The sequence below is a fragment of the Rhinichthys klamathensis genome, unplaced genomic scaffold (assembly GCF_029890125.1).
Source record: "Rhinichthys klamathensis goyatoka isolate OS25496 unplaced genomic scaffold, OSU_Roscu_1.1 h1tg001024l_1, whole genome shotgun sequence".
Taxonomy (NCBI): domain Eukaryota; kingdom Metazoa; phylum Chordata; class Actinopteri; order Cypriniformes; family Leuciscidae; genus Rhinichthys; species Rhinichthys klamathensis.
Window position 1 is genome coordinate 1 of NW_026607311.1, and position 72,089 is coordinate 72,089.

Here is a 72,089-nt window from a genome sequence, read left to right on the forward strand (position 1 = left end):
GTTTGCCTAATTATTTTTTGTCATTCGTTTAACATTTATGACCTAAAAAAACTGTCAAATAAAGTTAAGTTTAGCTACTTACATCTTATCTCGCACTTGACCGTACACTGAAGCGTCGAGTTGCACTGTTAAAATTCGCGCTCAGCTTCTGTGAACATAAAGCCCGCCTACTTTGATTTGATTGGTCATCTCAAATATTCTGACATTGACGAGCAGTGACAGACCAATGAGGCTCAGATGAACACACACATGAACACACACACACACACACACACACACCCTGTCCTGTGTTTCTGACGTGCTCTCTGTCTCTGCTCGGCGCCGCTGCGGAATGAAGAGGAAGAACGCGCTGAATTTGATTATAACAAGAAGTTTGATGATTGGTTTTTCATTAGGCTATTTTTGGTGCCCCCTCAGCACTTGGTGCCCTACGCACAGCGCGTGATGCGCGTGGTGGGAGCGGCGGCGCTGGTTCTCCCCTAATTGTTCTAGGGTATTTAAGTAGAGCTGAAGCTCCCCTGCGGTTTCCCTGGGATTTTATTTTAGTTTTCTAATGGCAAGAGTTTTGGCAATCATGCCTCTCTCGTGTTTTGCATCCCTTCTGATGAAGTTATGGACTGCATTTTCCCCCTGGAAATAGTGGTAATATCAAATTGGTCATAGTTGATATACTCCTTTTGGTAGGCTACTCCCTAAGGGCTTTTGTCAAGGTGTTGACAGCAGGGGCCATTTTTGTTATAGAACATGGACCTTGTTATAGAACATGGATGCTTGGGGATCTTCTATTATTAAGAGATTTATGCATAGGGAATCGTGCCTCTATAAAGTCTAAATGAGTCATTTTGGATGCGGCCTTGGGGTTGACGTGCTTAAGTGACTCCACTTAAGTAATCCGTAGAGTCAATTTATGCTATGCCTATTATGTTTGTGTATTTTCACTGCTTAGAGAGGCAGGCACCCCTTCAGCATGGCATAGTATTGGTCCCCCATAGCATAAACTCCACGACGCAGCATCAAAGTTCTACTTCGAAATGGAATGTCTAGGTTGTGTGTATGCACCCTGAGAAGGAGAACGAGACACTGCGTCTGATGACGTGTTTTCAGGCGGCCTTTTATACTCACAGGTGCTCCGCTTGTGACGCCATGGACTTTTGTCCTATGACACTTCAGACACCGGTGACGCTGATGGCATTCCCTATAGCGTCGACTCCATGACGAAGCATCTCAGGGAACCGGGTCCGGCACAGTACACGTCACAACAATATTCCTCATTTAACAATTCCCATCCAAGGCATATGCAAAAAAAACAAGTCAAGTCACCTTTATTTATATAGTGCTTTTTACAATAGAGATTGTTTCAAAGCAGCTTTACTGTGATAACAGGAACATAATGCAACAAAGTTTGTTTCGGCTGTACAGCAGATCTAGAAGAAAATAGTGTCATAGTCCAGCTGAAGTAAGTTCAGTGATGGTTCAAAAAAGTTAATTTAGTTAATTTATCAATACAGCCGCTCTGAAGAAAACAGTGATGTCATCGTCTAACTCAGTTCAGTTCTCATATAATGGTGTCAATGCCAGCAGATTAATAATATTGTTAAATATATTAAGTGTTCCCTACTTAGCAAGCCAAAAACCAAAGGCGACAGTGACAAGGAACCAAAACTTCATCCGGTGACAGAATGCATGCAAAACCTTGGGAGAAACGAGGCTCAGTCAGGGGGCCAGTTCTCCTCTGGTCAACGAACGAACAGTGTATGATTATGATTCAGCAGCATTTCAGGTCAGAAGTCAGATTGGATCAGAACATTTAGAATATTTATCCAGTTCCATCTGGTTGAAGATCGGAGTCATCACGTCGTTATGGAGACGGGTTTGTTGAGGATCAGTGCCACTGGCTGTGCCACTCATTGCGTTGTGGTTGTGTCTTTGCGCAGGTCCACCATCTGATCTGGATACGGCCCAAATCCGGCGGACTTCAGTAAACCTCGGAATAAACTGAGAGACTAATTTTAGCGTAGTTCTTCCATTCTTCTTATGATGTAATGAGTATCGGGTGTTATAGGAAGTGTTCCCAGTTCCGGCTGGCCTAATTTATGCAGCCTAACAATCCTTTAACTGATTTGAATGATATAAATTGCTAATGTTCTATGTGTATGCCAGGTTGAAGAGATGTGTTTTTAGTCTAGATTTAAAATGACACACAGTGTGTCTCCTTCTCAAACAATGCTATAGGCTACTCCAAAGTTTAGGTGCTAAATTGAAAAATGATCTACCGCCTGCAGTTGATTCTGATATTGTAGGTATTATAAACTTGCCAGAATTATGAGATCGCAATAGACGTGTGAAAAATAATGTTTTTTTTAACATTCAAGCATGAAAACGTATTCCAGTAGACCCTAAAAACAAAATCAAAACTTTGTAAAAGGGCATAATATGGCTTCTTTAAAGGGGTCATGAATTAAGAAATACAATTTTCCTTGATCTTTTGACATATAAAAGGTCATTGTACTATAAAAATACTATACTATAAAAAAGTTTTAGTACTCAAAACTTCCTCATTAGTCCCAAAACAGCTTTTATTGAAACCAAACTCAGAAAATGACTTGTTTCAGATTTTGTCACATTATTACTTATAATACTCCAGCAACAAAACGATAGAGATGTCTCTGAGGATTACAAAACGTTTTGAAGTGTCAAGTTGTGGAAAAACACAGTCTTTGCATTGCCATCCTTGTGATCCTAACATTAAGAAAGTGTGGATGAACTTTATTTTTAGCGAAGTTCCAGTCAGATTGCGTCAGTAAGACACTGTTCGTTTGTTCGCTTCATTTTATTGCGGATTTGTTTTTAAACAATATTCAATGCAGGCTTTTTCTCCCAGAGAAAAAAATAAAAGATGATGCAGTGCCTACTACATTGGTTTCGACAATAATGTTGCAACTAGGGGTGTGCAATATCACTATTTTTAAAGTCTTAAAGTGACAGTAGCCTATAGTAAACATGCTGCCGCTTGTCCTTAAAAAGATAGTTCACCTAAAAATAAAAATTCTGTCATTATTTACTCACTCTAATGTTGTATTAATTTCTTTCTTGTGCTGAACACAAAAGAAGATATTTTGAGGAATGTGGGTAACCAAACAGCTGCTGGTCCCTATTGACTTCCATAGTAGGAAAAATATCGTGATATCGTGCCATATCGCCCGTTTGAGCAACAGTGTTTTTACCATGTCACTATTGCTTTGTCTGATACAGATTGTTTTAAATGTACTGAGCATTCATACTGTAGCACCGGAGTCAAACCGAATACTTGTAATAGTTGTGATTGTTCTTTCCTTTGCTTTGGCATTTATGGGGTAAATGCGTTGGATCATTGGAAACGGAAGGGTTTTGATCTAAGTCATTTGCAGTTATCCTAATAAAAGCTTTAGTAAGCGACATCTGTTTTGTCATCAGTACGTAAGACATTACAGTATGAACACATTTGATTTTTTAAACAGGACACTTGACGATGTATACGTTTTTCACTTTATCGAAAAGGATGAACTATATAAGAATGCCAGTATGACAAACAATGGTACATTCATTCATAATTCCGTTTACACAAAACACCGTATGTCATCATTTGTCAATTATCCTAACTCTGGTAACTCTTAAGTACTTAAACTTTATTTGCCACAGCCAAGACTAATAAAGCATATAATACGCACAAATGTTTCACATTGTTGGCAAATGTTTTAACTATGTAACAAGATATTTTTCAACATTGGAAGTTTTTAAAACAATTCCACACATGTAATGATAACAGTGGGCGTGGTATTAAATGTGACACACCTATCAAAACGTGTGATTGACACGAGTGATTGACACGAGTGCTTGAAAGAGAGGGTAAAAAACAGGATAGCTTATTACTTCTAAATTAGGATGTTTTTTTATGGAAAATTCTTGATAACATTATAAATGGACCTCAGAGAACATAATAAAAAAAATGCAGTTCATGACCCCATTAAACAAAAATTAAAATTCAGTGTTATCCACATTGAAATTAATATGAAATTTTGTGAAACTTGAATATTTGTTGATTGTTCTGATCCAAGCCACACCTGCCCTGGCTGTTGTAGGACATTTCTTCTTTTCTCTTTCAATGACCCTCTCACACCCGACTCACTGAAATATTGAACTACATTGATGGCTATCGGCTCTGCTTGTTTCAGCAAGAAAGGCTGGGTTTCACAGGCCTGCTTTGTCAGAGGGCCCGGAGCTGTGATAGGCAGTACAGAAGGATTGTTCTCTGAGGCAGCTCACTGATTGTGTGTCCTGACCTTCCTGTCTTCAGTACCCAGGCTCAGTTATCTGGTTTCAGTGGGTATATGGAAACTCCTTCACCTGTGGCTATGATGTTACATACAGTAAAGAATTGAGAGATTGAAAGAGGATTTTACTCTGTTTATCTGAACACTGGGGCATTAAGATGTTTGTTTTGAGTGTGTGAAAGATTTGCACTTCAGTTATTTAAGGTGCAAACCTGAAATTTGTGTAAGAGACATACACATATGAACTGAACTTTGAGCAGCAAGTGTCCACCCTCTGATCGGCAGATCAGGAGCTTTAAGACCCCCTTCCTAAAATAATGATAATGGATTCATAAATGTAATTAATACATTACATTAGAATAATAAGATTCTACAGGTTGTTGTTAACAATTACATAAAATCAGTTTTAACAAAAGCCATCTTTGCACAGCCAAGGTGGCACAAAAGTTATATTTAGGTGTATTTACACAGACTGTTAAATGCAGCTCTGAAGTGACAAATGCATTTAGACTGCAATTACAATAGCAAAAACAATGCTATGTGATTTTAAATATAACATTTCAAATACAGAAATATGAAATTATACTTTAAATAGCAAACTAAACCCACCCGGTGGTGGCAAATCACTGTCTTAATGATTGAATGATTGAATCATTAATTCAACAGATTACTTCAAAATGCTGATTCATTTAAGAACAAACCATGCGGCTGTCTTTTTTAAATGGCTCATTGAATCATTCGCTCAATCAATTTGTTCAAAAATGCTGATTCATTCAACAACGAAACACCACTGTAAGACACGTCTGTGAGACAGGTATTTTGTAGATATTTCCATTAGTTTAATAATAGTTGTGAAATATTGAAAATATTGTGTCTAAAATGTAAGTTGCTTATTAACTTCTTGTTTATTGAATTGTTGTTTATCATATATCATTGTCACATTTGCAATCATACTAATATTTGTCAAAAAATTGTGGGGGGCATTTATATTTATTTTGGTGGCATTTTTGTCCCCGTTATTTCCAACCCTGGGCAGTTATATATAGACCTATTTATACATATATCAAGCCCCAGTTTGAAAACCTCTGTGTTAGAGGGCTGAATGACTCTCTTTTTTTTTTTACTTTAATCGCTTGTGCTTTTGTCTTTGGTCTGGAGTAAGTGTCCAAAATAAGGTTGCTGTGGTGTGCCGATATATAATTTGTGCATGTTGTCCACATAAGAATCATCCTGGGAAGCTTTGGAAAACCTCATTTGAATCCTGTGTGATTTACTGCCCACCTGACAGGTGATCTTGAATATTCTGTTGTATCTACATAACTGGGTGACAGTGTACATGGTGATACAGGTGCAAAGATTGCTGGCCCTCACTCATATCAACATAGAGAGTAATACTATAATCGCATGCCACTCTGAGTGTACACTGTAGGCTGTAATTATGGGGCGAAGACTCAACTGCTCTTTGAAAAAGGGATGATGATCATCATGCTTCGTTCTTTCTGCGGTGTGCGTTGCAGTGTCACCCGTGCCCTCTGGATAGCAGTGCGTGTGAGCGTAAATGGCTGTGCGTGATTAGTGAAAAATATAAAGAACGGAGGGAGGGAAGATAATGAATTAATAAGATGTGGGAACGGAGAGCAGAGACGCTGATGCCACCGTCAGTTGTATTGTACTCTCAAGTCCTTTCATCAGCACATCCCCTCACAGACCTGCAAACAGCGCACAACCATAACCTTACTCCTCGGCTACGTTAGCATTAGCGGAGCAGTGAGCATATTAGTCATCTAATTGGTTAATTAAGAGACAACAATGTCTGATTGGATTATGCATTGAGTGTTCAACTTTATTTCCTGTCCCTGACATTCACCAGTGTCTCTCGGTTATGCTGCAGACATCATGAAATTTAACTCATTTGAACTAGATTACCTAAACCAGAACAATGATGCTTGTATTACAAACCAATCTGCTTCTTTTTTGTTACAAGAATATTTATGTTTTTGTTTGAGTATATGCTTATAGAATGGATCTTTTTTTAGACTATTGTACCCTAAAGCACAAATACTGCTTTCTGAGAAGAGAAAAATAAGCTTTTTCTTTCTGCTTTACTACAATTCATTCTGGATTTCTCTTCCTCCTTATTTTTTCTCTTATTCACTGGTGTCTCTGTCACATAACTGTCATAGAAGAATCGCTCTCTGGAGAACGCCTCTGCACTTACTCCCAATTTCTCTTAACATGGGGGCAGGAAACGTATCAGTCAATATGGGAAATCAAAGTAACTTTTGTTACTTATTTTTTGTAAGATATTTTGTTGTCAATTTAAAGTAATGCATTACTTTACTAATAACTTGGAAAAAGTAATCTGATTACGTAACTCACATTACTTGTAATGCATTACCACCAACACTGTTTGTGAGTAATAGATGTTTTGAAGAATATTTAAACTCTTTTTGTCTTTACAATGAAAGATAATGAGGTCCAAACTTATACTCTAATGACTTTCATTGCATGGACATTTAAAAAAAGAATCTTGTTTTGTGTTCCACTGAGGAAGAGGCTTGGAATGAAAGGTTTTTTTTTTGGTGTGTCAATTTGAGTAAACTATCCTTTTCAGCTGAGATAGCGAGAAGTACACTTTTACACTAGTGAAAATAGAAAAGAAAACAACCTGTCAGCGTTTGTTGCCACTGGTCTGTGCTTGTTTTGGGCAGTTGAACATGTTCAATATTTCATAGTATATTTAATAGTATTCTATACAGCGAGTATCACAGCATGACTGAAAAGCTGCTGATCGGAGAGGTATGTGTGGGGATGAGGATGGGGGTTGGATTTTGCAGACCATGTGGAGACACAGGGCAGTAAATAAAGTGAAACCTCATGGTTGCTTTGCTTTATGGTGTTTTTCCAGCATGTCACCTTCCACATACTGTTTATGGGATGTGTGTGTGTGTGTGTGTGTGTGTGTGTTTATTGCACAGGAGGAGGACGGAAGCTTCACATGACCATAAAAACCATACGGACAGGAGAGCTGACCAGGTGTGAGGGTTACCACGACAACTACAAAGAGAGAGAGCGAACTCTCCAGTGTTTACAGGCTGTTTGACGTCAGAGAGATTCTTAATCTGTGGAAATAAGAGGATGCAGTTTAGTTCAAAATATCACTGTTTCACCTGCATCACATGCACGTTTAGAGGATCATTCTATTTCCACAGTGTGCAGGTTTTTGGTCCGTGATCACATGTGTGACTCTTCCACTGCAGATTTCTGTGTGAATCACGATATAGAGTAACTTTCTCCTGAATAATTTTCAAAATTACCAAAACAGTATTGATGTGTGTGTTTGGTATCAGTCAGGAGATTTTAGTCATATGGACCGAGATGTTGACTGATCATTGGTGTCAGTAACATTGTCTGTTTGTGTCATATCCTATTGATGACTTTTTAGTGCCTGTATTTTATATTATTACTTTCTAAATTAAATTACCTTTAAAACTATTTATGACTTAGCTGACTGTCACATATTATCCTGATTTCTAACTTATATGCATCTTTGATAATTCACAGTCATAAATTTTTCTTTTGACCGCCACCAATATAATTTGTAAGCCACTGGACTGCAAAGAAAATGACAATCCCAGGAAAGGGAAACCTGTAAATTACATACTTGCTGAGAGAACCCTATCACCATTGTATCCTTGAGTTATCCTCGACTTGGTACGTGAGGTTCACATGTAAAATCAACCATTACAACCATTCATAATAATCATTGATATCTCCACCTTCATTTGTTTGAAAAACAACTGGAGTTACATAACACAAAATCATTTTGTAATCATATGTAATCTGTAGAAGGTAGGATGTGAATTGAAAAATGACACCTTTCACTGGAAATAGAAATTCCATTATTGAAGAGCAGGTTTCTATAAAACTAGGGCAGAAAGAGAAAGACGGAGAAAAAGCAGGAAAGAGAGCTGTAACAGTACCTGAGGTAAAGTTACTGGTGAGAGAGCTCTGCCAATGAGGAAAGAATTTCTCAGTGTTAGGTTTCATCCTTATAAACTCTTGTGTGAACCCAGCACTCTTGATCTGAAATAATTTCTCACCACTTGAATTGACTCTTAGCACTCCATAGACAAGAGTAAATAATCGGAAAGAGAAGAGCAAGCAGACAATTTAGTGAAATAATTCACTGGAATCAATCTATGTAATTAGACACTGAATCATCTTCATCATCTTCCACTCATGTACACGTCTTATCCCTAGTGAATTGATGTATTGCAGTTACATAACTGGAAAGTTATTCAATCAGACAGAGATAATTTGTCATTCACAATGCAAAAAAAAAAGGTTGTGTGAAGAATGCACAGAAGAATATCGGTGCCTGGTCAATACTAACTGCCTTAATGGTTCTAATTTTATAAACAAACCCTCTGTACTTTACAATCCAGTACCAGAGATAACCTGACAGGGGACGTCACACGGTCTATGGGTCATATAGCTCTCTTTTTACATGTATTTTATAAGATTTGGTTTTAATGTCAGTTGCTAAATTTCATCTCTAGTTATTAAAATGATATAGTTCACATGAGGCTTGTCCGGACAATATATTTGAAGATTAAAGAATTTAACAAATAAAAAGCACCTATTCAGTTAGGTCTATTAGATCTATTTGCATGTGTCGACTTTCATTGTTAAATTCATATTTAGGCTTTCTGTAATCAGCTCAGTTTTAATCTCCACCTGACAAGGGTCTTGCATGAATTCAACACGACTAAATGAGTTTCTTTTTTATTTGTAAGGATTTTTAGGGTAGCCTATTGTTAGGTCATGAAAACATTTTACTATTAGTTTTGAAAGTGAAAATTCAGGTTTTGGTAATGGACAGCTAAGGCTGTATGCTGTAATCATGTATTCAGTCTGTCATGTGCGTCAATGGCTGAAGCGCTCGACAATCAATGCGCTGTCGCTTTAAACGAAGTGAAAGGTGGGTGTTACCGTTGGGCGCAAAGAGCGAGAGTAGGGCGGGGACAACATTAAATATGTAGCAGTCTAGTTACCCCTCAGAGACTCAACGCAGATGAATGATACAGAGTTGGAAGAGCCACACACGGCCTCTTCGCTTTAATCACGTCCAATTTATCCGACACTTCCAGAGAAGTGTAAATGGGCAGACTAGACGCTCAGTGGATGAAGGCGTCTTGACAGTGCAGACGAGCGCACGTCGCTTAAGCAACACAGCCTATTATAGCAATTTTTTAATTGGATTTCAACAATTTTGCAACCAATCTCACCTTTAAGATTTTTTTCCAAGGCTTTTTATTTTATTTTTATTCACAGCCGATATGGACACCATATTGGACAACTTCGCGTCGGACAAACTTTTTCCCAATTCCAACCTGTTGGACCTAGAGGATCTGAATGAGAGCGATTTCTTATCCAATGTGGTAAGTCAAACTCCGCATCTTTCATCATTAGCAGCAGCAGCAGACAGAGAGAGAGAAATGCAGAATCTGTTTTAACTTGTGAATGTTTATCATTTTTAATAATAGCATATTTTCCTACCCTCGTAATTTGATATTTGCGCATAATACTTAAGATAGCTAAAAAATATCCTCATGCTTGTATTACATGATTCCTTACATCAGCAGTATATATATATATATATATATATATATATATATATATATATATATATATATATATATATATATATATATATAGGCTACATATTACGTGTGTTTATTTCTGTGTTTATTTGTCACACATGTCTGGGATGTTGTGCTGTAAATTAAACATAAACAACAGCAGGAGTTCTCAAGCTGTGAAGTTTGCCCAGCTGCAGACAGATAGGGTCACTTTCCAACTTCAACCGGTCCTTTGGGTAGTGGGGGAGGTCTCGTTAATGTTTTATTTAGGCTATTCAAACCACGCCCACACACCGTATTATGCTGTTTAATCAAATCACGCCCACGGATCGCTTCATCCTGTTTCTCGTGTCCGGCCACAGCCGGTGAATTTAGAATACTTTGCAGTATATTTGCTTTTACTTTGGAGATCAGAAGCACAACTGACGGGTTTACCTGGTACAGTAAAGTAATAATGTGAGAAAAAAGTGTCTATATATGCTCAAACCATGCCAATGAAAAACAAAAGACCAATACTATATACTTCATCTATATTGGCAGTTAAGTTAATGCTATGTGTGAGGTAAAGGATGTAAGCTATATGAGGTAACAAACTACACAACGAAAAACTTGTCTCCACGTAAAGACATCAGAAGTTATAGTCAGAAGGAACTTTTCACCCAAAAATGTACTCCTCGTTATCATTTCTTTCCAAATGAGACTTTTGTTTTTTCCATGGAACATTAATGGTGAATTATTTTGAGAATATCCTAGCCACTTATTTTTAAATAGTCCTATTGAAAGTGAATTACGACTTGGGCTGTGGAGTTCCAAAATGAAAATTGTCGATCAATGTAGGCCTATTGGAAATATAATGTATTATAAAAGTGGTCTCTCTGGCTCATACATTATATTCCATGTCTCCTTGAGCCAAAGACTGATCCGGTCCCCATTCAATCCATTGAAAAAAAGAGCGACCAGTGCATTATTCCTAATGTGTTCCATGGAAGAAAGAAAGTCATATGGGTTTAAAGGGGTGAGAGTGGATAAATGAAGACTGTATTTTCATTTTTGCATAACATGTCCCTTTAATTAGGTCATCTGAAAAGCCGTGTTTGGGTTGTTAATACATTTCATTTGAAGCTAGCAGTTCCATGAGCATATGATCCATTAGGAGCCCAGGACACTTCTGCAGTTTCCAAAGTGATTCAGACACTCCTGTGGGTAATACAGGACTGAGACACATTCATGCTTAGGTCCTTTTAATCCCTTCCCAGAGAGAGGGAAAGAGTCATCACAAATGTCACTATTATGAGGCTCAGATGAGATGGAACAGTTTTGACCTTTATATTAAAAGGGAAGCTGCATCATCTTAGGACCTCTTTGGGATACAGACAGGAGATGTATACTGTCTGCAGCCTCTTATGACCTACCTGAGCCTAAATGCTGTTTTCTGTAATACAAAGTGGTTGGCATAAATGATAAATGATATAATGTATCATAACTCCTTAATGTGGATGCAGTGGTCAGATAGATAGACAGAGGTAGCTGACATGGCAGTGTCCTGCGGTTTGACAAATTTAATCTAAATCCATTTTAAAAGAATAATTCTTAAAAAATGAAAATTCTGTCACCAGTTGCTCACCCTCATGCCGTTCCAAATCTGTATGACCGTCTCTTTTCCGCGGAACAAAAAAAAGGATATTTTGAAGAATGTTGTAACCAAACAGTTTTGGTGACCATGGACTTCCATTGTATGGACAAAATTGACTTATAGATCAACAGAAGGACAGACAGATAGATAGATAGATAGATAGATAGATAGATAGATAGATAGATAGATAGATAGATAGATAGATAGATAGATAGATAGATAGATAGATAGATAGATAGATAGACTGTAAAAAAACAAAACGTTAAATTTACAGGAAAACCCTGGCAGCTGTGGTTACCAGAGTTTTCCTGTTAAAAATACGGTAGCAACAATTTAGGTTTTACAGACTTTTAACCGTATATAATTTTACAGCAATAAACCGTATTTCATTATCTGATATAATGTTAATTTACTGACCTTTTGAAGTATTAATATCTATTTTTTTCCATTGTAATACACTGACAGCCAACAATCACAGCAGTGATGAGAGTCAAATGGTCAACTAAAGCTCATCATAAGCAGCTCTTCCACAAGAAAGTTAATACTAATATACAGAAGCTGCACAGTGTCATTCACACAAACATTAAACACCATCATGGTAACATGTTGAAATTTAAAAAATGCAATAAGCATTAATTTAACAACATTAAATGTAACATAAAACCCTAATGTACATAACTGATTAGAAAAAAACTAAGAAAATTATTAAGAAACAGTTATTTAAAAACAAAATACATCAAATGTGAAGTGTCACGCAGGGAATTGTGGGAATGTCAATTTACATTTTTTCACTGTAAATTATACAATGACTACAATTCACTTCCAAAAACTGTCAATTTAACGGTATTTTACAAAATTACATTAAATGTACCATTATATATATCACAGTTATTTACCGTATATAGTAAGGAAACTTTCTGTTAACCAATTAACAGTTTTTCACTGTAGCATTTTTACAATGTTTTACCGTTAAAATCACGATCATTTTTTACAGTGTAGATAGATAGATAGATAGATAGATCGATAGACATAATCTCTAATGAAAACCTGTCTTTTCTTATAAGGATTTGTGTGTTAGGGTTTTTAATGAAGATTTTACTTTAGTGCCTGTCTGTCTGTTTTTTTTTTCTACTGGTCTGTTGGTTGTTGAGGGTATTTAACGGGTAGTATTCAATCCAGATGTCCCTCATTGAGTAACAGCTGTGCTCCAGTTTGCTCTGTAAGGACCTGATTGAGGGGAGAGTGATGATAGAGAAAAGAAAGAGAGGCTTGTGAGTGAAGAAGGCTCATTCACAGCTCCTGATAGCTGTCTGTGTATGTGTGCATGAGCGTATGCATGCCACTGTGCCCCTGTGTGGGTGTGTGAATAGACGTCTGTGAAAGACCTCTCCAGACCCTCCATGGTCCCCCACTCTACTCCTTGGTGTGTGTGAGAGAGAGAGAGAGAGAGAGAGAGAGAGAGAGAGAGAGAGAGAGAGAGAGAGAGAGAGAGAGAGAGAGAGAGAGAGAGAGAGAGAGAGAGAGAGAGAGAGAGAGAGAGAGAGAGAGAGAGAGAGAGAGAGAGACATTGGCCTTGAAGGCTTACTGAATGACTGCCTTGTGCCCTCCGAGAGGAAGCTGCTCTCCCTGCTCCTGGGTTACACAAACTGGTTTCTGACTCCTGCGTGTTTTTGTTCATTCATTCTGCCATTATATTTATAAATGTTAGTGAGTTGTTCTTACACTGTTGAATGTGAGATATTTATAACCTGGAATTCCTCCACAGTATGAATTTGTATGTGTGTGGGGGAGGGGGAGGACCAAATATCCCCACTATAAGATTTGTAAAACCTGAAATTACTTACACAGTGGGGACCATCCAAGGGTACCCACAAGGAAAACTGCTTGAAGTGATAGTTTACCAAAAAAAAAAAAAAAAAATTTGACCTGCCTTTGTTGCCGCAAACTAGAATGACTATCTTTCTAACAGTGCAATAAATGTGTCTGAAGCTTTCAAACTTCAAAAAGGGAGAAATAATTATCAGAAAAGTGGTTCATACAAGTCATACACTATAAAATATCCTGAAGTCATGTGTGTCAACAGACAGACATTTAAGTCATTATTCATTGACAATTGTCCCCTCCAGTGACGATTTATGTAGACCAGTTGTGAACTGAATGAACCAATTAATTGAAAAGATCTGACACAAAAGAATGATTTGTTCATTCCTACTTCTCTTGTGAACACTAAGGAGATCTAGTGCATATGTCAACTTTTGAATTAAATTTTTTTTCTATCTCACACAAACCTATCGCATGACTTCAGAAGACTTGGTATATAGTACACTAATTTTATTGAGCCACATTTAAGATATTTTATGGTCCTTTTGCATCCTTTTTGAAGCTTGGAGTTGGAGGCTTAAAGCAGCACTAAGTAGGAATTCCGTTTTTGTCAAACAGCGACCCCTAGAGTCGCTGTGGAGTACTTGTACTGTCGTGAATAGCACTCACGCAGAGATGGCTCACACTCACGGCCGGATCCCCTCCCCCTGTACACCGGTACCTGTTCAGTAGGATGGACGCTGTAACGAGTGGAAATAAGGTATGGCCCCTTTAAGAGCTGCGCGCACCCTGTTTAACTGTCGGCAGTCTGTATTGTATGTGCGCCTCGAACACCACATGTATACGGTGCCGGGTTATTTCTGTTTGATGCTCATTTTATCAGAATTTTATCATATCTGTTTTTTACCGTAAAGCAATTCGTTACCTCGCGAGACCTAATATCACACGATACTTCCTAACACTGAGGTCGGCGGCCCGCCGGCCCAAAGTTGCAAGGGTGGTTTTGCGGCTCACAGGCACCAGGGGGGTGCGAGACGACCACCATTCAACACGAAATCAGTAATATAAACATTACAATGACTCCAAAGCTGTTCGGTTAAGGTAAAAAAGTTACTTAGTTCACCTTTAATTTTGTATTCAATGAAACAATAGAAGTCATTTGAGTTTAGAACAACAGAAAGATTAGCAGAGTGAATTATGACAGAATTTGAACTATTCCTCTACCAAGCATGCAAAATAATGCTTTAATGAAAATGTAAAAATGAAAATATATTTGTGTTGTCTTGAATAGCGGAAAGAAAATATTACTAGCACATAATAAAAAATAGACGTCAATGGAAGACGTCAATGGAAACAATGATAGTAAAATGTGTGTGTGTGTGCACGCCTGGCCATTTAAATCACGACTTTAGCGAAATTGCATGGTTTGTGCTGAAAGGTGGAAATCAGCATGTCTCACTCTACTGTGTGTTAAAGCTATAAGATCACAGAGAGGATCTGTGAACCACAACAGCACAGAAAAACCGCAGGCTTTAATTATTTCAATTACTTTATATTATATATCTGCTGTACTTCTATAGTGTAACGGGAGCTGATGTGACACTGTCTCTGTCTGTGGATTTATATTGTTGTGTTTATATTGCTTTTTTTTGCCCATATTTGTAAACTGAGAATGGCTCTGATGACAGAGATTGATTCACAGTGTTAATCTCATGAACAGGAGGCTCTGATCTGTCTTTTTCACACTAATCAGTGAAGACATTTATTAATCTGGAAATACGAGTCTGACAAAAAACGATTAACGCACATCTGCTGGTTGAATGAAAGGTGTTTGATCTCACTAGTCAAAACAATCTGCAATAAGACACGGATATTTTAACAACAGAACTACATACAGAAATAAACTTATAGTTAATGAAATTCATCTCTCTCGTTTACTCTTAGTGTTGGTTAATCTTTGGTACGGGCGTATGTCATTCCACATGAATATGAGCGAATGCATACGAAAATTTCAGAGAGGAAATTTGTTGCATTATATGAGACAGTCATCTACCAGTCTGACGTCTTTTACCTGTTCATTCACTTCCCACACTTGATGAAAAAACAGAAACCTGAATAGCCAGGGTGGTCTGATGATTTCCCTCTTTTTTCTGTGTTCCGAAGAGAAGAAGATGAGTCAGATTCAAGTCCATTCTTTTGAATGTCTAAACGCTATTGAAGAAGACTGGAGATGAAATCTACAGGTTTGGCTGGTCTCACCTGTCCTAAAGGTTGTTTCTGCTTGGCTAGTATGTCTTGAACACTCTGAGCCTGAAAGGATTGGCAGCATGGACACCATTATGTAATATCTGATGGATTTGATTTGATGTATTTCATGTGTATCCTTTGAAGACAGGGAACTCAGTTGGCATCCAATACCAGCTATGTTGTTTTAACTGCGATGTGATTGAATAATGAATTATAGATGGACACCTACTAGCAAGAGTCTGGGGGGGAAGGATGTGGGTTTGGAGTAGGGGCAGGTGAGGAGCATCTGGATAGGATGAGTGGAGGAAAGGCAATGCATTCCTTCAGAATTTCCTCTCAGATGTACTGGATGCTTCTGATGGAACACGTCCAAATAAGAAAAAAGAAAGAATGTAAGAGGTTGCATAATCTTCAGAATGACTATACCAAAGATAAAGATGATACAGTTACTCTCAACACAACTCTCAACGACTGCAAGCTACAATTAAGATGACTGTAAAGAACGAAGGAATTATGACACTCTCTGGGTGTGATACAGCCACAGAAGTTCAACTCTATGATCTTGGAGTTTGATTCATCATAGCAACCACATGATTTATCCCACATCTCTCAGACTGCCCCCGAAATTAAGTTTTTCCAATCTGTGTGAATCTAGAGAACTAATCCATCACCTGATCTAAATTCATTCACTCTATATCTGTAATTCTCACATATAGTTTTGACACACATCCCTTATCTGTAATGCACAGGAAAATGTATTTAGACGATCAGTCCCAACTGACGCAATTCCGTCATTATGTATTGCTAAGTAAAGGTTAAGTCATACCTTTTTGTCATACCTTTGGCTTGGGTTTTAAATCTACTCACACGATGGACACAAATAGAGAGGATAGAGGTCATTGAGGTGTGTTCTTACGTGAGCACACATTCACACACGCACAAAATTCTAAATCAGCAGTTAGTGTATTGAGCCTTAAAGGTGTGTTAACCTTGGTCCTGTCAAACCAGATCGTTTTGTTTTTTGTTTTTTTTTGTTTTTAATTACTAGATGCTTTGAATAGTTGTGTAGCATTTATAAAGTATCTTATAGACAAGCAGTTTTTCACAGATAAGAGTGGGCGCTGACTGTTCTCACTCCTGGTACTGCCCTGTTATTGCAAAAGTCTAAAATGAAGAGTTCAGATGCAAAAGCCTCTAAGTGCCATTTGAAATTTTCTTCTAGAATGATCATTTTTATCAAGCTTGTATATTTAAGTTCATTGCAATTTGAGTGAAATTACTGAACTTAAATATACAAGCTTGATAAAAATGATCATTCTAGAAGAAAATTTCAAATGGCACTTAGAGGCTTTTGCATCTGAACTCTTCAAGTACATCATCTAGATATATTTAATTTCAATATAATTTTTGTTGCAGTATTTCACCTAAATTATGCAACGTTAAGTTTACTTCTAAATTAATAAGGTAAGGTTTCTCTTAAATGTTTCATCGTATCTCTCAAAATAAACCGTACTAAGTAAAATTTAAATATAATGTACCATGGGGTATTTGGCCTGAAAAAGTCTGAAGACCCACATTCTAGACATATTTTAGTGCTTATTGACATAACTGCCTGTGGTTGGAGAACAGTCAGATGTCATTTTAAAATGTCATTTTAAAATGATTCACATGTTGAACTGCTTTGAAGTGCTAAACTACCCCAGATTAATTCTTCTTCATTCCACAGCTGATGTTTTATTTCACTGACATGCCAGGACTCCTCCTGCTCTCCAGGCACTCTCTCTATCTTTAACTATCTCTGTCTTTCTCATGAGGGTCTGCAGAGAACAGAACTGTGGATGTTGTAGAGGTGTCCACCAACTGCTCTGTTCAGTGAACCCTTCAAATCTATTAGATTTAACCTCCAAAGAGTCTGTCTCAGATTAATTAGAAGCAAATTGCGAGCTGCTATGATGGACAGAACATTTCAATATCTCTTACCTTCCTTGAGAAAATGACCAGCAGTGGTAGGAAGCAAGTCAAATTAATGTCTTATTTATATCTAGCACACTCATCTATAGCTTTGGTCAAATATCAGAGTGTTATTGCGACTCAGATGTTGGCCTGAATTACTGCCAAAAGCTTGATCAAACAGGAAAATCTGAGCTGGAACACATTACGTTACAGAGGTGCAGAGCCCTTGGGGTAAGACGAGAAAGAATTTCCAGAACTGCACTTTCAAATTCAAATTCAAATTTATTTATAAAGCACTGAATAAAACAACACAGTTGACCATAGTGCTGTACAAGCAGTAAAACAATGAACAGAGAGAAAACAAATAGTAGGTTGTATACACTTAATAAAAACATTCAACAGCATATATTTATAAGAAAAAATAAAATAAAATAAAAATTACACTAGCACCCTTCACACTTATCTTGATCGAACGCTATCATAAAAAAATATATTTTCAGATGGCTTTTAAACTGACTGAGTGTAGGAAGGTTCCTATTATACAAAGATAAACTGTTCCATAATTTAGGTGCTGCGACCGCAAATGCGTGATCCCCTCTAGTCTTCATCTTTGACCGCGGAACAGCAAGACGTTTCTGAAATTGTGATCGTAGCGATCTCATTGACTTTTGTTCCTGGATTAGATCAGCAATATAAGATGGGGCTAACCCATGTAGAGATTTAAATACAAATAGCAGAATTTTAAAATTAATCCTAAAAGTGACAGGCAACCAATGTAATGATTTTAACACCGGAGTACGGTAATATGATCGAATTTGCGAGTGCCTGTCAACAATCTTGCAGCCGCATTCTGGACCATCTGTAGTCTATCTAGAACTTTATTTTGGGCACCATAATATAACGAGTTGCAATAGTCTAATCTTGAGGTGATAAATGCATGAATTATTTTTTCCAGATCTTTGTGAGATAAAAAAGGCTTCATTTTTTAAATCATCCTCAATTTAAAAAAAAACTCGTTCTAACGATTTCATTTATCTGCTTGTCAAATTTAAGTGCACAATCACAAATCATCCCCAGATTTTTTTACATGATGTTTCCTAAACAGGATCAGAGGACCCAGCTCGGTTTCAACTCTGTTATCAAGGTCAGAGGGACCAAAATGAATCAATTCTGTTTTCGATTCATTAAGGCTCAGGAAATTTGTAGACATCCAAGCCTTGACTTCATTTAAACATGCCAATAATCTTTCCATAGCAGTGGAGTCATTTGACTTAAGTGGTATATACAGCTGTGTATCGTCTGCATAGCAGTGGAATGACACTCTGTATTTACGCAAGATTGAGCCCAAAGGAAGCATATAAAAAGAAAAAAGAAGTGGTGCTAAAACAGACCCTTGTGGAAGACCACATGATAAAGGTGTCGAAACTGATGTGAAATCGCCCATACGAACAGAGAATCGTCTATTTAAGAGATAGGACTTAAACCAATTTAAGGCATTTCCAGAAATGCCCACACATGTTTCAAGCCGGGAGATAAGAATATTATGGTCAACCGTATCGAACGCCGCTGTAAGATCCAACAGCAGGAGAACAGTCACATTCCCTTGGTTCCCTTGGCACTCTTGGTTTGTGCCCAGTGTGTCTTTTGACTACTAATCTTTTCGTAAGAACAAGTATATCTTGTTCTTCACATTTGGAAAGACATATTCTTAGCCACATTCTAAGCCATATGTGTAGTGTACCCACTCTTAGCTCCGTCTCACCCCTCAGGCTCCGAACAAACATGTCAGGTGGGTGTCAGTGTTTGCAGGAACATGTCGTCAGCTTACCTTGAGGTCCCTAACTCAGAATTCCACCATTGTCTCCCCAGGCTCCCTCTCTACTGAGGATCAAAGACACAGCTGATAATGTTAATTACATAATGACTTTTAATTCCAGGGATAACAAAGATGCTAATGAGAGTATTGTATTTTAATATAACTGCAAGGTAATGTATTTAATTCCTATCACAATTCCCACAAAACGCGTTTCTGCTTCAGAGTAAAAAAAAATCTAATTGTGTTTTAACTTTTCCTCATTTCGTCTTTATATTTCTCAACTGCACGTTTATTTCTCTGCAACTTTCTATTTCACATTGTGACTCTCAATAGTGTGTCTATATTTCACAATGCGACTCACATTTCTTGTAGTTGTCTTAATATCTCACACTTTTACAATTGTGACTTTGTTTCTCATTATTGTTACTCACATCTCACAATGTGACTTTCTCACAAATTTGACTATTTCTTGTAGTTGTGACTTTATATCTTCCAAATGTGACTTTCTAATTATTGTGACTACATTTTACAATGCGATTCACAAATGTGACTATTTCTTGTAGCCATGACTTTATATCTTACAATTGTGACACTTTCTTATTATTGTGATTTTATATTTTTCAATTTCTAGTAATTGATAATTTATACCTGCAATGTTATTTTTCGTAAATGTGACTATATCTCTATATTTCACAATTGGGACTTTTTGCTTCTCATTATTGTGATTTCATCACTCACAGTGTGACTTTGTCAGTAATTGTGACTTTGTTTCACAATGTTACAATGTCTCACAAATTTGACTTATAGTTTTGTGTAATTATACTCTCAATAGTCTTCTTAATAATATATTAAAACAGAATATATTTTGAAAGAAACAAAGCCTCTCCTTTTCCTCACTGTGGTCCGACAGAGACAGACTAAACTAACACAGCTCTTTGGTCTGTATACAGGATATTCCTCTGCCCAGGGCTGTTTTGCCTCAGGCTCATTTGAGAGAGCCAATTTAGACTGGCAAAATTACAGAGTGCGGGGAGCCCTTTGAAGGGGGGATGGGGAACACATCTGGAGACCCCCTCCCCTCCCGAAGTGCAACAGTAGCAGAAAATAGAGGTTGGTTATGGGGATTCCTTGCTCCTTAGGATAGCCCGTTAGTTCACTTGTGTCCTCATTTCCTTTCCGACCCTCTGCTCTGAAAGTTACAGTTGGCCTCACTGTTGCAGTTTCTTTTTCACTGCAGTCATGAAAATCCAGTTCTAATTTGTCAACATTTTTGCCATCCGCCGTTGCACCTCTAGAAGAGCTCGTCTGGTCTGTTGCCCTCAGAGGCTCCTGTCTGGAGGTGGGGCTGAAGCCCAAATGCCTCCTGTGGTCATGGTTCTCTTGCTCTGTGGCTGACAGCGAAACGTAAGAAAAATCTGGAACTGGAATTAAGAAACCAGAGGAAAGCGAGAGGGGGAAGGGACTAAAGAGAAAGTTTTTGTATTTGGAAAGTTAGAATGGGAGGAAGAAGAAAGTGAGAGAATGACTAAGAAAGAAAGGAAAGAGAGAGAGAGAGAGAGGGGGGAGTGAAGGAGCAGGAGGAGAGCAAGGACTACAATAAAACCTCACGCGCAGACTTCACTCTACTGAACTGTCTTTATCAGTACTACTGCATTCAGAAAGAGTTGTACACACAAGAACCGGCTTCCTTTGAAAACCTTTTGGTGAGAAACCCGTGTGACCTGATCTCTAGAGGTGGGTCGGACGGTGGTGTCTGTGTCTGGTGGCAAGCTTACAGAAGTCTCAGACTGCAGCTGTGAACTTGACGCTATGCCTGTAATCTAAATCAGCCCTCACCTGTGAACACCTGCAGAGGCCTGGCTCCCTCGATCACCCTCGATCTCCCCCCTCTCTCACGCGTCTGCCTCATCATGCATGCTGAGCGGATCATAATGAGCGTTAGTTCATGACTATCCACCCTGACCCATCTCTGATCTCTCACAGCTGCCAGCTGGAATCTGAATTTGAGAATATGAACTGGCTTGAACTGGCTGATTTGGAGACAATATGACTGTAAAAATGCATCTTAACCCCACATTCACACATCAATGTCCTTAAATTTGGGTCAAACATGTCAGATCCAGTGCAGATGAGTTAAAATAGTTCATGCATTCCTCTTGGAAGAGAAAGCTCTAAATATTTAGAAATGTAAATAAATAAAACTGATCAGATCATGCTGTGGCTGAAGCTCTGATATCGATGCTTCACATGAGGGAACCATATTTTTAATTGCATCACACAGTGTAAACACTAAACATCTGCAAACTCCATCTTCAGTTCAAGAACTTCTCCCCCTCTCCCCCTTGCTCTTTTTTTTGCCACTCTGAGAATGAAGTTGTGACTCATTGTTCTCAGAAATAACTCTTCTGCTCAGCGAGAGGCACATATTCCCAAAAACATTGTGGGTTTGGCTGTATTCCAAATTCCACTGCTGCTGAATGATTTTTATCAGCGTATTTATTTTTCCAAAGACTAATGTGTTATTTTCATGCGCACCGAGCTGCTCCACGCGCACCCTGCACTCCAGCTCCAAAATGACAAGCTCCCCTCTCTCCATTTGCATACTGAGATCCGATTGGCTGGAGTGCAGCTGGAGGTCTGGAATAAGGGAATGGAATGCGATGAGTCGAGCAGGCGTGCAGTTTACCAGTCCGCTTAGACCCGGACATGACCCAAGCGTTACTTCAAGAAAATGGATCAGATGGAAAAATAGGGCATTGCTCAGTCTGCACACACATTACTTGCAGTGCTGCAGCTGTGGTTCCTTTTCCACCCCCATTGGAGGAGTGCCGAAGTGACAAACCCGAAATATTTTAAATGACAGTATTTGCTATAATAGTGAATTGAATAGGACATGTATTGAAAAAAAAGGGGGGTCAATAGGTTTATTTTATTCTTATATTTGTATTGTTTATTTTGAGTCTGATGCTATTGTTGCTATTGAATTATATCGATGATGTTAGATCAAAAACAAAACGATATATAAAAACAATGTGAAGTATTATAATTTAAAATAACTGTTTTCTATTTAAATATATTATAAAATGTAATTGTATTGTAACTTTGCTTTATCATTTTTTCAGGATTCTCAAATGAAAAATATCCTGATCGCATGTACTTTCTATTTGATATGTGAGAGTGAGAGCTTAGGAAGAAATGAGTATGCGTGTATGCTCCTCTTGTTTCAATGCCTTTTGAAGCTCTACTGTTGGAGGCCTTCTTTATATAAAATGCAGAAATACGACTTTCTCATCCTTGTTGTGCCCATTACAGCATAGATAAAAATCATCCGGTGTGTTTTTTTTCTCTTCTTTCTTTTTTGTAATTTAGTGTTGTTGTTGTTTTTTTTACTTTTGAGAAAGCAAACAGTACATATAGAGAAAAAAAGAAAAGAAAACTTATTCGACCACTATGGCACACATGTGAAGGGTCTGTTGGGGTCTGTTGTTGGATAGGACAATCTGATCCAATAAAGCTGCTTGTATACCCACCTGACCACTGATCTATTTTGACATTATACCAATGCCACTTTAAATAGCAAACTTTTTTTATTCCTCAAAGTAGCATGTTCCTTCAGTCTGCATTTTAATGTCATTATCTTAATGTCATCATTCTACTTTTTAAAGTTGCGAGGTGACCTGAAAGTGTTGAGATATGACATATTGTAATTTCTTCCAAAATCTGACCCTAATGACAGAGACACATTCTTCCAAGTTCTTCTGGAATTCCTCCTCAGAGGAGCTTTCCATATGTGGAATTTCAGGACTCTTGCATCAGCACCCCAGCATTGCATCATTACCGTTGGCCCCTGTAAGGCCAACTGAACACCAGACACCACAAGAAACTCTTAACTGACACTTGTCATAACAGGAAGGTGCTCTACAGAGAGATAAAGCCGATTAGAAAAGTATTCTGATTGTCTGCTCCGATAACAGACAGGACCACACAGACAGAAAAGTTGCACACGTGAATGCAGGTTTCTACCAAAGCTCCTTCATATTATGTTTGCATTTTGCATTAGTAGATTAATTAGTAGTAGATAGTAGAAACTTTTAATTGACAAAATTGTTTAGGCACTATTAAGCAACGTAAAACATACAGTATATGCAGCCTGTATGCAGCTCACAGTTGTGAAATAGCACCTTCAGTTCGGATTAATCAAGTCTGCAAACATATCCGCCCCACACATCCAAGAGCAGGGACATTTGACGAACATCAAAGTTTTAGGGTGGGACTGTTTATACTGTCATTCTCAACTGTAGTTATTAGCTCAGCACTGACGGCAGGAGAGCTGCGTCAATTCGTGAACTCTATCATCAGGGTGTTCCCAGGATGTCATTCATCAAACAATACGATAACTGACATTGCAGGGTTTGTTTCCTCTGCTTATGCATCCATATGGTGATGAACAAGTTTTACCAGAATACCGCAAACTACAAAAAGCTTTAGTAGATGCCATAGTAGAAGAACCATTTTTGGTTCCCCAAGCAAAAATATATATATTTTTCATTTTAATAGTACAAAGAACCTTTTGTAGAATGGTCATTAAAGGTTCTACATGAACCATCAATGCCAATAAAGAACCTTTATTTTTAAAAAATGTACAATACTCCATTCTCTCTTATTCTCAATTCAGGTTTGTTGTTTTGGAGGTTCTGTTTGGTAGACTGGGAACAGCCAGAGTAAACATTCATAACAGCAGAGCTTTCCCAGTTTTCTCTTCACAAAGTCTTGCAGTGGTTAGGGGTTTGTGTGGGAACTCACACAGGTGCTGGGAGTGTAGATGTTTGCATGTGTTGCGTATGTGTGATCTGTGGATAGTGTCTGGTTTATATGCTCACTGCCCTACAGGTGTGCCATTCACACACCTGTCCCCGTTCACCAGGATGTAAACACGATCAGGTCCTCTCACACCTTTGTCACACCCTCGCTCGGCAAACACAAGTTCGCATACCCTCAGTGCGGAGACGCGCTCACACGTTCCTCCATTGTTTTTTTGGTCTACCTTTCAGACACACACATTAAACTAAATGATAGGAGGGGTTTATCAGTGTTGCTCTGAATTTTAACAGTGACTATTTAAATGATAATTTTAAAAGAGGCTATTTATCAAATAAGCCTCTCAAGATGTCATTTGAGTTGATCTTTGCTTATCATGATCAGCGAGTGGGATGAATTCAGCCAAATTATTATTTGGTCTTCCATCACTATTAGAACATACAGTATTCAAAAGTTTGAGGCCGGTAAGATTTTTAAAAAAATGTTTTTGAAAGAAGGCTCTTTTGCTGCACCAAGGCTGCATTTATCTGATCAAAAATAAAGTAAAAACAGTAATATTGTGAAATATTATTATAACACACAATAATTGTTTTCTATTGTAATAAATTACAAAATGTAGCTTATTCCTGTGATGGCAAAGCTGAATTTTTTTTGCATCATTACTCCAGTCTTCAGTGTCACATGATCCTTCAGAAATCATTCTAATATGCTTATTTGGTGCTCAAGAAACATTTCTTATTGTTATCAATGTTCAAAACAGTCGTGCTGCTTAAAATTTTTGTGGAATAGAAAAAATTGATAGAAAGTTCAGAAGAGCAGCGTTTATTTAAAATATAAATCTTTATTAACATTCTAAATATCTTTACTGTCAATTATGATCAGTTTATTGCAACCTTGCTGAATAAAAAAACAGTGGTCACTAGTCAGGCCACATATAATTACCCAATCTAAAATTAACAAAATGTATTATAACAAAAAGTAAGATTCAAACATCACTAATTAATTTTCTACATTCATTAAATGTATCTTTCTTTTTTGTGGTCTCTCCCCTTCAGCACTTCTCCGAGCAGATGGAGGACTTCTCCAATGACCTTTTCAGCAGTTTCTTTGATGATCATCTGTTGGCGGAAAGGAACCCATTGTTAGATATGGATCTGGACCCTCCAAACCCAGACATCCAGGCAGAACACAGCTACTCTCTCAGCGGGGACTCTGCCCCTCAGAGCCCCTCCATGCCCATCAAATCAGATGATGATGCAGGTTAGCAACCAGTTTAGCACACCCTATTCTTTCTTCTTCTTTCTAGTCATCATTCACACAGAAAATCAGCTCTCCATGCTAGATTATCAGGAGAAGATTTTGCAGTCTTAATAAACGACATAGTTCAAAAGATCATCTATCAGCAGATTTGTTTTTCTATAAAGTCTTTTCTCTGCATCTCTCCTCCTTATCTCCTGGAGCACCCGTGCAGCACAGGGTTCCTTGACAAAGCGCTAGCCAAGAGCTCAGTCTACCATTGGAAGCTGGGAATTCCAGGAAGACAGCCAACACTCACACTCGCTCACTCTTTCTGTCAGTTCGTCCGTCTGTCTCTCTCTCTCTCTCTTTCTCACACACACGCCATGATCAGGCCAAGGAACTGTAGACATCCATAAAATAAAAAGGGATCTGGTTTCTAGCTTCAGATGGAGAATTTGGTGGGGGTGGCTCAGAGAGTTGCATCATTCTGAACTTAGGTTGACTATGTGAGGAGAGTGTGTGCGCAGACTGCGGCTTCTTTCCAGTCAGGCTTTAAATCAACAAAGCTTTAAAGAAGCATAAAGGTGCTGCAGGATTTCTCAGTCCATTTAGCCAGACTTTACTGCTCTGAGCATCCAAAATGAATTTGGTCTTTTTTGAACATATTCATGCTATTGTTTCTTTCTCTCTGCCTTCTAGAACTGACAGAAAAATATCCAAACATGTTCCTTTAAGATTACAGCGGCAGTTATACTTTAGGGGTACACAACCCATAGACTGTAAAAAAAAACATACATATTAGCAGGGTGTGACTTGTTAAAAAACCAGAGAGAGGGATATTTGAACAAGATTGTCATTGACAACGTAGAAGTATTTCTATAAGATGAGAAAAAATGCAACAAATAATTGTTTAAACTGAATTAACTCAATTTTAACATTTAACTTGACAATAAATTAAATTATACAATTTACAAGCATGAGGAATTAAGGTAAGCTTTCAAACATTTTGAACTTATTTCAGCCATACAGACAAATTTATATTATCCTTATTCCATCTTTTTCCAGGATAAATCACAGTGTTGCACATGTTTTACCAGATGTGATTAGAACAGTAATATTAATCCAGTATTAAGTACATTTTAGAGGTAAGTAACAAAGATGTGACAAGCTGTGGTACTTGTTCCCCTATATGTAAAATGTTTGCATGTATAAGTTTAGATGACCACAATTACTTCAGGTGTTTCAGTAGTAGGCTATCATGTGATATCCCCTCTGACCCATAAACCTGCCCCTATAAAGACTGTGTGCGGCTTTAGAGGGCAGTTAAAGTAAGCACTGACTGGTTCACTACGTTGTCTCCTGTTGCTCTGCAGTAACTTTAAACCCGCTAATGAGCATTGCTCTTCCGTCTCCGCCGGCCTGGAGTCGCCCCACTATGATACCTGCTGTCCTGGGAGACATCAAAGCCTTACAGTGGCCTATGGGCAGGACCCAGTAGCATCTGTAGAGTATAAGGAGGGACTTTGGAGATTTGCATGTAAAAATAAAACAACTTTTGTCCGTGGCAATTCTTTATAGGCCTACATGACACAATAGCACACATACAGTCTTTCACACATACAGTCTTTACTGGTAAATTACTGTAATAGATCATGTGTGAACAGGACCTTTTCAAAAATACAGGTAAATTGGTTCCGGCAATTTACCAGTAAGGGAAGTTGTAACATTACCGGTAATGTGCTCTGTGTAAACGCGGAATGAAGATTACCGGTACTATGATCACGTACAACGTCAGACTCAGAACGTGCTGATGTAAGAAGTCTGCTTTGGTCCAATCATAAAGTTCTTATGGAGATGACTTGATTACTCAGCGCTGTTTACAGTAAGCTTTTTAATAGTTTTTCTATTTAAATATGTGCTAGATGACCATCTTTGACCATTGTGCCAGGTCTCGCAGCGTGTCGCGCTCGAGACCCACCCTTCATTTCTATTCATCAGCTCTGCAGCTCTGTAGTTGGATACAATTATGCGCGTCTCGTGTTTTTTAGAGCAAAAATGCATTCTGTTGGATCATCCCCTTATGCCTTTCACTCAGACGTAAAAAAAAATTGTCAAATTGAACAGATAGTGAAACTAAAGCACTTCTCCTCATGCGGACAGATGAAGACAACACCACAGCGTAGGCCTATTATTTTAGCTGTATTATTATTATTTGTCTAAATACTTTGTGCCTTTTCCCCCATGCTGGTGAGCCTTTTACCCCGTGTGTGGGGTAAAATGCCCACCTTGCCACCTCAAGATTTTTAAACAAACAAGCCACTTTTATGCCAGTTTTTTAACTTTTAACTTTTATTTATTTTCACACAAAATCTGTTGCCCCATCAATGTTCAATAAAAAACTTTTTTTCTTTTCTTTCTGCAATCATACACTATGAGAGTACTGAAAAGCATGTTTTTCTTAGAGTGTGCCTTTAGCCCCATTGTACCCTATATGCTGAACAAACCGAGCTGCTGTCGCTGCGATCTAGATCTGATAGTCTGACTTGACTGGCATGATTTCAGTCAAATTAAAGGGTTTACATGACATTTTAAAAAGATGAATTACTGCTTTACTCCGTCTGCAAGAAAATGTGCATGCTAAACTTACCTGAAGTGAAGGTCCGTATCATTGCTACTGACTTTAGTTTTTGGATCTGAATATTTAAAATGTTTATATTGTGTTTTGGATGTTGAACCTTATGGTGTAGTAAGTTAACTAGTTCAACCAGCATAAGGAGGATACCAGATAAGGATGAGAGGTTCCCTGTAGATGCAAGAGACGGAGATGACCCCTCTGAAAGATTTTTGAGAAAGTGTACATTTGGTCTAATCATGTTAATCCCTTATTCACAATAGAGACTCTGTGAGTGTGTTTGCTTTAGTGCACCCTGGTGAAGAACAGACTCTTATGGTCTAATCTGCCATACTGAACTGATGGTTTGGGCGCTTTTACAGAGGTTCCCCACAGACAGAGAGCTATGAAGTATAAAATTCAGCTCTCTCCACCAAACAGGAGAGAGCTGAAAGAGCTTTGCTCTCCTGTCGTAATCAGACTCCTTCTGATGTCCTTCCCTTACAGAGGACTAACATGCAAAACCTGCCATCCTTCTTTTACAAGCCCGCATAATGTTTTATCGATTCTGCAGTGGAGCCTGCACACGAATGCTACCGAGGGCGATGTGATAACGAGGGCTCCCTCTATTTGCAGTGCTTTCCTCCCCTTTGAAGCGTCCAGACATGTAGAGCTGTTCTCGAGCCACCCTACATGCCCCCAATCTCTCACCTGCCCCCTCCCACCCCATAGGCTTTTGTGTTAAAAGTATAAAGAGAAGCCAGTTTGCTTTAACCTTCCGATCATTAACTGAGTCTGTCCTCCTCACCTGCATCATAACAGCCTCTATATGAACCCCCCTCCATGGGGTCTGGAGTGTGAAATCCGTCACTTTCCTGAAAATATAACTCTTTGATTACAATGTGCTGCATGACGTTACAATCCTGCATGATATTTTAATACTCATTTGCCTGTAAGGCCCTGTTTTCATTTTTTTAAAGCACACCACAGATTCATTACATTGCTAAATAATGTCTTATACACTGTGATACATTCAATTATTGATTTATTTTTTGGCTGTCCGTGGATACATTTTTTGGTATTCTGAAAAATTAAAGCAAACAAAAACCCTCCAAATGAAGATAATGCAAAGACAACGTGGATAATCTAAAGCACGGAATGCAGTAAAAAATAAAAGTAGATATATTGTTTTGTTGTTTGTTTTCATATCATTGTACATAAGTTTATTATCAGTGGCTCACAGTCCAAAGGATTTTGCAATTGAATTTGTCCTTACTTAGGGGCCGCCGTCCTTGCATTACTTCGGTGGTTTTTATATGGATGTCTTTTGCTGTTGTGTAATTTCTCTTGCCATTAGTGCCACGTTTTTTAAGACGACTCCAACTGTCAAATTAAAACAGTGCTTTGAGAAACCAGTATTCTATTTAATTCTGTTGCACTTCCTTTTTTTAACTTCAGAAGCATCTTGTGTGATCTTTGTGTCTTCTGGGGGACTTTAGTTAAGTATTGTCATTCCATATGTCAACCCCCAGATCATTTCTATCATTTCAACAAAAATGTAATGAAACCTTTAGTTTTTAACAGACATCATTCATCTGTTTTCTGTTTGTTTGAGTATGTTATTTCTCCCCTCAGCCTCAGAAGGGATGTGGTCGTTCAGTCAGGATCTCACAGCCATTCTAGTGAAGCAGGAGCCCAGCCTGATGTCAGAGAACTGCCCTGATACAGCGCCCCCGCTGGCCAACTCCAGCACCTGCTCACACCCCCTCACTCTTGCCCCTCCGCCACAGAGGAAACACACTGGGGAAAAGGTAAGAGAAGGTTATTACAGGTACGTCATACCATGGCTGTACCCAGCATTGAGGTCCCCAAGGTCCTGACCTCTGTATTTTTTTCTGAGGTGTATAATAATAGTCATTGAATAATTGCCTAATAATAACTGTACTTTGGTGCTGCAAAGGTATTGTACACCGCCAAAAAAAACAACTCTCTCTAATGAGCTGATCAGTTCTTGGCAATGTCAAAATCACTAAGATGGCCAATCAAATCAAAGAAGGCAGGCATTATCGTTACTTTTTACAGAATCACGAGCGTGATTTCCAGCACAACGCTTCAGTTTTAATGGCCAAAGAGTGATATGTTAATATTAGAAAGTACCTAAAGATGTAATGTTTGACAGCTGTGTTACGATTGAATTGTTAAAAGACAGACAGTAATATACGGGGATGCAAACAACTCAACCTGAGCCTATTATGCATAAGAATAAATGTGTGCATAACTGTGAATGATTTGGTTGAACTTGGTAACATTTTCTTGTTAGACTTTCAGTAAATTAATTAATTGTCCTCAGACCTACACTAGAACATGGTAAAATGTGAGGCTTTGACAAGTGTGTTTATAGGTTATGGTTAGGACAGTCAATTAAAAAATATATTTCCAAATTGATAAAAAAAACTTTATATATAACTTTATAAACTATATATTCTGTTCTTTAAGCTATTTTTCTTGATTCATCTCCTACTTTATTTCTTTATTTTTCTCTTTTTGACAAAGACCTGAAAAAGACAATTCTTTTATTATTCTGTTATCATTTACCTGTTAACATTTTGTCATTTCAAACCCAAATGCTTACATTTTTCATGGCCATGGGTTTTAATGCCATTGTTATCCAATTTTTGCCCTACAGACATCTTAAAATGCACATGTGTAAATCAGGCAGTCAAAATCCAAGGAAGCCAAGAAATACCTCAATATTTCAAAAACCCTGTGTACGGCTATGCCACTAATCTTAAAAAAGGACATTAGGTCGAAAGCTTGTGTTTTTAGTTAGGTTATTGTTACTTTTGAGTGGATATCGAACCGATCTGATGATTGTGAACCTTGCACACACTGTGCACCAGAGGGACCATTGTGTTAGTATTACAATGAAAACCACACGCACACACATATGCATCATGTGCTCTTTTGCTCAGCTGGCAGTTTGCTCCACTTCTCTGCCCAGTGAACTTGTTCACAGTACGAGTGCGTGTGTGAGGAGTTGAACTCACTGAAGCATGGGAATCTGCTCCAGCAGCATCAGTGTTGAGTTGAGAGTAGATTAGTTCATTGTGGCTGCTGAGGCCTCTTGGATCTGGCAGCGGACTCTCTATGAGCATCAGAGCCATGAAACTGCTCTCTTCTCCCTGACTTGACACTAACTCAGGCCAGACTTTCCGCCCGCTCCCATAAACTCTGCCCTCTCTGGGGAGCTGGTTTGCAGCAGTTGTGTGCTGCGTGAAGATACCTGTCAACAAAATAAGCAAACACACAGAATGAAGGCTTGAACAGTCTTTGCTCGCCATTAGCAACAAAGTGCTGTCAAGAATAACTTGGCTAGATTCAATCATATTCTGGATGGATGGGGTTATATAAGCACATGTCCTTTATTTAAGAAGGGCAGCACATGGCGTAAAGCTGTTCTGACTTCCCATTGAGTTCAGCTGGACTGTCAGTGCAGCTGTACTGGAGAGCGTCCTCATGGAGACAGTGAGACCATTTGCCACAGGAAGAGCAGCTCTCACCAGATAAACAAAAACCATATATAACATGGCATTAAGAAACAGCGCACCATAATAACTATAATTCATGAACTGCATATATTACATAATCCTCATGCACTGCATTGGAACCTTTTTGAGGCCACCTTGGAATGTTGAAGTAATCCAAGTTCTTGGTCCAACTAAAACAGAATATGACCTGATTTTGCTGTAGTTTAATTTTAATAAAGCTTGACTAGAAGAGGAGGAAGGTATACATTTTATTAGCTATTTGAAATATGTTTGCATAAGCACTTATGAGTGAGTCATTGAATCATTGACTCCACTGATTCATTTTAAGAACACTGATACAATAAGGAGCAAAACACCACTGCTGTGTTGCTCGGTGAGGAAACAATTATTTTTGATTTGGCTTTGTCGGTATCTATTTTTGTTGGCAGAGCAGATAAGTAATGACGATATTGTGTCTAAAATGTAAGTTTCTCAACGTCAGCTCGTTTATTGAACTGTTCTGGCAATATCACATTTGCACTGTTTGTCTGAATATTAATTGCATATCATCAGATATCACTCGTGCTCGTGGGATTCTGTGTTTGTAATGTGCAGTCTCTGAATACACATAAGGATACATTCATAATATAGAAACCCCGGACGGAGTGTCATGGCTTCCAGCATTACAAGTTGTAATATGGACTGACAACCAGTTCAAGTTGTTGGGAATAAGAGAAGCGAAGGGTACAGCAGCCCCTCTGATCTGAGGCTCATGTCACCTCTCTTTGTGCATGATGGTTGGTCGTTGGGCAGACTGTGTGTGGTTTGCAGGCGGGTAGCCTTTGCTCTGTGAGTGTAAACAGTTTGAGTCTGCCTTCAGCTGTGTTTACTGTCTCAGACATCCAGCATGGAGCACATTTAGTCCAGTACCTTAACAGTTCAGTACCATCAAATATCATCAAATACCACAGACCTCTGCAGCCTGATATAATCAAAGACTCTCAGATAAAGCTGAATGATGTCTTTGCACCACATATTGCTGTAGACAGGATAGACAGGATGTTTCTTTCAGAAACACATAAGTGTATAAGCATCTGTTGTGTGGTTTGTTGTAGTCAGTGTGAATTCCATTTTACTTCTCGAATGTGATGCATTTCTGGATGAAACAGGATACTTAAATTTATCAGCAGCAAAATAAAGTAATTTTAGAGGAGAGCAAGTTAGTTAGGTTTTACATTTTAAAGGTTTTAAATTTTAAGGTTGATAAAATTTGTATTAAAGACAAAACATGCACAGATGAATGGTTTGAGACCAGGAATGTGCATTAAATAGTGCATTCAATTTAGATTCCATGTGTTACATTAATGACTGTTTTCTGTTTTCTTGTGCTGTTAGGGTTTCAAAGGCCTGAGCTCAAACCCAATTCCTGCCATCAAAGCAGAGCCCAGAGAGGTGAACCAGTTCCTCAGTGTGCCTTCAGGTGGGTGTGGAATCTCTCTTCAGTCCTGCTCTCAAACAGGCTAAATAAAAGGCTAAAAAGAATGCACAGTATAGACCTTTACTTTAGGTACACAACAACAAGCGAATGTACTCAACATATAACACTTAGTTGCCACATATGGTATGGCCAGTGCAGTTCTTCCACTAAGCAAATTAGCCCTCTTTTATTCTGCTCCCTCACTCTAAGGTCAGTTCAGGGTTATAAATACTCTAATGGTGTGTTTCTTTTCCAGAGGAAATGAGGCTTAGTGTGAGTGTTTCTTTATTTAACTTTTGCATGTGTTTGACAATCTCTCAGATCTCAGATTTATTTAGCCCTTTTCTGAATGGCCCATTGATGAAAACAGGGTCTGATGTAACCTCTGACGGTTGCATTTTAGACCCTGGTATTGTTTGAATACTGTGGTAAAATGTAATTATTTATGTAAAAAAAAAAATTTTTTTAGGTTGGTGCATGTCTGTAGTTTTATTGAGAGTTTTAGTGTGTGTGTGTGTGTGTGTGTGATTTACTGTGCACACAAGCATTTGCTCATGGTATAGTTTTATAGATTGTCATGCACTGTACACTAGCATTCAAAGGTTTGTGGTCGATAAGATTTTAATAAGATCCTCCTGTCCCCTCAGTATAACGTACGCCATTTTAGATGAAAATCTACTAATGGCAAGCAACCTGTAACACCTGCAGGCGCTGTGTGTGCGCTGTCTATCTGGCAGCATGGTGTTCTTTTATTCTGCTCCTCCAAAAACAACAGTATTAAAGCAGTGCTGTGTATGCTGGGACATCGCCAAACAAAAACTCATGATGACTCCAACATCCACCACACTTAGAATCATTGTGCATGCATTTGCTTTGTGCGAAATGCCGAAAGGATTAGACTTTATTGGCTTTTCTTGATGACAGGTGAATGGACTGAATTTCAGTTTCACACTTTGGCCTGTCGTTGCTCAAAGATTCATTGCCCATTGTAACTCTAACAGTTTTGATGGATTGGCATGTATGTTTAGCATGAGTCACAGGTGTTTCAGGTGGTTCACGATTATCTCTGTGTCCCAAACAGATGAACATCTGCGTTTGCCACCCACTCCTCCCAGCAGCCATGGCAGCGATAGTGATGGATCCCAGAGCCCACATTCACTGCCACCATTAAGCCCTGGCCACCTGCAAAGCCCACATTCACTGCCTCCCTCCAGCCCTGCCCGGCTACAGGCCCGAACCTCCACAGCCATCTCCTCGTCCCCTCTCCTCACCGCCCCGCATGTGAGTCACACGCAACACAGCATGTGACACAGCACATTCCTGATATACAATTCAAATTTTTATACACATACATTTTAAGCACATATACTGTATATACCGAGTGAAAACGATGACTTGTGTTGTAATGCAGAAGCTACAAGGAACATCAGGCCCTTTGATGCTGACAGAGGAAGAGAAGAGGACTTTGATCGCTGAGGGATATCCTGTCCCCAACAAACTACCGCTCACCAAAACCGAGGAGAAAGCCCTCAAACGGGTGCGCAGGAAAATAAAAAATAAGGTATTACTTATGATCACATACTATTAATATTGAATCAATTTAGTCAGATCCTCCTATTATATGATATTTGTGTGCATATATATATATATATATATATGCTAAAGTAGGTGCATTTTTTTTTTGCCTTAGATCTCTGCACAGGAAAGCCGCAGGAAGAAGAAGGAATACGTTGAGTGTTTGGAGAAAAAGTAATTCCACTTTATTATCTCTCCCTCTTATTGCTTTGTTCTCTACCTCTTCCATTCCCTCTCCCTTTCTGACTGCTCTCCTTTTCTTCCTCTTTCGCATTGTTTGTCTAGCACACTAGCATCCACTCTCTCTGTGCCTTCATCCTTCTTTCTCTTTGTTGACCTCCTCTCCTTTAATCCTCTCTTCTCTCTCACTCCAGCACACCCTCTCCCCACAAAATACTCTATTTCTTGCTTGCTGTTTTATGGCTTTTGTTGTGTGAATTCGGCCAATGGCTACAGTCCATGCACTCATTGGGGTGTGTGTACGTTTGCATGAGTCATTTTCCCTTTTCTGCTGCTGTTAGGCTCTCAGGGTTTGGATAATGTGCTGGAGAGACTGGACTTACAGTGGACACATACACTGTTTTTTTCCACCGTGCTCCCGTCAGTCATGCTGACAGGATTATGTATGGTCAAACATATGGAAACGATTTATTTATGTGTCAATCTGTCATTGTGAACACTTTTTCTCCTCCTCAGAGTGGAGAACTACACTTCAGAGAACAATGAACTTTGGAAAAAAGTTGAGACGCTCGAGAATGCCAACAGGTGAGATACCATATGTGTGCTTGTGTTTAATCACAGTGAATAATTTATTGGTGAATTTTAATCAATTTAATTGTAACCGTGTAAGTGTACGCAGCAGCTTCTTTGCAGTCAGCAGGTGTTGTTAAGTCAGTCCAGATGCACGCAGGTCTTAACCTCCCCTTCCGATCGTATAGAGCAGCACCTTTTCATTCTCTCCTGGGTGGCCTAGTTAGAACATAGGCGTTATCGACAGGGTGCACCATGGGGGATTGGGTGTTATCAAAGTCAGCTTTTTTGAGGATTAACTATAAAACCTTATTGAAGACAACAGCTCTTAAAGGGGTAGTTCAGCCATCAGACATCATTTACTCACCCTTATGTTGTTCCAAACCTGTATGACTTACTTTCTTATTTGGAACACACACATACATACATATATATATATATATATATATATATATATATAAATGGGGTCTAAACATTAGCAAACCTATATGGTTTAGTATAGAACACAAATGAAGATATTTTGAAGAATGAGTTTTTGTTCATATAATGAAAGTCAAAATGATCAATTATATATATATATATATATATATATATATATAATTGAGCATTTTAGGTTTGCTAATGTTTAGAATTGTAATTTTTGAAAATCTTACCGACCCCAATCTTTTGAAAGGTGTATAGGAAGTGTATAGTAATGCTTTTTAACGAGGATTGGCTCAGGCCCCTTATTAACAACACACTTAAAGTAGCACTCAGCACGATGCCTGCCTGCCCCTCATTACAGGATAAAGAGACTGTGTGTGTTGGCTCTCTGCCGATTCTTATTAGGATAGAGCCTTCTGAGTTATCTAAGAGAATTCAAAGAGACAGCAGGGGGGAGTTTGTGCTTGTGTGTTAGTGGGTGGGATGTATATTAATCTGAAGAAAACCACTGTTTATATGATCAACTTGAGATGATTATTGCTTGGTTAGTAGGGCGGTCTGAGCCCCTCTCACAACTGAAAACATACTGTGTTAAACTAGACTAGTCTACAGCACTCATGACAGATTCTGTATGTGTTTCTGTGAAAACTAATATTAGTTGTTTTGTTTTGGGTTGATGTAGCCAAGTGAAAAAGTACTTAACTCCATGTCCATGTACTGTTTTGGATGAAAGAGTCTGCTAAATGATGAAACACTAAAGTAGCCTTTTATTATTGTTTTTAAACATGTTGCAATGGCTCTCTCTGGTGTTGGAGGAGCTCTCTATCATGTGCTTTTGCTTCTTAGTTACTCCACTAGAGGGAGCTCAATGTCCTTTTGGATCATCACAGAATAATTCCTTCTGAGAAAGTCTGCTGCTGAGATTACATGCACAGAAACAGGTTCACAAGTTGCTTCTTATATACAGTATAATGTGAAATATTATGTGTGTGTGTATATATATATATACAGTATATACTACATACATATATACATAGTGTATGTATATTTATAGAGTAAAGCTTTATTTAAACAGTAAAAACAAGATAAAATAAATAATTAATAGAAAATAAGATACCAAACATAAGAAATTAAACTAAAAAGAAATAAAAAACAATTAAGAATAGAAGATCATTTAATTTTTGAATATACTATACTGCCTTCTATAGAATATTAAATTATGTGGGATGCAATAAACGATTCAAACAATAGTAAACTGCATTGTTTTATATGTAGAATTATGCATTTGGCATACACTTTTATCCAAGGCAACTTAGATTGCATTGAAAGTATAGATTTTATCAGACACATACATTCCTTGGTAATCAAACCCATGATCTTGGCGTTTTTAGTGCTAGAGCTACATGTCATGTCACATTACTTCACTACATTGCTTGTTTATCTCAGGTTAGTAATCATTTGAAATAGTTAATATACATTTTTATGTAATTTTGTATACATTTGTTATCTTATAACCAGTCAAAAATGAGATTATTAAAAAGTGATTCTGATTTGAATTTTGGTTCAAACATAACACTGAAAATAGAAGGCCGAACACATTATCTCACGTAGTGTGCTCTAGTTGTGTCCTGAACGTTTCTGGAAATTTACTAGGTCATCCAGGTATTCTGTGCAGATGGAAAATGTGCCTATGGTGTGCATACTGCAAAAATAGTATTTGTAGTATGCCATTGTATCATACAGATTCTGTGGCTATAAGTATAGTAACTACGCAAGTTTTGGGTCACATCAGAGAGTGTGTAAGAGAGCAAAAGAGGAAGAGTATGTTTTATTGGCCTCTGAGTCTGAAGAAGGAAGTAATTGAAGGGGAAATCAATTAACAGCCACTGCACGCATACAGAAGCGATGATGAGGAGTTGGAGTGCGTTTGTGTGGGAGAGACTATGTGAGTGGTGAGGAGTTCAGTTTATGTAACACTGTGGCAAGTAAGAGCTGTATTATCCTCACACGCTCTCTGAGCTTAAGAATAAGAAGATCCTGCTGTTACAAAATGGCACATAGCCTGCAGACAAATATGCTGCCTACACCCTGAGCTGAAGACTTTACTAATCATTTTTCTTTTGTGATGTTGTTTCTGTCATCCGTAGGTCTCTACTTCAACAGCTACAAAGACTGCAGGCTCTAGTGAGCGGGAAAGTGCCTCGATCCTGCAAGATCGCCTCCACGCAGACCGGAACCTGCCTCATGGTATATATGCACACATATACTGTACAAACACATGCATTTATTCCAACACACTCGTATTCACACACACATTTTCTTTGTGTTTCTCTCTAACAAACCAGAGTCTTAATGAAATGGCCTGGTTTCACAGACAAGGCTTAGATTAAGCCAGGAGTAGGCATTAGTTATATATTTCCTGCAGTTGTGTACTTACAATATCCCAAAAGTTCCCAAAGATTTTTTATTTCAGAGAAATCCCAATTTTAAATAATGGCTCGTCCCTGGTCATTGTCGCCTGTCAATGGCGTACTATCCCTGGTTTCCGCTCGTACTGCCATAGTAACCATGGCGACAGACGTGGACAACTGTGTTACGTCTAGCCTAGCGGCACGCTCGCGCGGTTGTTGTTTCGCTCAAACATTATGGACCATGACTTTGGGACAAAAGGAGAACTAAAGCGAGGATCAATATCAGTGTGGCGTTTTCGAGATCCCGAGAGCTCCACGTCCGCGACTAACTTCGACTTGATGAGACGCCGCTCTTGCATGTACTTTATTAGACAGGTGAGCCAATGTACATCAAACTAATCAATGTTATTATATAGCTCAACATGATGAAATGTTAGAAAATGATCAGTATGTTATTCTAATGTTGATCTGCTAGTCTCATACAGCCAACAAACTAACACATAGAATAACATAATAACTTTCAACACACTCAAATGCAGTTTAGTGTAATAGTGTAGAACAAGTGAAGCAGCGCTGCGTTACCTCACAAGTTTCATTTGTCTAATAAACTGACGTGTGAGTAGTAATTCAGCACTTGCGGGTAGTTCGGTAGAATGAAATGTCCTCATTCCTTTATATCCGCGGGACTCTGATATCGCCGAGATATCTGTCTCTCATTAGCAATCGTGCCATGCTTCATACCACATCATGTTAAAAACATCAATGTATTCACTCATCCATAAACATTATTAGATCCATCAGCATGATGACAAGTTCCATAATTCCGCTTATGCGTCATCAACCTACGCCTTTGTTATTGTAAGAGGTTAGCGACCCCTAGCGGCGAAAAAATGACATATTGTAGCTTTAAGTAGCTTTTATAAATGTGTCTGCCTTAGAAAAAAACATAACTGGTGTACATCTTGAGACAAAACAATGGCACTGACATATTTTAAGATATGCCAGTGAAAGTTGCTTTCAGTTGAAACTGCTCAAACCTGGGACTAGGCATAAGCCTTGTCTGTGAAACCAGGGGCTTGTCTGTTTAGTTTAGTCCTTTGATCCTATGCATGTAAAGGCAGGTCAGCGCTGCTCTGACAGCTCTAGTGCAAGTAGATTACAGTGGGGCGGTGTGCTCACCGTGTGTGTGGTTCCTCCTCCTGGCCAGGTGGTGGCGCTGTGTTTTGTGTTGGTGCTGGGCTCATTGGCTCCCTGCCTGCCCGAACTCTCCCTCTACTCTTCCTCCTTATCCTCATCATCCTCACACACGGTGAAGTCCGCACCGCTGCCCTCAGGTGACCTCTACACCACCAGCCAGGGTATGTTTGATCCCTGCCCCTAATGTAAAGTCGAAATCATCAACTTTCATTGTGTACTTTGCATGATATTATTACATTTCTCTGCGTATGTGCAAAGAAGCGTTTATTTGTAGGTCATCCAGCTTTCAGACACATTTAATTATCCAGGCAGATAATAGCTGTGTGTATTTGACAGCACTTATTTCGTTCCCCCCACAAGAGACTGAAAGAGTGTGAGTCCGTCTCTCTTATAAAGGTTATTAGTGCAGCTCCTGGGCCGACTGTGCCCATTCTCACCCTCAAATTACTGTCAGACATCCCAGAGAGTTTTAGATTGAAATCATTACTTCCCTTTGAGCAGATTTTACAATCCTCTTTCTACTTTACAACACACGCCGAGCCTCATCTCTTTCGGCTCTATCAAAGCTGTGCTTGAAAGGGGCTTCAGATGCCTCATCCATTTTCACAAGGGCCCTACAGACTCTGCCCGTGGATGATGGTGACGGGTTGCTGTAGTAACCAAAAATCATAGAAGCCTTAATGTGTATTGGTTTGCCTAGAAGAGTAGCACTCTCCAAATTTGGCTCTTTCTTCCCTTAAACACTGTCTTTGAGTCCAAGACACGCTTCTCTTCTCTCAACATATCTCATGAGAATCAAAGTAAGCAAATCATGCAAGACATGTGACATAAGTAACTTTGTTCTCTCTGTGTGTGTGTAGTCCGCTCCCGTAGCCTGCTCTTCTATGACGAGGGTGGCCCAGTGGAGGACGGCCACAGGGGCTTGCTGAGTGTGGAGAGGATGGAGGGGGTGCCGCGACACGTACAGGACCTGAAGGACAGCCACGAGCAGGATCATTCTGCTCTCGTGAGCAGGTACTTGAACCAGGCCCAACCGGAGCCTGCAAGCTACAGCAACACATCCGCGGCCCCACTCCATCCCCCTGAACCACACTACCACTCGAGGTGAGACACACACTGACCGTACTTTTAATATAGTCAGGTTTATAAAACTGTAATACAGTCAGGTTATACAATTATTTAATATAGTTATTTTTGTGTTATGGCCGTTAATTGATAAATATAAAAATAAATACTGCACTGTTTAGGCTACATAAATTAAAAATTAAACACTAAAGTCTAAAATCAATGCTACAAGATAATTTAGGCATCACATTGTAATGTAAAGTATGAAAATGGATATTCATTTTGAGATTTGCTAAAGATTACATTCAATAGTGTTATTAAATTATTAGTGTTTTAGTCAAGTCAAGTCAAGTCATCTTCATTTATATAGCGCTTTTAACAATGGATTGTTTCAAAGCAGCTTTACAGAGATAAACATATAATTTAAGGTAACAGAGATTGTTTTGGCTTTATAGTGGTTCTTGAATAATGTTATTTCCAGCTAAAGTTAATGTTGATTGATTCACCTCCGTCGAAATGAACAGACTTTAAACGCAAACCTGTGATTAACGCTGACGGCGTTCACATGCACATTCAGAATTGATTCTATAGTTATGTGCTTTTGAAAATATGTGCGCAGGTTTGTAATTCCATACAACCCATACTTAAACAAACTACTTGTCTTGCCTATAAATTTTGATACAGAATTTTGTTTTATTTTATCACTTCGGGGTACGCGAACCTAAATTCACAACGCTTTATCTGTAGGGTGGGAAAAGGGATCCTCCATAGGGAGAGGATAGTGGATACTTCAGCACTGCATTGCCATCGGGTCCAGGCGAATCTCCTTCGTCAGATCTGGACACGGCCTGGATCCGGCAGGCTGCGGGAAAACCTCGGGATAAACAAAGACACTAATATTAGCGTAGATGCCATTCTTCTTGTGATGTAACGAGTACATCAAGATTTAAGGGAAGTGTTCCCAGTTCCGGCTGACCTAATCTATGCAGCCTAACATTGAATTATAGAAGTCTATAATGTATTATGTGTATGCTAGGTCAAAGAGATGTTTTTTTAGTCTAGCTTTAAACTGACAGAGTGTGTCTGCTTCCCGGACAATGGTAGGAAGACTGTTCCAAAGTTTTGGTGCTAAATAGGAAAAGGATCTACCGCCAGCAGTCGATTTTGATATTCTAGGTATTATCAACTGGCCGGAATTTTGAGATCGCAATAGACGTGAAGGACTATAATGCTTTAAGAGCTCGCTCAAGTACTGCGGAGCTAAACCATTTAGTGCTTTGCAAGTAATCAACAATATTTTAAAATTTATACGATGTTTAATAGGGAGCCAATGCAGTGTTGACAGAACCGGGCTAATATGGTCATATTTCCTGGTTCTGGTAAGAACTCGAGCTGCTGCGTTTTGAACTAGCTGTAGTTTGTTTATTAAGCGTGCAGGGCAACCACCCAGTAGAGCATTACAATAGTCTAGCCTTGAGGTCATGAACACATGAACTAATTGTTCCGCATTTCCCAATGAGAGCATATGGCGTATTTTATATATATTTTTAAGATGGAAAAATGCAGTTTTACAGATACTAGACACGTGGCTTTCAAAAGAAAGGTTGGTATCAAAGAGCACACCCAGGTTCCTATTTAAAATATAAACTTTGAGTGTTAAATGGCTATCGTTTAAAAGTTTGGGTCAGTAAGATTTGTATTATTTGAAAGAAATTAATACATTTGTTTAGCAAAGGACATATTAAATTGATCAAAATTGACAGTAAAAACTTGGTTACAAAATATGGTTACAAAAAAATTATATTTCAAATTCTATGCTTTTCTATTTATTTAACGTTCTATTCACAAAAGAATCCTAAACAAAAAAAGTGTATTACAGTTTCCATAAAAATATGAAGCTACGCAACATTTATAATAATAAGAAATGTTTCTTGAGCAGCAAATCAGCACATTAGAATGATTTCTGAAGGATCATGTGACTGAAGATGGGAGTAATGACGCTGGAGACTCATTTGTGCCATCACATGAATAAATCACATATTCAAATAGAAAACACTTGTTTTAAATTGTAATGATATTTCACAATATTACTGGTTTTGCTGTATTTTTGCTAAAATAAACGCAGCTTTTGTGAGCATAAAAGACTTTAAAAATCTTACCGACCCCAAACATCCCTATGAATAATTAGCAATTGTCTCTTTCTTTCTCAGAAAGCGGGATCCTGAGGGAGGAGCTGAATATTTCTAACTTCTCTGAGTGGAGCTGCCTCCGTCACCCAGGCCTCCACTGAAGTCTGATGATCCTGCACTACTCGGCCCTCGACCCTTACCGTTACAGATCCCGAGTCTCCTGACCCCCCCTAAAAAAAAAAACAATCCTCATGACCACCATCCAACCCACCTGACATACATTCCAATGACATTCAGCGCCAGAACTGTGAGAAGAGAAAAGTGTTCATCCATACACTGAAAGTCCCCTTTACCAGCAAGCACTGAGTTTAAGGACTAAGAGAGAGAAGAGAGGATGTGGGCGGTTGTACATGCTGCTCTGTTTTAGATGGATGTGAACCTGCAGCTCTAAATTCACGAAACACTTTACACAAAGGGTGTGGGAGGGAAAGTTCATGAGTGTTTGTTTTGATTTTCCTAAAATGCCATGAGAATGTCCATTTACTACATATCCTTACTTACACCCCAAAGAACTTCTTTTTTCTTTTTATAACTCTTTTTTTAATCTCTGAATGTTTTCCAGCAGGTGTAATCACAGGTGCCTGACACACTTTGCGGTTTCGCAAAGCTTGCTTTGACAGGATTTTCTTCCTCTGCCATCTTGGCTTGCTTTTTTCTGCCTAAGTTTAAGCTGGATTGCACTTGTTTTGCACTAGGAAAACTAATTGATTTAAGTGCCTTCACATTCTTTTTCATGTAGTCATATTTAAGATCCTCCTACAGCATATTTTTCTCTTAAACCTCTTTTACTTTGCTTACTTTTATTGATGTGTTTTATTCTATTTTTGTTTTCTACTTTTAAAAGGCAGAGGCTTTTGTACTGAATTTAAAATTTTATCCATAATATATTCTAATATTGGCAGCATCCAAAAAAGAGCATATTTATTTTATGCACAAAAAAATTATGAAAGTTATTGTGTTTTTTTAAATGAAAGATGATGTAAAGTTTACATGATCTTGTTGTCATAACTGTTAAACAGTTTTTTCTGTTATCTTTATTTCTGTGTAAAGAAAGTTTTGTATATAGAGAAAAATGAACAGGGCCGATCAAATCCTGTGCATGTTTAACCATGTTCAATCTCTGAAGAATTCTGTACAATCCACATGAATCCATTAAAAACATTGGCCTTAATGGATACAGGGTGAAAACAAACAGTTATTGGAAAGAGAAGTGAACCTCTTTGAAAACTAATATTATTTAAAACAGGTTTTATGATAATGGAATACTTATTTTTAATGTTAGTCTGGACTGTCTGTATTCTGTATGTGAGTGAACTGTTTGACCACTGTAAAATTCACCACAAATATCTGGGGGTTGATAGTGCAGTTGTGTAAATATGCTTTACAAAAGTCTCTTTTTGTTTGTTATAGATGTCAGTGCTTAACAATTTTTTAAAAATCATAAAATCTTTTCTTTTTGTTTTTAAATCATTTTCTTGTCCTCCGTTGCTGATAACCACTGATAAACATGATATTTAATTGTTCAAGTTGCCTCTGATTAAATTATGGTAATGAAAGTGGCTGTCACAAAAGAATCTGTCACAGTCAAATAATTATTCTGTGGTATATGTGCCATAACACAATGAAAAACTGGGTTGGCTGCTTATGACATGGAAGAACAGCAGATAACATCTCATCAGCGTAAAACTGAATTCACCGTAGTTTAAAAGAGCTTTAATTTCTTACAAGTTTGGTGACAGAGCAGTTTTCATCATCTCTGTTTCAGTCTTCTCACCCATCGATAGATTCCTCTAGTCAAATAATAATATTGAACTGGAAAAACATTAAATGTCGGTTTGAATGTTTCTAAGTCAATAAATGTCAACTTTATGACTTCATTGCACATACTGTCCACAGACAATTAGTCTCAAACCTGGAACTCCAGAATATCTTCACATTCTGGAATTGAATCTAATGCCCAGTATGACGATGGAGTTTATGCTTTTAAATGTAATTGTTGCTGGTATCATCTGTATCTCTGCCCCTTTTGCCCTTTGTACATATGACTGATGATAAATGTTGGTTGTAAATATGGAGGACGTATTTTTATATTTCCGATGCATTTTGGTAATCACCATGCGGTTTGGGTTGATTAGTATCTGTGTATGGATCTGGCTCTGTATGTATCTATGCTCTGAACCTCTTGCTTTTTCTGTCGTATCTAAAGTAGAGTTAGAATGAAGCAAAATACAAAATTTGCAGATGCAACCCATTGTCTCCTGTTTTATTTTCTGTATTATACCCTCTTGAGCAATGAGCAATTTCCTCATTGGGAACGGATACATTGATACAAGCTGTCAGAAGGCCGGAATCTCAGGCTTCCCTGGATGCATTGAGCACTCTTCTGTGATTTGGGATCAAATTCAGCGTGCGAAGACAGCAGCCTCCAAAATTCCCATTTCGGAGGTTAGCAGTATAGACAGCCTCGGAAATAGCTATATTCGAGATGCAGGTCTCTTCGGCCGGAACATGCTGGAGCTCCCCATCAAATCCATCAGCCTAGGGTACAAGCAAGAGAACGCACATCTTGTACTGGAGCTAAAGGACTCAACAGACCCACTTATAAGGAGTGCGAAAGTCTCCATCCGCACCGGCCGCAAATGGAAGGCGCAAGCTGAAGTAGAGCATGCTATCTCCAGTCTGCAACAGCGAGAGGTGATGGGGTTAGTTCAAACCAGTTGGACTGGCTTAGGCTGGGGAGTACCTCGGCAGCTCTGGTCTAAAGCCACCAAAAGGTAGCAGAAGACCATGGTGGTGGATGAAGTTACCAGGTTGGAGCAGGAGCGCTTTCACGTAAAGGCAATATCCCAGGGCAGTCAAGGAGCCTGGACGCGATGGGATGTAACCGTGAATAGGTGCATCACCTGGGTAGACAACTGGAGGACGCCACAATCCAGGCTCAGCTTCCTGTTAAGGGAAACCTATGACACCCTCCCATGCCCCCGGATCCTCACCCTGTGGTTTGGAGGTAGGCTGTCCCCTGTGTGGTAACAGAAAAGTAAGCCTCCAGCATATTTTATCAGGGTGCAAAGTGGCACTGGCCCAGGGACGCTTCAGGTGGCGCCATGACCAAGTCCTGGCCAAGCTGGCGGAGGTCCTGGAGAGCTGTAGGGTAGCAGCAAATCACATAACAGCAGCAGCAAAGCCCTTCCCGTCAGGGTTTGTCAAGTCTGGTAGCATGCTCCAACTTCCTGCTCAGAAAAAAACACCATGCTCACACCGGCAAAAAGTGGCAGATGTTGGTAGACCTCAGGGAGCAGTTGGTTTTTCCAAGAGAGATTACGACAACTGCCCTCCGGCCAGACATTATCATGTGGTCCATGGTGGAGAAAAGGGTCCTCCTAATTGAACTTACTATCCCCTGGGAAGAGGGCATGACAGCAGCCCATGAAAGTAGGCATATCAAGTATTACGAGTTGGCAGCGGAGTGCCAAGAGGCGGGCTGGAGAGCCAGGGTCTACCCAGTGGAGGTCGGGTGCCGGGGCTTTGTGGGCAGAACAGCAGTCTAACTGCTCCATGGAGCAGGAGTGGCGGGGTCAAACCTTCGGAAAGCTATAAAGGAGTTGGGAGAGGAGGCTGAGAAAGCGAGCTACTGGCTGTGGCACTGGAAGAAATACAATGGTTGGAGGCGAAAACAAAAGTTTAACCATTTAATCTTTTATGCAGCAAGAAAGAAAACGAAAAGAGGGAGATCTTTAAGTTCTGTAGCTATCAAACTAGCTACAAATTACTGTTGCTTGGATAAACCATATTACCCACATAGCGTCTTCCAAGCCACCGAGCGTCCTCGCTGCAGCCTGCTGTGGACATCCAACCCGGCCCACATCCAAGTGTGAGGTCAGAAGCCACGCCCATGCCCAAATACGGCAACTCTGCGATTTCAGCAAGGTTACCTACTCACACTGAACGAGTATCACATGCATATAAAGCCAAAGCCCGCGTTTTATGTCCTCACACTATACCAAAGAATTGACAAGAAGTGAAAGCCAATAGAATGTTCCATTGCAACACCAGCGCCCAGCAGCAGCGCTACGCTTCCGCCATTTTGGGGTGAAAGCGACTCGGCAGTCCATATACTTACAAATTTAGTCCAGTGCAGAGGTCATTTTTAGGTTGAAATAATTAGGTGATTATTTTAACACACAACATTTAAAGGACAAGTTCGGTATTTTACACTTTAAGCCCTGTTTTAAGATAGTTTCTGATGAAATAGAACGGTTAAGATTGAAATTTGGACACATGCGCTGGCCCGAGAATTTTCGGTTTCTGTGGTAGCAAGAAGGTACGTTTCCCAGGAGGTAACATAGCGTTGTATACAAAAATAAGTTATCAATGAAATAAATGAATTCAGCAAATAAATGTAATTTAAGCTCATTTTCACTTTGTGGCATATCCATAATCAGTATTATGGTTTCTATGGCTAGGACCAGCAGTTCCTAGAAGGAATTAAGTTTTTTAACGTTACTAGACTAAAAAAAACAGTTAAAGTTAGCAGGTGCATAAGCTAACATTACTAGGCCAAATTACCTGTCAGGGTCTTTGGAAAAACGATGAAAGGCAAGATTTGTACTGTCACACAGATAGTTTTTGCAGTTTATTGCCGAACGCTGCGTTCTTTTATTCCACTTGGACTTCGTTGTCAGTCATTTTGTTTGTAGTGTATTCTGTGTAACTGTTACGTTAACTGTTATCTGTGCTGTTGTCCAGTAACTCCAGTTGGAATCTTCACCCAAAAATGGCGGCCGCGCCACCTAGTGGCTGTTACCAAAAAAGAATCAGCTCCTTGATATACGGTCCGAACGTCGAGCTGCGACTGACTGCGTGAAAAATGCGCGATAAACCCCTGTGCTAGGTTTCGCCAATAGACCATGATATCGTCGTGTATCCAGACATTATTGTCAAAACAAGCATCAGCTATCAATATCAAGACTAGAGTATTTAACATTTCCAATATATGTATTCAATTATTATAGGCCTAAGTATTATTATTATGCCTATTATTATTATTAAAGGAAGGCCTACTTTTATTATTAAATTGATAGGCTATTATAACTAATTTGCCACGCAATAATTCCATAGCACATCACCGCATAACTGATATGCTGCGAAGATTAGATAGAAATGCCTATAGGCCTAACTAAAATTATTAACAGAATATGTCCGAACACTGCACTAAGCCTAATCAGTCATCAGCAGAGGTGGGTAGAGTATCCAAAAACTGTACTCAAGTAAAAGTACAAGTACTTATAGAAATATTTACTCAAAGTAAAAGTAAAATTAATAATCTCAAAAGTTACTTGAGTAAGAGTAAAAAAGTATACAATGAAAAAACTACTCAAGTAGTTAGTTACTAGTTACTTTGGATCACATAGGCCTACAGTATATATATATATATATCATGATATTATTTATATATTTTTGTAATTTAAATTACTATTATCATCATAATTAGATAAGCTATCTTTGCAACAAAAACAGAAGAGACAAAACATTATTTCTGTATATCTGTATATTATATCTGTAGCCCGAAAACCATTGCCTGTCCTTTGGTTTGTATAATAGTATAGTAACTTATACAACTACATTTGGATTATTAGACAATGTCGGAATAAAGTGACTCTATGGAGTTATGCATTCATAAAGGGATGGGAACCATTGACACAGATTAGAAAGTGTTAAAACTCTTCACATGTGCTCGCAGTCATGTCATGCCCAACACAAACAACGATCAAATGCACGGATCTTCTTCTGTCTGTTCTCCAAAATGTATAAATGTAGGCTATATTTATGAAAGCATCTTTAAACTGGTTAACTGAGTCTAATAAGGCAGGCAAAGGCATTCGTTTTCAAGTCGAGTTCGCACGCCACTGCGCAATACACACACATTGTGTGTGTGCACACATTAGTAAACTGGACGATGATAGCTTATTTAATGTATAAAGGAATGTATATGTCCAAAAAAGGGTAATGCCATACTTTGTAGTAGTGCTATATGGCGTAATAATGTGTTTGGTTGTAAAATGTATTACCTGAATGAAATGAAATAGAATGTATCGTCGTGTGGAATAATTCATTCACAGACAGCTTACGAAGTAACATACGAAGATGTTCAACTAATAAAGATCTTCATCGCTGGCAAAAAAATATGATGCATTTGCAGATTTACTTTCTAGACTGTACTGTAGACTGTGGACCGCCACTTCATACAACGCTCTTGAAGTTCTTAAATCTTCCTGTTACGACTCCGAGACGATTCAGTGCGTGCAGAAAACTGAACAGATCATTCAAACTGATTCGCGAACCGATTTAGACAGATCTGCCCAACTTGTTTGATGAAGTCTTTGAACAGAATCGACTCAAAAGAGTGATTCATTTGTGAATTGAGCATCGCTCATGCCCAGAAAAAAGAGAGAGCGCGCGCTTAGAATAAACTACGCTTTTAACAACATATTGCATTAAAATAAAGTAACGAGAGGAACGTCGCCCAACGTAACGAAGTAAAAGTACAGTTTTTTCATTAGAAATGTACTTGAGTTAAAGTAAAAGTACCCACAATTAAATCTACTCTTAAAAGTAAAAAAATTCCAAAAAAATACTCAAGTAAATGTAACGAAGTAAATGTACTTCGTTACTACCCACCTCTGGTCATCAGTGAAAATTAAAAACATGAGCTTAAACCTTGAGCTTGAAAACAACATAAACTTGTTTAGATGAGCATTGTTTTACAAATTAATAACAGAGCACGGTAGCTATAGGCCTACATCCATAGACAGTAAACGACCTACATCGCATTCGCAGGTGTCTCCAGACATCGCACAGTGTATACCCGCCTTTAAGCGTTCACTGTATTTTCATATTATAGCCACCAGGTGTCAGCACTCTGTCCCTCACCATACAAATAGCACAATATGTGTCATGTTTTTTTTTTATGACCAGACTTATTATTATGCTATTAAATGAAACAATCATGCTGTTTGATAAATTTTATTTTATTTTTCAATATAGTTTGATATATAGATTTATCTGAAAAGCAATCTCACAAAATTTCTGGAATGGCCTTAAACACAAACAATATCAAGGAATTTCACACACAATATCACATACTAACATGCTGTTGCTCAGCTAAACAGTTTGGGTGGATGACGTGATAAACAAGACTGAACACATTTCAGTTCAAACTGGTAAATCAAGTTGAAAAAAAGAGGTCTGCGGCTTGTAAAAAGTTGAGGTCTAAAAAACACATTACAGTATTTTTCCACAATATTTAACAATACACATGAAACTGTGTTGAAGTTGTACAAGTAAACTTTTTTCAAGGTAAACTGTAATTAAAGTCATTAAATACTGTCAGAATTAGATCATGGGATTGAGTGCTGCAATATGTATATTTCTAATATTTCTATATTTTGAATGTAGTTCCTGCAGATTAGTTATGTGGAGAGAATTTGCTCTGTGGTTTCTGGACATTTTGCTCTGTGGTTTTCATATTGATTCCACTTGATGATTTCAGGCCTCATCTAGTAATCTGACCCCTCTAAACTCTCCCTACTCTCCTGCAGCACTATTCATTCTGACGTAATATCATTAACAAAACTATGACGAAACCATAAGTCACTCATTTTATATGCGCAGTTAAATTGGGCTCCATCTTGACAAAGAGACTTGCTGATATTAAGTGTTTTCTATGATCTTATAACCCCTGCATGCTGTTGCTGGTCCCCAGCATGGGAAGTGGGAGTGCTGGTGGACCCGCTACACCAGCTCAGTTTTGCTTGAGAACAGCATGACTATGCTAGTCCACTACAGACAATACCAGCTCCAACCAGCATAGACCAGCCTGGACCAATGAGAAATTCATGCTGGTTTATTCTAGATTTTTCAGCAGGGGCTGCAGCCAGTTTGTGCTATAAAGATACTTATTTTAAGAACACTTAAACAGTTCCTATAGAGGTTGTGCTTCAGACCCACAGAGAAATAACACCTAGGGAGAGAGAGAGCGAGAGAGGATAAAGAAATGGGGAGAGGAGGAGGAGGAGGAGGAGGAGGAGGAGGAGGAGGAAAATAACATAGGCTGTCTTCCTCCCACATAAATATCCATAGTTCTCAGTATGCAGCCTGTGTCTGTGTGCATGCTTTTGTGCACTTTTTATTGATACTATTACTCTATTTTTATTTCTTGAAAAAGCTGTAATAATTTTAAACTCAGAATCTGACAATAATTACTCAGTTGAGCTGAAATTCATGGTATGAATCTTCTGTGACTGTGAATGTGAATAATATGAACTTTATGTTAATTGAGGTAACTGCAGGTGTAAACTCATTTTCAAGAAGACAGCATCTGTGACCATAACCCACAGGACTGCACTGTAAAGCACCAAGGCCAGCCGACTATGGATCAAGGTGCAACTGGGATCTTGTGTCGTGTGATGAGCTTATATCCTCTGTTTCGTTTCAAAAGTGTTCCTATTAAATGAATTAATAAAATAAAAATCTTACTGAAATGTCCCATGTCCCAAAATCTTCCATTCCATTTTCTCCATGTTTGCACAAATTGCTTACTCAATGACGACAGATTTCGGAGGGAACACAAAATTGCAGAAGTGAGTTGAGGAGGTTGCAAGTCAGTTCATCTGCTGTGAACCTGACATGAGCCGCAGCTGGCAGCCAGTGAAGTGAGACAAAAAGAGTTGTGCTTAAACATTTACATACCCAGAAGTGTCAATGCATTTTGTAAATGTGTAAGTGCCAATGCAGCAGCCAGGGGCAATGGGATTTGATAGATGAGAATATGTGTGAATGTGTAATTTGAAATGTTATTTAGAGTGACCACATTCTGATAACTGTGTCTGCTTTAACGGGTTCAGATTAATGCGATTTATTTCGGATATTTGGATATAAATGCCAGTGAACTACTTCAGATTTTGCTTTAATGTAGGCTACTGAATTGAGTTTTATTTCAAATGACGTTCACATGCATGCATAGCCTATTCAAATAGAAAACAATGCTCTATTTACAAAGGCACACTTCCTTCTTCACACAAACAGGCTCAAACATTGACAACTGACCCTTTATCAGGCCTCCCCAATGTCAATGTCAACTTTGTTTCTCACTGAATATTGTTGCAATGATCAAAGGAATTTGATAGTAAAGGAAATTTGATCTCTCCTGAGATTTGTTTTTAAATTGCTGTGATTCTGTGCCAGTCTTAGCTTGTTGTTTAGGATTAGTGTGTGTGTATGTGTATGTCACGGCTAGAGAGAGAGTTCTTTGTTATGATTGGTTGATCCTGCAGCTGTGGTTAGGTTGGGCAGGGCTTATAGGCATTCTCTCATATGATTGGCTGATCTTGAATCGGTAGTGTATGTGGGCGGGGCTTCGTGACACAGTCAGCTGTGTGTTTCGAGGTGGTCGTCGTCTGCACCGCCGAAAGTAGATTCAACCGTAAGGGAAGGTGATGGTCAAATCTATCACAAACTTTCCCGAAATAACAATTCAGACAGTTGCTATTTCACTCGTGCGACTTAAGGGAAAGCACATACATCCCCTTAACTTGGGCTCGCCTCTTAGTGTGACACTTTACATCGGTATTAAGTTAGTTTAATAAATGGCAGAAGCATCGGAAGCGACCGTTGACGGTTCGTCTCGTGCGGCACACAGCTCCGCAGACTCACTGACCACGGTCGTGATCCCTCCGACCTTGGAAGACGTGGTGGAAGAGGAGGACGTGTTCCTTTCTGAAACCGGACACAGCGGCACAACTTTAGAGTGTTCGGGGAACGTGACTGAACGACTGGCAGTGGGGAGAGAAGGAGGGCTGAGTCCTCAAAACCAGGCGGAGAGCAGCGAGTTCTTACACCTCACCATCCGGAAACAGGTGTCATACAGGTAAATCCCTCTCAGTAAACATGTAGAGCAATATAACTGCAATAAAAATCTGACCATTTTTCCTTGATTTCAAACTCCAGCTCCCACTTGTCTTAATTGATGGGCCTAACCTTGACAAGCAGGAATTACTGTAGCTTTTGGTAATTGTTCTGTTAGTATCGTTACAGTCATATGCTAGTTGTGTCAGTTGCAACTTGTTGAATGTTGTCTTTTTTTCGAAGAACCGTCTTGATTCACTTTGACTGGATGATCTGGATTACTGTTACTGCCATCACAAACTGAAACGCCACACTCTTGTAACCTACTAGGCTACTAACAACTAATACAATTAAACACTAATATATATATATATATATATATATATATATACATATATATATATATATACATACATACATACATACATACATACATACATACATACATACATACATACATAACATAACATAACATAACATAACATAACATACATAACATACATTTCCTCTTTAAACTTGACATGTAGGCTACACCAAAGTTTTAGTCTACGACAGGTTTTCAAACTGGTACCCCCACAGGGTCCACAAGGGAGTCTAGAGAAAAGCAATGTAAAACGGGTTAAAAATAAATAAGATTGAAATAAGTAAATAAATTAGATTAAAATAAATATAAATAAATGAATAAAAATGTGATTAAAATATAATACATATTAGTTAGTTATTAATCTATTAAACAGATTAAATTATATTATAATACTACATAAATAATCTGAAATAAATAAATAGGCCTACAAATTAGATTTAAATAAATAAATAAATAAATAAATAAATACGTTGATATAAATAAAAAAGAGACTTAAATAAATAAATAAATAATACATTTAACAGTAGGCTACATTAATATTAATTAATATTATTTTTTCAGTGTGTAATATGGTTGTTTATAAAAGATAGGTGCCTTTTAAATTTTAAGATTGGTCTCCCTCACACAAGGATGATCATATTGGGGGTTCATGGCAGCTAAAAGATTTAAAACCCCCGCTTTATTTGAAACTGATGACTAATTATAGTTCATCAGGCCTAACTGCATGGCTCTCTGTCATAAGGGTCAGTTTATCATGAATGTAAATTAAATTACTGTCAGATGCCAGAATCTCCTCCTTGCACATTAACAATGTCATCCTTCTCATTAGGGCAACTATAAGCCTGGTCTTACAATGTCCTTGGTGACATCAGCCATGTGTTTTTGTCCAGAATGCCACATCTGACAATGTGTGTGATGGCTTGGAGTATATGGCACCACATGCTTCGTTACTTAGAAAGCATTTGTGTGTGCACTAAGTGCTCTTAATTATTTTACTGTGGTTGCAGTGTGTGTTATGCTTTACTGGTCTATTTGTCATGTAGGTAAAGGCCATGCCATGTTGGGCAATAAAAGTGTGTGTGTTTATGTGATTGTTCCTAGCACACACTTAGCTCTTTTCCTGATTGCTGTAGCCTATCATGTTGGTTTACCTTATTTTGTTACACTGGATTTCTTGTTCCCTTGAATAGAGACTGAAAATATTTTGTACCAGTATGTAGAACTAAATTTCTTACATAAAGAAACTCTTTAAATTTGAGTTAAATAATGGTAAGAAAGTGTTATAAATCTTTATTCTTTTGTTGTGAAACATGTTTTTGTGTTGCATATTGGTTACAACATCTTCAGATAAGGTTTATGACCTCTTACTTCTGTGTTCTGTCATTAGTAGTAATCCCACAAATGATTTTTCCCTTTCGTTTCTGTTGGACAAAGTAATGTTGCTGTGTTACTGAAACTCTTGACATTTAATGGCCTGAAAAAGAGGAAGTAAATTAAAGGTTTAAATAATTTGTAAGCGCTTCCTCAGTTTTTCGCTGGCTTTGTGACTGAATCTTTGGGAAATAATACAGTATAGATTTGCTCTCCTCTCTTGCTTTAATCTAAAATAAAACCAGCACCAGCTGTGCTGATTATGTAATAATGTTCATGGTTTTTAGTGTAAAGTAAAATGACTTCACTGTATGTGATTGTGGGTATGATAGTGGATGCGTTCTTTCTTTGTGCTCTTAGTGTGTTATATAAGAGGTTAACTAGGGAAACAGTGTGGAATCACTGGTGGTTTTGCATTGAAGAAATAAGTTAACAAGAGAGGCCTGTCTGACCCTTATGCACGCACGGTGGGCAGATGCTGATAGATCAGCCCGTTCTCATCCCAAGGCGTCATACATGTGACGCTTTTGACATTCTGTCGAAATCTTACGCACATGGCATCCTTTAGCGTCAATATGAGACGCAGAACCCAAGGCGTCATACAGGTGACGCTTTTGACATTTCGTCTAAATCCGACGCACATGGCATCCTTTAGCGTCAATATGAGACGCAGATCCCAAGGCGTCATAACCGTAACCCTACCCCAGACCTAAACCTACCCATAACACTGCGTGTTATATTGACGCTAAAGGATGCCATGTGCGTAAGATTTCGACGAAATGTCATATGGCGTCACCTATATGACACCATAGGATGAGAATGTGTTGGATAGATGCATATAAGGTCACAAACAACGTACTACACCAGCACCGGCAGGACAGAAAGAGGAAAGAGAAGGACAGTCAATTCATGGCTTAGAGTTCGAAATCAAGAGGATCACCACCGAAACAGTCAATAACAGGCGGAAATGCAATGGCAACCAATCTGTCCCTCTAGCCGTCCACCTCAGTGCTGTTGTTGTGACCTCAGTAATGTGTTTAGGGCAGTCAGCCTTGGATCATCATCATTTTAGCTCTGATTAGAGTGGGAGTTAATTAGCAGCTAAAAAAGAGCAAAATGTGTGGACAGCTGCCTATGGGAATATTAACAAAGCAAAAACAATGCAATACATGACCATCTAGTCAACCTGAGAATGTTGCTCTTGCTGTGTTTTGGTGTAAATATCTACCAGGATGTTATTGTAGAACTAAAGCCAGTTTTTCTCTTGTAATGTTGATCTGATCTCATTGTTTCTGCAGTCACGACTTCTTTCAGCTCTATGTTCTGGTATTTGCATTGAAAAGATCTTTAAATAAATGACAGTATGTTCATTAATGTGTCTCTGTGCAGGCAGCACAGATTAAGATTACAGACAGTTGCAAAGCAGGTCACTGTCTCACCTCTCACTTTAATTCAGACTGAATTCCTCTGAAATGTCTGTCCCTATAGACTGCAAAAAGTAATTAATATTAGAACGTAAATTGACCCGACAGGTTGTGATTTAAAAAAAATGAATCAATAAAAACAATTGTTGTTTTGATATTTCATGAAATACCGAAAATATCCTAAAGAATTTCCTCATCAATGCTATTTTCATATATTCTATATATAACTTTTGTATACTACTAGGGCTGGAACGAACTATTATTTTTTTCAATCAATTAAGCTATTCATTCCCCCCCCAATTATCCTTTGGTTAATTTACCAATAAATAACCACCGTAACTTATCTAAGTATGAACTTTTACCTAATTATGCTATTTATGACAAAAGATAAGGAAGATGCAGTGTAGGCCATGGAAGGTGTTTACTATGCCTTCACAGTCACTTTTTGCGATTGACAGTAGTTGCTTATGCTTATTGCTTATGCAATGTTTTGTTTTGTTTATTCAGGAGATTAAAGTAGCTGCTTAAATATGTTATTCAGCTGAAGTCACAACCGCATTCTTCTAACCATACAGAATTTAGCGGTAGCCATAGCAACAGTGTCAAACATGGCGGTGCCCATAAAACCGTAAAGTTTTACAACGATTGGCAGCGTGTTATTAAATAAATGAGTCTAATCGATGCGGGAGTTCATCCATTAGATATTTTAAATAACCAACAACAGTGTTAAAGGACAAGTTCGGTATTTTACACTTAAAGCCCTGTTTTAAGATCGTTTCTGATGAAATAGAACGGTTAAGATTGAAATTTGGACAAATGCAGAAACCGAAAATTCTCGGGCCAGCAGCATGTGTCCAAATTTCAATCTTAACCGTTCTATTTCATCAGAAACTATCTTAAAACAGGGCTTTATAAGTGTAAAATACCGAACTTGTCCTTTAAATGTTCATAAAAAAGAATTGGAAAAAATCCAAGTCCAGGCACTCAGTAGGATGCAAAAGTTAAAAAGCCTTTATTGTTTTAAGGGCTAAAACATTAAAACACCAATGCGTATCGGCCCACTGGTCTTCATCAGGGTGTTGGTAACAAACAGACAGAATCAAGTCATACTTATAATTGCATAAATTTCAGGTGTGCCACTCAATTTCTTGGCCACTAGAGGCAATAGTTCAAGTCATGTCTAATGCCAGAGGTTAAGGTACAATATGTAGGATTTTTTTAGTAAAATATCCAAAAACCACTAGACCAATGTTATATATTTTGTTTAGTTGATTACTTACAATATCCCAAATGTTTTAAACTATTTGTAAATCGTGAGAAAATTGCGATTTTAACCAAGGAAACTGGGCGTGTGAGCAGGGGTGAAGAGTCGCCAGTCAATGGCGTCATATCCGCGTTACCCCCCGGTTTCCGCCAGGTTTGACCTCGTACTGCCATAGTAACCATGGCGACAGACGTTGACAACTGGGTTATGCCCGTTATGCCTAGCAGGACCCTCACGCTGTTGTTGTTTTGTTCATACATTATGGACCATGGCAAGCAGACTTTGAGACAAAAAGAGGACTAAAAGGAAGATCAACATCTTTCGAGATGCCGAGAGCTCCACGTCCGCGACTAACTTCGACTTGACAGAGACGCGAGTGTTGCATGTACTTTATTAGACAGGTGAGCAAATGTACATACAACTAATCAATGTTATTTAGTTCAACCTGATGAAATGTTAGAATATGATCTGTATGTTATTCTAATTTTGATCTAGCTTAACGTACTTAGTCTCATACAGCCAACACACAACCTAACTAACAACATTCAACACACTCAAATGCCGTTTAGTGTGATAGTGTAACTGTTAGGCTAGAGCAAGTGAAACAGCGCTGCGTTACCTCAAGTTTAATTCGTCTAATAAACTGACCTGTGTGAGTATTAATTCAGCACTTGCGTGTAGTTCGGTAGAATGAAATGTCCTTATTCTTTTATATCCGCGGGACTCGCGTTGCGTGTGGCGCTGGTATACGTCTAGCAATTGCGCCCTGCTTCATTCCACAGTCATGTTAAAAACATCAATGTATTCACTCATCCATAAAAGATCCATCAGCTTGACGACAAGATCCATAAGTCAGCTTAATGTGGAATATACGTCATCAATATACGCCTTTGTTATTGTAAGAGGTTAGCGACTCCTGGTGGCGTAAAATCCTGCATATTGTACCTTTAAACCATACAAATACAAGACCAAATGAGAGATCTCCAAGTTCGAAATATAGGAGTGACTGACACCACTACAAACATCCAGTGTACTCCACACAATATGCACCAAAAGTCAATAAATATGAATAAGCTATTACACATAATAATTCTTAATTCATAGTCAAGATGTTTCTAAAACAACATGAGTAGTATACAAAAAATGGCATTTGGGTCTATTGCATTAAAAAAATAGTCATCATTTACAAATTTAGAACCATCTTGACTATGAATTAAGAATTATTATGTGTATAGCTTATTTATATTTATTGACTTTTGGTGCATATTGTGAGTACACTGGATGTTTGTAGTCGTGTCACTCCTATATTTTCACTAGGATATTTCTCATTTGGTCTTGTATTTGTATGGTTTAACCTCTGGCATTAGACATGACTTGATCTATTGCCTCTAGTATGGCGTTATTCCCCTGTCAAATGTCGAGAGCGCATTATTGTAGCGCGAAAGTACATTAATATAATGCGCGAGCGTGAATCTCTCTGCTCGCGCGCGGAATATGATGTGCCGAGCGCGAATCTCTCTGCGCACGAGCGGAATATAATGTGCTGAGCGCGAATCTCTCTGCTCGCGCGCAGGAACTGGGCGTGCGCTCTCAGATACACTTCTCTTGTAAGAATTCTCTCTCTGGGCTGAGAGGGCTCGCTCAGAGAATATGCCTGCACTTAAAACGTGTTCAGTGCAATCGCGAATCTCTCCTCTTCCCCAGCTAACAATTTTAGGTTATAAGAACGTTTTCATAACGTTCCCATTAAGTTATAAAAACGTTATTTCTGAATGTTCTAGGGAATTTCAAAACGTCCATTTTTTTAGATGTTGTATTAACGTTATTTCTTGGTTATAATAACGTTCAATTCTCCCGTTATATAAACGTTGGTTGTATTAACGTTATTTCCTGGTTATAATAACGTTAGAACGTTAAATTCTCCCTTTATATAAACGTTGTATTAACGTTCTTGCTTGGTTATAAGAACGTTATTCAAACGTTCAATTCTCCCATTATATAAACGTTCTCTTAATGTTTTCTAAGATAATGAAAAACGTTTCATTCAATAAAAAAACATTAAGAAAGGTTTTAATAATTATTAAAACCTTTCTTAATGTTTTTTATATAACAAGGTAGCCTATATAATAGGCCTATATGAAGAACCTAAACTTTCAGATTTTAAAATTAAGACAAAAATAAAAAAAAAGACCCATGAATCATGTCTATAATATGTGTAATGTAGTCCACTGAAGTCGAGTTGAATTGAACCCAAGTATAGTTTATTCCAATAAACTGATTTGGGTTGAAGTGACAATATGAAATTAACATGAACATAAACTTGGACTAAACATAGAATCACCAACAATGGTACAGGGAACAAAGCTGGACAAGAGACAATGGGAACACAAGGACAAGGATTATGACCAAAAACAATGACATTCACAAGTTAAAGTTTATTTAATTTATATAGCTCATTTTAACAACAGCCACTGGCTGGCCAAAGTGCTTTACAGAACAGCAGAAAAAAAGGGGGGAAAAAAACTACATAACATATGGAATAGCAATTTCTGATTGGTTGTTGTCGTTTTGACAGCGTTTATGCCAAGAGCAAAGAGAAAGAAATCGAAGAGAAGAGTAATTAGGCATGCGCGAACGCACGGGACACAGTCTAAGCACATACACGCTTACTTTAAGCGAAGAGGAGAGATTCGCGATTGCACTGAACACGTTTTAAGTGCAGGCATATTCTCTGAGCGAGCCCAGAGAAAATTCTTACAAGAGCAGCGTGTATCTGAGAGCGCGCGCCCAGTTCCTGCGCGCGCGCAGAGAGATTCGCGCTCGGCACATTATATTCCGTGCGCGAGCATTGAGATTCACGCTCGCGCATTATATTAATGTACTTTCGCGCTACAATAATGCGCTCTCGACATTTGACGGGAATAACGCCATACTCTAGTGGCCAAGAAATTGAGTGGCACACCTGAAATTTATGCAATTATAAGTATGACTTGATTCTGTCTGTTTGTTACCAACACCCTGATGAAGACCAGTGGGCCGATACGCATTGGTGTTTTAATGTTTTAGCCCTTAAAACAATAAGGCTTTTTAACTTTTGCATCCTACTGAGTGCCTGGACTTGGATTTTTTCCAATTCTTTTTTATGAACATTTAACCCTTCCAAGAGCACCAGAGGATACAAGGGATACCAGCAGCACTCCAGCTCCCCTTTGTCTAACAGCGTTAAATGCTAAGTTTGTAAGCGGTTGCAGAGAGTACGTTTGAGCCGGGCTTCTCGCAGCCTCGCACCCACTGAAAACTGAATGCTGTATGAACGCAGCTGTATTAAGCAAAAAATATAGGACTGACAACTGTATTCTGTAACTGTATAGTGCTGCGTAAAGTGAAAAAAAAAAACGATGTGTGTGAAGCAAGTGGTGGTTTGTTGTTGTCGCACTAATTGTGTCATCAGGTTCAGTGCTTCTATTGATTTAGATTTTTTCGGTTGCCGTAGGAGAAGCCACACTGCAGGACTGGACCTCAAATCTTCTGAGACTGCAGGGCTCCAGTCTAAGGATTTTTTCTACTTGCCCAGTTGGGCCAGTCACACCCCTACAAATTAGAAGTCTAAAACGAGAAGTATTAAAGAAAAATGTCAGAGGATTTCGATATAAGAGAAGAGGCGCTAAGTCCTATGTCGGGTTAGAGGTCACCCTTTCGCCGGAACTCGACTCTCTCGTACGGCCGTTGCCAGAAGCCAGTGATTGTAGTCTATAAAGTTTTAAATATGTATGTTTTTCAACATACATATTTAAAAGATCTCGTGCCGCGAGATTAAAATGTGACGACATTTCTCGTCGGGGTGAAAAGCTGTCTCGCGATATGGCATGATAGAGCTTGAGGGTGAAATTAGCATAGTATGGCACGGCACCGCTACATTTACATTACATTACGGTGCCTTCTGCGTCACCGCCTCCACTGTCGTTTTGATTTGTTTATAGAAATAAAAAACATTTAATTCCATTGGATAACGGTCGCTTCAATTGTAAACGTCTGCTCTACTCATCCAGCACGAGCTGCAGAGTGCACAGTCGCACACAGTGCTGCAGGAATCACAGTTCACTGATCACGTGACTATGGCAGATGATTCGTTGCACAACAGAGCCAGCATCTGATAAATGTCTTATCTTCTAGAATGCACGCTCAGCACCGCCTTGCACTCTTTACACAGAGTACGTGTGGTCGCGAATTTGAAAGTGAAAGTAAAACGCGAGCTCCCTGATGCGCACAAATTAGGCTACATACAATAGCCTGTCTCCTAATGTCAAACCTATCTCTGGACTGTGTAGTTGTGGCTCTGGTCTCTGTTTTGGTCTCTGTTTGCACTTTGAATATTCGGAGAGTACTTTGATTATGGTTGCACTTATTGTTTGCACTTAAGACTAAGAAAATTTATTTTTGTTATTTGTAATTTTTAACAGAAATTCTGGAAGCTCATAATTCATGTACAGTAATGTCTGAAGAGACACATGTGAAATCATACAGGAGAAAAGCCGGTCAGTTGAGTTTGTGGCAAAACATTTTACAGTGCTTTGATATTGTTGTCTTTCAATGCATATGATAATTCATACTCAGAAAGTAGAACTGAAATGACATTCATTGCAAGATGATTAGTTAAAACATTTCAAAATGCACATGCAGACTGTTTTTTCAGTCATGAATTTTGTCATTGAGGATTTCTTAAAAATTCTGTGCAAAAATCTCATCTCGTCTCGTTCTTGTGAACCCAATCTCGTGTCTCGTCACACCCCTACTAATTTGTGAACGGCGTTTTGTTTTGCTCTATCCTCTGTGTTTTCACATACGTTCTATGTCATACGTTAATACGTAATTAACAGTCACAAATCAAGTTCTTCATCTCAGTAGTATAAGTAGAGAGGGGCCAAAGGAATTGACAGATAAATGTCTAAATAAAGAGATGCCAACTTTTGCTAAACACCAATTAGGGATGCACGATATAGGATTTTGGCCGATATTCGATATGCCGATATTTTCAGACTAATTTTGCCCGATACCGATACCGATATATTTGTGTGTTTTTTTTAAGTGCAAAAAAAAGCTTATTAAAGCTTTTATTAAAGTTCTCAGTCAAGAGCAGTGAGTGATTTCCTCTGTGTTTTGTTGTTTTATTAACATTAACGAGATAGTTCTCCCCAAAATTTAAATTGTCATCATTTACTCTCTCAAGTTTCTTTCTTCTGTTGAAATTATAAAAGTTATTTGGAAGAATGTGGCTAACCAAACAGTGTACTTCAGTGACTTCCATAGTATATTTAAGCACAAGAAAGAAATGAATACAGGTTTGGAACAACATTAGAGTGAGTAAATAATGACAGAATTTTTATTTCTGGGTGCAGTATCTCTTTAAGGACAAGCGGCAGCATATTATTACTGTCTCTTTAAGAACTGCACGCGACACGTCTAATATACACGCATTTGACAAGCAGATTTTCTCTGTTTGCTTTCACTTTAGACATAACCAACTTTGTTTATGTAAACCGTGTGTGTATTTGACAGTATCAGCGCAATAAGACTCGAAAGATTAGTCCAGTATGCAGACTCTGTGACAGGCTTTTAGTTCCTGTGAGCGTCGGGTGTAACGCGTTTAGAAAAGCGGATGTTAGAACAGCGCATCAGCATGTGAATGATATGTTTACCTAGCAAGACTTTGACGCACATGCAAATAATGAACTTTTGTGAATTGCGGTGTCCCGTGACCGTGAGTGTAACTCTACCTCTGCGTTTACATGTGATGTGATGTGAATGTACGTCGCGTTGTACAGTATGTTGAGATGAAGGCGCCAGAATTGAACTGATAGAATGCACGATACTATGATTTTTCTTCAAAAGCAGATCGTGGAGACATTTTAATCGTCCACGGTCAAAAAACGTGAGACGCACACCCCTACTTGGAAGTTTAAGTTGCTGGCGCTCATGCTTCGTTCACGGTCGTCACGTGCGCATAGGTAACACGCCACCCTATCGGCAAGGGTCATCGGCAGAAATATTCATATCGGCCGATGCCGATGATGGTCATTTTAAGCTTTTATCGGCCGAGACCGATGTTGTCCCGATATCATCGTGCATCCCTAACACCAATGCAAAATTTGTTATATATACTAAACATTTGTTAACAACATGTATTCATTACTTCAATGAGCTCATTGTTTCTGCCTTAAAGCTGCCGTCCATAGTTTTTCCTCTCTGTTCGAAATCTGCAATCGCAGTTATTCGCGGAATTATCAACTTTATGTGTGTTGTGTCTCGGCACGGCACAGCGCGGATGAACACAATGTTTTGAGGAGAATGTGCAGCTGTCAGTCACCGCGCTGGTGTGGATACTGGCATTCTGAATCACAGATTCTACTTTTTGGAAGTATGACCAACATAAGAATTTTCACCGGAAAATGTCATCTGAACAAGTAACATCCACTTTTGTTCTGACCAACTAAGGGAAAAAAAGCATTGCAGTAAATCGTGCTGATTAAATCTAATGTTTGCTTATCATATCACGTCAAATCGTGCAAATCTCAAATTGTTTGTTAACAACATCAGCATTGCGTGACTACATTTAACCCTCTGGGGACCAGAAACGCGCCGGCGCGTTTTGCTCGTTTTTTTCACATAGCAGAAAAATAGACTTAAAGCACTACCATCATTTCTGTTCATATAGAGTTAAGAAATATGAAAAAATAATCTGGTAAATGTCTACTTTTTTATGTGCCCACATACAATCGAAATAAAATATTGTGCTTTTGTAAAATAAAGAAAATAAACAGGGTGTGCCTTCTGCCTCTCAGTCACCGTGAACTTTTTTTCTGGAGCACGTCTCATCTTCAACACAACTCAGCTAATACTATTCACCCAGCCATAAGCAATATATCTTTTAAATCATTTGAGTTTGTACTTTTAAATGATCCGATTCAAAACTAAAATTAATATTCTCCGTTTATGTCATCTATATAAAAAGAGAGACGTGTCAGCCCGTCTCATTATCGTTCTCGAGCTGATTATCTCTGGTAATGTGACACGCCCACGGAGAGCACGCGCTATTCAAACGCAAATATGTGAAGCAACACATTGAGACGCGTTAAGGCCCATAAACTCTGAAAACACACATTATTTTTTAGTCAGATTAATCTACTGTCGTCTTGCGCGTCTATGAGGAACAATCCTGGGACATTTACCACTGGGTTTATTTTCACTTCGAGGATGAACAGATTCAGCTGAGAAGTAAGGGTTTTTTGCAAGTGCTTTGTTCTAATCGCGATATAGAATAACGTAGTGTCTGTAAACGGAAAAATAGCATACTGTTTAAAATGTGAATCATGTTTGTGTGTGTGAATGAATGAATGAATGAACGCACAGATACGCACTGTTACAGACTAAATAACAGACAACATTTCGACTAGTTTTGGATAAAGTTTTTACTCTAAAATAGACATCAAAAAAGCTTTTGTTAGGATTTTCTGCTCATATGTTAAATATATAGTATGTTTTGTCAATAAACTAATCAACTAAGATGTTATTGTGTTTGTTCAAGCTATATCAAAATAATGAATCCTCAACTTTGAAATATGTATGATCAAACTAAGACATTTATGGAGAAAGACAATTTTCTTTTCAAGATGTTTCCAACTCTAACTTTGAACTTTGAACTGAAATAAAACCATGTCTATATGGTGAAGGGTGTGTGATAGAAGTGTCCAGACGTTTGCACCCTGTATTTTCCTTATATAAATCCAAACAATCTAAAAGCCATTCTTTTTTAAATCTTTGTGCAAGGCTCCTGTAATGATATGGCCTGATAGCACCTAATAGGGCCATTATGGGGAGGGTCTTTGTCTTTCTCAGGTGTGGAATGCCACACATATTAATGAGAGATCAAGCCTCCTGCATAAAGCTTTCTCAAACAAAACACGTCATTAAAAATGTAAAAGACTTTATTGACTTATCTGAATGAGTAGTCAGGATGATTCTCACATAGTTTTGGAGCAAATATTCTAGGCTATGTGATACAACTTTCAAAAGTCTTGTGAAGAAATAATCAATATGTGTTTTGTGGTCTTATTTCAGCAACTTTCATTTTTATTTTTTTCAATAACCACGCATAAACATTATTCTATTAAAAATACAAACATGTACATACATGTTGCTCAGATATCATGGTAGCCAAGTTTGTGCTATATAGAGTGAATTTACACCTTTGCCATTAACATGTTTATAAATAACTGAAAAAAGCACAAATGTCAGTGCATGTCAAAACATCCCAAGGGCCCCAAAAACACTCTGGTCCCCAGAGGGTTAATGCCATTCCGATATTTATCTTTGTTTTCGAATGGGCCCGGTTGCAGTCTCTTTTTTCTGTAGCCACTCCGAAGTCTTTTGCTTTACAGCGGGTGAATCTGTTGTCACTGGTGATTGTCGTTTGAACCTTTCTGGACCCACCAACAAATTGATAAGTTTAATTATATCAAGTGCTGTGAGAAAAGGCTATAAATCTCCACCTCCAACATCCTCACTCGCAACATAGCCTACTAGCAGAGACTCCTTCTTTATGTGTATAGATGTGACGTAATGACGCAATGACATGCTCGAATCTCCCGCGGAAATTCACCAGTACCACTGGAGTTAAAAACATTATATTACAAGCTTACAGTTTTGAATCGAGAAGGCAAGCAGATAGTTTTGAACACTGGCTGGTAATGTACTTGCTCAAATTTATTTTGGATAATTTTTAACCCAAAAAAGTTACGGACTGCAGCTTTAAATTAATACATTGTTAGCCAACTGCATGATTTGTACATTTCTGAAATAAATAACTTGACACAGTCACCTCTGATAACAGATCACTCTAAATTGTAATGTAGACACTTTTGTAATGTAGGTAATAATTGTAATGTAGGCATTTTCTGTAAAGCTGCTTTGAAACGATATGTATTGTGAAAAGTGCTATACAAATAAATGTGAATTTAATTGAATTTAATTGAAAAGTTATACACAGAAAGGTACACATCTTATGTGTAATATATTCTGCTGTTCCTTATCATTTTTACCTCATCTGTGAGAAATGTGGGTATAGCGAAAGTTCATAGAGAGCTCACGTTTGCTCAGGAAAAAGTACATCTGCATTTTAAAAATAATAACTTTCATCTTTTGTAAGTAATGCACAAGGAAAGTGGACAAATAAAAACGTTTGATATATTAAAAGATTTGTGTATTTAACTATTTAATTAATAGGACACCTACAGGTCATTTTGAGCCCTTTTTATGCATGCGCATATATTATTTGGTTCATGCATTCTGTAAGGTTAAATCCATGCACTGAATCTGTATCCACAGACTTCTCTAGAGACCGCTACAGAATTTTGTAGAATTTCAACCATTCCCCTCCACAAACATCACAAGCAAACACCCATCAGCATTCTGAGTGAGAGAGTGAAATTCCTTAAACGGTTGCACCACTCTTTCATGTGGTATATTTGCACCTAGGTCATTTGCCCTGGCATCAGTGCAAATGTAATAGTCATATGTGGTCTCATTTATTGTACATAATTCCTTCAGTAAACTGGGTACTAAACCAGCACAGTTAGCGCATGCAAAAAACTCAAAAACCCTGTTCTTTTCTTAGTGAATCTGCCCTTTAGATGTTATGGTATAGATCATGTTTGATGTTGTGAGTGACAGTCAAACCAAAACTTATTCAGACACCAGATATAATTTTTGATATATATTTTTTTACTGGTGGGTGCAGGACACTATAGTTATTTATGTAAGTAATGATAGAAAGGTGTCTGAATAATTTTTGGTTTGACTGTATATCTAACATGAAGCAGAATATTACCTTACAGGCTACAGATCATTAAGTGCATTACTACTAACACGATGATTGAGCATAATTTACTGCTCCTTTAAGAGCAATGTGCTGATATTTCGCTGCTCTATCTAACAATTGGATGAACAGAGAAAATGATTATTTAGAGAACCACAGTGTGCTACAAATGTCAATATATATAACATCTAGTAGATCACATTTAAGGGGGCAGTCATGCTGAGCCTATAGCTCAGACACCAGTGGAAAAAGGAAATACTCCAGCAATTCTCACCATTAAACCACTACCATCCCCAACAGCTGCTTTACCTTCAGCCTCTCAGTGTCCTTCAAGTTGTGATAGATGCTAGTATCCATAAAAAGAGAACTAATGATAATAGTAGAATGAGGGGAAGTTGGCAAACCTTGTGATTTCCAGCGTGTACAAGAAAGAGCAACCCTGTATTTTGTTAGTTTATTTATTTATTTATTTATTTTAATGCGGGATTGTATCTTCTGAACGCAGCAGTTATTTTTAACATTGGCAGGGCTCAGCTTTATACAATTGAGCAGCGCAAGGACTACCAGTTGGAGTGCAGATAGTGACCCACTACGTAATACAGTTGATATCGTGGCAGAGTAGCGACAGAGTCTGCTAGCGACCAACAGCACAACGACTTTATTTATTTATTTAATTTTTGCTTTCTAAGGATGGAATCCTTATCAGAAGAGGGCAATATGTTTACTTAATTTGTCAAATATGTTCTAGAACACACAGTATTTAATCTTGTGTAAGGTTATCTATATTTTATGAGATCTGATCTGGTCAAACAGTGGAAGTTTTATGTGTAATCCCCTGTGTAGATTTCTACTAGACTAATCCTACACTGGATTACCATTACAACAACACACATATACACTCACACACAGAGTGTCACATGACTTCACCTCTCACAGGTAGGCGGGTAAATAAAAAACATTACAGGGAAATATGAAAATGTTTCCTTCCTTGCTTCCTTCGAACATGTACGTGGCATTTTAAGATGCTGCAAGCAAAACACTACGGTGGCCGAGAGAGCTCAACGCGCTGCAACTGAAGAAAACGCATGCAAATAGAAAACAACGCGTGCAAATAGAAAAAAACACATGCAAATAAAATAAAACGCATGCAAATAGAAAAAAACGCATGCAAATGGAAAAAAAACGCGTGCAAATAAAAAAAAAAACACCCGCAAATTAAGAAAACATCTTCATCAGTTTCACAACACACGTGTGCTCCAAATACTCACAACACCACCAAATACATAAACGCGCTGCAAATAACACAGAGCACAACGGAAATGTTTCCAGGGGAACCAAATAAGTGACGAACCCGGCTGGGACGTGCTGGCATAGATATCCATAAATCTATGCGTGCTGGTGCTTACAGCTTAAAATTATACTTTATTTATTTGTTTATTTATTTATTTGTTTGTGCAAAACATACAGAGATTACATTTTTTTATGACATACAACTTGTATACAATGTACAAAATGTATTAACAATATGTTCAATGTCATCAGAATACAAATGAGAAAAGAACAATGAGCTGGAAACTAAAATAAATAAGATAAAGAAGAAAAACATGAAGGAAAGATATTTATCTATAGATCAGTTACACTGTACAAATTGTTTCATGTTATTACATTTTCATAAAGAAAAGTTTCGTAAGAAATGTTAGGTAATGTAGGGTCCAGAATTTTAAAGTTAAGACACAGATATATAACGCATATTTTAAAAGCTTTTTTTGTAAACTAAAAATAAAAATGTATTTGCATCCGTTATGTTAACAGCATCATATTTCTGTCGTAAGACCAGCTGATGGACACCGTGCTGCGTTGTCATGGGAACATCCCAGGTGAAAATAATGAGGAAATTACGTTGTCTTTCGTTGCTCCTTCATCAAGTGCGTTCCACACGGCTGCCTAACAGCACACTAGAGCCTTGCTCACTCCAAAGGGGCTCTGCAATCTCCCCTTCGAAGGGAGTATGGCATAGGGAAGCTCACGAGCAATAAGCACGTCTCGGCCGGGTTCGTCACTTATTTGGTTCCCCTGGAAACATTTCCGTTGTGGTCTGTGTTATTTGCAGCGCGTTTTCTGTATTTGGTTGTGTTGTGAACTTTTGCAGCGCGTTTCCTTATTTGGAGCACACGTGTGTTGTGAAACTGATGATGTTTTTTTAATTTGCAGGTGTTTTTTTTTCTATTTGCACGCGCTGTTTTTCTATTTGCATGTGTTTTTTTCTATTTGCATGCGTTTTTTTCTATGTGTTTGCTTCAGTTGCAGCGCGTTGAGCTGTCTCGGCCACCGTAAATCACTAATTATATTCGTTTTTATTTTACAGTGATGCTTTTCATATTGTTTTTTAATTGGAAGCTATTATTGTTATGATGATGCAAGGAGATGAACCCAAATGCAGACAGTGTACAATGAACACTAGGTTTATTGGTACAAAAACAGGAAAACAAAACCCACGAGGGGGCGAAACACGGAACAAGGAACAAGGAATCTTAGGTTGACAAGATTAAACTATGACTGCACAATAAACAATACTTCTAATAATTACTCACAATGACAATCCTTTCCACAAGGTACTCACAGGTATGATTAGCAATGAACCGACACAGGACAGCAAACACAAGGGGATTAAGTAGGGAGACTAATGATAACATAACAGGTGACGCAGGTAAAGCAATAATGACAAAAGGAGGATAACAAGGGGGCGGGGTTAAGTAACGAGACAACACAAGCACATGGCCCAAACACAAGGCCATGTGCTTGCACACAAAACACGGGTCTGTCATGATCCTGCCTCAAGACTAAAGAAAATCAAAGACACTAGGGCAGAATCATGACAATTATTGCGTATTATTGAATATTATTAATATGAAGAGAACTACAAATGTAAACATTCTCTTTACCCTGTTACTAGGCATAAACCAGCTGTTTTGCATAACAGTAACATTCAGTTCATGCTAACTATGGATAATCGGTTTCAGTCTGTTACATTTGGCACAACATGGTTGCATTGTTGGGCTACAGTATTTCAGGGTGGTTTATATTTGTTATCATTTATTTCCTTTGTCCTTTGGCTCAGTCTTTGAATTGCTTCATGAACCCCCTGAATTGCTTCATCATGTTGATTATTAAAACTGTAGAATACGTATTATAAAACTGTTTTGTGTCTATCACAGCTCTTACCTGTGGGGAAATTACTCTAACACACAGCCTCTTGTGGAATATGTATTCAGAACATGCCGAGAAACAGGGTTGACGAGATAAGAAAAGTCACATTACCTAAAATGAAAGGTCTGTCAAATAGGATCAGAATTTTGTACTCCACTATAGAAAACATGTACTTGTCTCTAACCAGAATTGCTTTTACAGCAAAAGGCTTTCCTGCCACTCATTACCTTTATAATACTCCATCAACCCCCTTTATGACCTGACCTTTCAGGTATCTCATTACTGCAGCAGTGGCCTATTCTGAAGAAGAACAGATTTTCTTCCCATTTTGATCCTCTTACTGCCAGCAGTACAGAAAAACCGGGGTCATTATCTGGCTTTAATGAGCCCCAGTCTTGTGTGTTCTGGTTTCTGGGAAACCAAAAATCCCCACTGTGTATAAAGTTCTGAGAAGATCTTTAACTGACAGATTCATGATCTGAAAGGTCACATACACACTGCAGCTTAATACGTTTGTCACTCCTTGTCTGTTTTGTACAGTGATTGACAAAAGCATTTTACAACTGGATTAACTCCAAAAATTCAGAGTGAATTACATTAACCCTCTGGGTTCTAAGGTGTTTTTGGGGTCCTTGAGATGTTTTGACATGCCCTGATATTTGTGCTTTTTTCAGTTGCTTATAAACATATTAATGGCAAAGGTGAAATTACACTCTTTTTAGCACAAACAGGGCTACCATAATATGTGAGCAACATGTATGTACATGTTTGTATTTTTGAGAGAATATGGTTTATGCATGGTTATTGAAAAAACTAAAAATTAAAGTTTCTGAAATAAGGCCACAAAACACATACTAAATATGTGTCCACAAGACTTTTGACTAATGGATGTTGTTGCCTAGAGTTTTTGCTTCAGAATGATCTGAAAATCATCCTGCCTAATTATTCACATAAAACAATAGATTTTTTTATGTGAATAACAAAACATTTTTTTGTTTGGAAAGGCAATATGCGAATGGGCGAACGGCCCAACCCCCTCATGAGTAATTAGATGGTTCACACCTGAGAAGACAAAGACCCGCATAATGAGCCTATCATTCAGGTGTGTCACACAAGAAAGAATGCAAGGACAATATATATAATATATATGTGTGTGTGTGTGTGTGTGTGTGTGTGTGTGTATGTATGTATTTATGTACATACAGTATATGTATATATTAGGGCTGTCAGTTAAACGCGTTATTAACGGCGTTAACGCAAACCCATTTTAACGGCGTTAATTTTTTTATTGCGCGATTAACGGTCTTTTTGGCCTAGCAAACTTTGTAGTTTTTTTTCCACATGCTTTTGCAACAGGACGGCATGCGGGCCGCTGCGCTATGAAACCCATTCATTTCAATGGCTTGCGGCGCGCGAGGACGTTTTGAAAGCGCAAGCGGATCTAGCTAGACCGGAAACAAAACAACAGGCTTGTTGGGCTTGCGAGCCGGATGCGCGAGCGCGAATCTCTGCTCGCGCGCGGAATATAATGTGCCGAGCACGAATCTCTCTGCTCGAGTCGCGCGCGCTCTCAGATACACGCTGCTCTTGTAAGAATTTTCTCTGGGCTCACTCAGAGAATATGCCTGCACTTAAAACGTGTTCAGTGCAATCGCGAATCTCTCCTCTTCCCCAGCTAACAATTTTAGGTTATAAGAATGTTTTCATAACGTTCCCATTAAGTTATAAAAACGTTATTTCTGAATGTTATAGGAACGTTCAAAACGTCCAGTTTTGAGTGGATGACGAGCGTGAGACGCCGAAATGGATGCCAATAAGATTCTGAATGGAAAGTTTACTTTTTAAAAAGTTGCCAAATGGTTCCATTGACAAGACCAAAGTGATCTGTGTGTTTTGATGTTGTGAACTGATCATCATCGCAGCACGTCCAGTCTGAATACCACTTGATGATGGCCAGCACACACACACACACACACAC

The 72,089-nt window shown here is 38.4% G+C and overlaps 1 protein-coding gene across 2 annotated transcripts; it reads left to right on the forward strand.

Annotated features, from left to right (window-relative positions):
• Window positions 1–9,371: 9,371 nt before the first annotated feature.
• On the forward strand, window positions 9,372–44,175 carry creb3l1 (cAMP responsive element binding protein 3-like 1). 2 transcript variants are annotated; one of them, XM_056244625.1, is made up of 12 exons: window positions 9,373–9,754; window positions 25,299–25,503; window positions 29,729–29,904; window positions 33,016–33,100; window positions 34,179–34,378; window positions 34,509–34,658; window positions 34,788–34,846; window positions 35,369–35,437; window positions 37,993–38,092; window positions 39,464–39,614; window positions 40,314–40,557; window positions 42,729–44,175. In XM_056244625.1, exons 1-12 carry the CDS (start codon window positions 9,653–9,655, stop codon window positions 42,763–42,765), a joined length of 1,578 nt encoding a protein of 525 aa, XP_056100600.1. In that variant the 5' UTR covers window positions 9,373–9,652; the 3' UTR covers window positions 42,766–44,175. The 2 variants fall into 2 exon arrangements, with proteins under 2 accessions (XP_056100601.1, XP_056100600.1); XM_056244626.1 differs by lacking the exon at window positions 42,729–44,175 and having other exon boundaries at window positions 9,372–9,754; window positions 40,314–40,561.
• The last annotated feature ends 27,914 nt before the right edge of the window (window positions 44,176–72,089 follow it).

Bases quoted from the DNA above. Each gene is read 5' to 3' on its own strand.
- creb3l1 (XM_056244625.1), top strand. From the start codon at position 9,653: ATGGACACCATATTGGACAACTTCGCGTCGGACAAACTTTTTCCCAAT. The intron at 29,905-33,015 runs GTAAGAGAAGGT...TTGTGCTGTTAG, and splicing joins GGAAACACACTGGGGAAAAG to GGTTTCAAAGGCCTGAGCTC. The intron at 33,101-34,178 runs GTGGGTGTGGAA...TGTCCCAAACAG, and splicing joins GTTCCTCAGTGTGCCTTCAG to ATGAACATCTGCGTTTGCCA.